The 72,089-nt window shown below is 43.7% G+C and overlaps 2 protein-coding genes across 4 annotated transcripts; one reads left to right on the plus strand and one right to left on the minus strand.

Annotated features, from left to right (window-relative positions):
• Window positions 1–12,433: 12,433 nt before the first annotated feature.
• ZBTB49 (zinc finger and BTB domain containing 49) lies at window positions 12,434–43,213 on the minus strand. Of its 2 annotated transcripts, XM_075858066.1 has the most exons (9): window positions 42,764–43,213; window positions 40,999–41,096; window positions 28,213–28,386; window positions 25,740–26,791; window positions 23,129–23,175; window positions 22,695–22,768; window positions 20,766–20,848; window positions 20,526–20,687; window positions 12,434–15,088 (listed from the first exon to the last, which is right to left on the minus strand). In XM_075858066.1, the coding sequence occupies exons 3-9, from the start codon at window positions 28,362–28,364 to the stop codon at window positions 14,436–14,438; spliced, it is 2,223 nt and encodes a 740-aa protein (XP_075714181.1). In that variant the 5' UTR covers window positions 28,365–28,386; window positions 40,999–41,096; window positions 42,764–43,213; the 3' UTR covers window positions 12,434–14,435. The 2 variants fall into 2 exon arrangements, with proteins under 2 accessions (XP_075714181.1, XP_075714172.1); XM_075858057.1 differs by lacking the exons at window positions 40,999–41,096; window positions 42,764–43,213 and adding an exon at window positions 31,279–31,496.
• Window positions 31,356–49,075, plus strand: LYAR (Ly1 antibody reactive). Of its 2 annotated transcripts, none has more exons than XM_075858079.1 (9): window positions 31,356–31,457; window positions 34,029–34,180; window positions 34,886–35,000; window positions 37,241–37,348; window positions 39,385–39,468; window positions 40,019–40,373; window positions 41,865–41,930; window positions 42,398–42,483; window positions 47,013–49,075. In XM_075858079.1, exons 2-9 carry the CDS (start codon window positions 34,059–34,061, stop codon window positions 47,145–47,147), a joined length of 1,071 nt encoding a protein of 356 aa, XP_075714194.1. In that variant the 5' UTR covers window positions 31,356–31,457; window positions 34,029–34,058; the 3' UTR covers window positions 47,148–49,075. The 2 variants fall into 2 exon arrangements, with proteins under 2 accessions (XP_075714194.1, XP_075714202.1); XM_075858087.1 differs by lacking the exon at window positions 31,356–31,457 and adding an exon at window positions 31,473–31,522.
• Window positions 49,076–72,089: the final 23,014 nt, after the last annotated feature.

The raw sequence follows: 72,089 nt of genomic DNA on the forward strand, positions 1-72,089 counted from the left end.
GCAATGCATTGAAGAGGTACAAGGGGCTTGGGACCCCTATTTCAGTAAATGTAATTTCCAATAAAGTTGAATCAAGTAGACTTGAATTGATTATATAATATTTGAAAAAGAGGTCTGCCTTTTATTTCTGCAGAAACAGCGCCACGCTTGTCCATGGGCTTTGTCTTGTATTGCAGGTCGGCTCCATTCACCTCAAGAGTAGACATGTTCCTGGGGAAAAAAACACAGGCATTTTCTTCCAATATCATTAAACCAGGGACATAGCTATAGGGAGAGCAGAGGTACCAGTCGTCTTTGTGTCTGACAGGGTTAAAAAAAAGACCCAACTACAATGTAAGGCCCCATGTCCCACATAATACTGCAATTCAGTTCCCAAGTAATACCACTTAGATCGCTAAATAATAATTAAGGCCTAGTTCACCCAGAATTTTTTGCAGGCAGAAAAAATCAGCCTCAAAATTCCTTAACGAATTTTGAGGCAGGTTTTGATCTGCCATGTGTTTTTTTGCTGTGGTTTTCATAGCTTTTTGCTTGCGGCCATTGAAGCTAATGCAAGGACCGCGGGCAAAAAATTTTTGAGAAATATGCTAGAAAATGAGCGCCGCCGTTTTTTTCCCTGCCTCCCATTGATTTCAATGGAAGGTCAGAGGCAGAACCGCAGCAAGAAAGGACATGCCACTTTTTTTTCCCGCGAGCGGGCTACAAGCTGCTCAGGAAAAAAAAGGCCTCTGGCTCCCATTGAAAACAATGGGGGACAATTTAGAAAGTTTTTTGGCGCTGATTCAGACCCTAGAAAACAGGGGCCCAGGGTAGTTGCTTAGTTTGCCTCGCCATAACTCGGCCTTTTGTATGATGCACAATAGAAAGTTTTGTACTGAACTCAATGTTTTTTTGTATATAGTCCACGTTTATCTGCTTTTGTATATGGTATGGGAGATCATTTTTGCAAAAATAAAGATTACAAAATATACATTTAATCGAAATGATATAAATCATTGCAGGATTTGGACCCAGTGATATCGGACTGAGCATTTAACAGCAATTTGCGATTTCCTTCCCTAGAGACTTCTATGTGTTTTGGTCCCCATGACAAAATTCCTTTGTGATTTTGAGATAAGAACAATTAGAATATCTCCAAGTATTTAACGGTGGATAAACCTTCGCACCATTGGCTATTACAAGTGTCCTGCATTCCAGATTCTGGATTTTCTACGTCTGAACAAAAAAAAAAAACAGAAAGAAAACTCATGAGTCTGCGGTGACAATCGTAATTGTAATGTTATTCAACTTTGACACCCCGGGTTTGCAGAGCGGATGTTCGTAGCGATACATTTCATCGGTCTTTTAAAATGAGAATACGCATCCGAGGCTCATCTTGTGATCCGTACCAAACATGAAAACAACTTATACATAGTATTACATAGTATTACATAGTTAGTACGGCTGAAAAAAGACACATGTCCATCTTTCTAAAGACTTGTGTGGCACTTTCCATATCTTCTGTGATGTAACTTTTCAAAAAATGTCATTCAGATCTACCCAGAATGGTGATGTTAACTTCTCTTCAAAAACATAATATTTGACACTCTGTTACTCGCCTCCCTACGGTCCACACCCACTCTTTTGCTCCCCACTTTTGGCTCCACTCTGCTGCCGACCAGCAGCCATCTCAAGAACTTCAGACCTGTCCGGTTACCGTTGCAACGTCACTGCTTGGCGGCATATTTATAGGTACATTGCCCTCCGGACCATGCCTGACCCTTAGGTTAGTGTGTTTATCCTAATGTTATTCTGCACATATTACATTCTTACCATGATTACAAATTGGCTATGCTCCTGCCTCATCCTTTTTTATCTTTGCCTGGTACCCTGTGTATCGACCCCATCTCCATTTCCCGACTACAACTTCCTTATCCCTGGTACTTCTGCCCATCTCTGGCTTCCCAGTATTGACCCTTTGCTATCCTGACCTCTGCATCCACTTTCCACGTCTCTGCTAATATCCTCTGCAGTGCACCATGGGCTACGACCTGGGGACCCTACCGGGAAAGTCCATGCCTATGCAAGGGGGTTATAGGTGAAGAACAAAAGGGGTTCCTTAAACCAGTGCCAAATTTGTTGCGGCATAGATGTTCCATCCCTGCGAATATAAAAAAAAAACCACACAAACAAAGCAATAGGAGAGAGGAAGTAATGTGAATATCACTCTGCAGAAGAATACATATATTTCTGTTTTTTTTTCCAGGTTCTGTGACAAAGCTGATTGACAACCCCTAAAGGTCCCGTATCGGCTGCCATTAGTGGTTGTCAACTAACACTTTTAGGAACCTAAGATATGCCTAAATGAGTGAAGAGGACAGGGAGTCTATTTTTTTAATTTTAGAGCAGGGGTAGTCAACTTAAGCAAGGTGGAGATCTACAGTTGTAACTTGGGAGCATCATGAGATCTACTCAGTACCGAGTTGTGACCGAACTATGCGGGGAATGGTGTTTAAGTTATCAGGGGCGTTGCTAGGGTCTAAAAAACACGGTCCCTGGATGGGTATTACTTTTTTTAATTACATTTAGTGCGTCAGAACATACAGGAGAATACAGCACAGATTAGACGCTGTCAAAGGCAAAATACACAACAATTACATCCAGTGACTCACAGGTGACGTCTTCTCCGAAGAGACATTTTCACTTGCTTCATCTTCTCCATCCGGCCCAGACCGCCATGAACGCTTCTTTCAGTCATGACTCATCTTGGCAGAGTTTGCCAAGGTTACTCACTTTCCCATCATCTTCCCGCCTTCTCAACACAAGCTCCCCATCCTGGTGTCCTAACAATGTCCTCTTGCTGCTAGCCCTAATACTATGCCTGCTGTGTTGCCCAGTGCCCCCAAATACTGTACTGCAGAGATGACAGTGACATACAGATAGTCCCACCAAAAACACTAATACCCCTAAAGTAAATAGTGCCCCTGACAGAAATAATGTTCACTAAGTCCCCTGAAAAATAATTTTGTCAAGTAGATCGTGCCCCTGACATTAATAGTGCTTAAGAAATACTTCCAAAAATAACTGTGGGTAGCAGAGTGCCCCCATTAGTAAAAGTGCTCCCCCATAGTGCATTTATGAGTAATATTGGACCCCCAGAGTGGCCCCATTAGTAAGTGTCCCCCAATAATAATAATGCTGGCCCATAGTGCCCCCATTAGTAAAAGTGGCCCCCAATAATAATATGGCTAGCCCGGAGTGCCCCTATTAGTAACAGTGCTCCCCAGATTGCCCCTATAGTAATAAAGCTCCCCAAAAAGCTTTACTATTAATAATGTAACCCAACAGTAATAATGTTACCCCAGAGAGTCCCATTAGTGATAGTGGCTGTCAATAGTAATAACGCTAGCCCAGAGTGCCCACATTAGTAGTGTCCTAAATAGTAATAGTGCTCCTTCATAGTAATAATGATCCCCCAGAGTGCCCCCATTAACAATAAAGTTCCCAAGTTCCCCCATTAATAATAGTAATCCCCATAGGGCACCTAAAATTAAAGTTTACCAAAGAGAGGGGAAAAAATAAATACTCAACTAAACTCACTTTCCACGTCTCCTTCTATGGAGCCGGCAGATGTTCACTGGTGCTATTGCTGGGGAGCAAACTTCTTTGCTGTAGCTTCAGTGCGTTGACATGTATAGCTCCATAGCAACCCGGTCAGTGTTTAGTCAGTACTGCAGAATAAACTTTACTCTGCAGTACTGACTGATTTCCTGTCCACGATCTACTCCGCACCCATTGTTGATCGACCTGTCTATCACGATCAACGGATTGCCAACCCCTGCTTTGCAAGAATTAAGGATTCATCTTTAAAATCTAAATGCCAACCTGTGACTTGTTATATTTTCTGGACTGCACCATTGTTCCTTTGCTTTTTTATACAACACAATGCAATCTTACTAACCATATAAAGCATAATTCTGATCATATTCAGTCTAAATGTCGCCACAGAAAGTCACAGAACAGCTAACTTCTCGGTTCTACACAGTTTTCAGTAAAGTTATGTCTAGGTCCTGTTGGGACTCAAGTCATTGATGTTGAAATATTCCTTCAATAGTTGGACACTTATAACCTAATGCATTATATTACACATTATTATTATTATTATTTTTTTTACTTGTCTCCAATGTATAATCTCACTTCCCAAATTACTGTTGGCAATACAATATACATCTCTTTGAGAACACTACTTCCAATATCTATATCAGATTTTTCAGTAACAGATTTTCAATATCCTATATATTAAGGCCATCTTCTTTGAGAGGACCAGTTTTCGCTGCAATTTTAGGTGGTTGTCCCGCACAGGTTTTGCCAGGACCAGATTATAGGGAGGGCAAAAGGGGCATGTGCCCCAAAGCCTTCACCATCTTGAGGATCTAGGGGGTCTTCACAAACCACACTCCCTGTACATATTCTCCCAATCCACCCAACGACACAGTCACTATGTTGGTAGTGTATACACTGCTCAGCTCCGGGACCCCACCTCTCGGGAAAATGGGTGTCCCTTTATTGCTGTTTTGCAATCCCATCCAGCCAAGAATACGTGGAGAGGAAGCCATGCATGTATGTAGCTAACTCTTTTGAACTTTTATTGACTCACTGGCTCAGTTTTCTACATAAAGCCTAAAGATTTCAGTAGAGAGGGCAATGTGCATGCATGCCCATCTTTCCTATATGTGGCTATGATAGGTGTCAGGTTCCAGAGGTGGGATAAGAGCCCCCACCAAATTGTTTAGCCCAGGGCCTCAACCAACCTTAATCTGGCCCTGGCTTTTACTGTCCTTGAGTGCAGGCTTTTTTAGCCTCGTGCTAAGTTGGGAAGTGGCTTGCAATGGAGTAACCTTCCTCCCAGCACTGATAAGTCATCAGGGTCTCCAATGCTGCAGATATAGGAATATAATGATGAGGATATAATAAAGTAATGGGCTTTTACCAACTAGCTTCCTCCCCCAAAGCAATATGTTGCCGTAAATAATTAGATTTCTTCCTTCAGCTTGCACAGTGGCGTACGTAGAAAAGGGGCTTCATGGCAAAGATCAAAACCCACCTCCCATTATTTTTGCCATCCAGGACAGAACGACCTGGTGTTTGTTATCCCGCCACACCCTTTCTATGACCCTTGGGCCGAGTCCCCTACGGGCCCTTTTACACCAGCCAAATATCGGGCAAACCAGCCCTATGTAAACAGAGCGATGTGCTGCCGTCATGATAGAAATGTATGGGGATGAACGATCATAGTAACGAGTACTCGTCCCCATACTTAGCTCCTTGGGAAAGAAGCAAACAAGCTCCGATCAACGAGCTGTCTTGTTGATTGGCGCTCGTTTGCACAGGCCGTGTAAAAGTACCCTACCCCTTGTTTGCAAACAATGCAGTTCCTCTGGAGAAGGTAGAAAAGTGGATGGGACTAACCAGGACTGGGCCCCCTCTCTGTATGTGTGCCATAGCAGCTGCAAGGTCTACCTCTGTGGTATGTAGGCCGTTGATCTGGGATTGTAGAAAGATGTAGGAGTTAGAGATGACAATGGCATGTCTCTCTGTTGCATGTACGGCACTATAGGTATGCAGGGCAGAGGCGTGAAGACATATCATAGTAATTGTGCTATAATAAACTAGGAAAAGTACTTTTATAGCGTTGTATTTATACACATTGTGATAGATCTGTATGAGTAAGAAGACACATGAGTGAATTACAAGCCGATACTCCACACCAATAACAGACAACATAGAGTAAAAACAAGGCACTTGTGCCAGTTGTAGGCATGTTTGGCATGAGATTTTCTACTAATTGCCTCGGCTTGTATTGTGCAGCTCCTGCTGCTCCCAGCCACCAGTCAGCTCAGTTAATCAGCTAAGTCATCTTCCTTTGAGATGGGTCACAGCTTCACTGCACTAATAAGTATGTTCCCCAGAGAAGTGTGTGCACCCTCCGCCCAGCTCAGGAGTACACAGCGACTTACGCAATGCCCCTTCTTTGTGACAGTAAGAGCAAAAACCAGAATTAATGGAGGTAATAGTTTTATTAAAATTGATTCAAGATAGATCTAAGTCGTGCAGCTTATTCCCCTATCACTGCATATTAACGGCCAGCTGTCTAGTGACAAGAAAAATAAAATGGAAAGCAAGTAGAGCCGAGCCTGTCATATAAACTGCAGAATGGAAGTAAGGAAGAGCATAGAAGTAAACCTATACATTGTATACTATTCATTGTCTTTGTTGTTACAATTTATAAGCTCCTCACTTCTTCTCGTCCTATCACCTGCCGCAGTGATCCTATCCCCTCACACCTCGGTCAGTCTCTCTCTTCCCGGCTGTCACTAGTCACCTGACTAAAATATTTAACCTCTCTCTTTCCTCTGGTATCTTTCCCTCCTCTTTTAAACATGCCATTATAAACCCATTACTGAAAAAAACAACTCTTGATCCATCCAGCGCTGCCAACTACCGACCAGTCTCCAATCTGCCCTTCATCTCCTAATTTCTGGAACGCTTGGTCTACTCTCGCCTTATGCGCTATCTCTCTGCCAACTCCATTCTAGACCCCTTACAATCTGGTTTCCGCACTCTACACTCCACAGAAACTGCCCTTGCTAAAGTCTCAAACCATCTCTTGACGGCTAAATCTAATGGTAAATCCTCTCTCCTGATTCTTCTGGATCTCTCTGCAGCCTTTGACACTGTAGACCACAAAATCCTACTTAACATGCTCCACTCTATTGGCCTCAAGGACGCGGCTCTCTCTTGGTTTTCCTCCTATCTCTCTGACTGCTCGTTCAGTGTGTCATTTGCTGGTTCTACTTCTTCTCCTCTTCCCGTTGCTATCGGGGTTCCTCAGGGATCAGTCCTAGGTCCGCTCCTCTTTTCTCTTTACACAGTCCCTATTGGTCAAACCATCAGAGAATTTGGCCTCCAGGACAATCTCTACGCTGATGATACCCAATTATATGCCTCTTCCCGTGACATCACCCCTGCTCTAATACAAAAGACCAGTGATTGTCTGTCCGCTGTCTCTAACATCATGTCCTCTCTTTATCTGAAACTGAATCTTTCTAAAACTGAGCTCCTTGTGTTCCCACGATCTACTAACCTCCCTAAACCTGATGTCTCCATCTCAGTGTGTGGCACTATCATAACTCCCAGGCCGTACGCCCACTGTCTTGGCATTATTTTTGACTCAGATCTTTCCTTTATTTCGCACATTCAATCACTTTCACGCGCCTGTCACTTTCAACTCAAAAACATCTCCAGAATCCACCCTTTTCTTACTGTGGAAAATGCTCAATGTCACTCTGATTCACTCTCGTCATGACTACTGTAAGGCCCCATGCACACGACCGTGCCCGCAATCACGGCCCGCAATTGCGGGCACGGCCGGACGCTGACTGACAGCCACATTTTCGGGCCGTGCTCCCATACAAAGTATGGGAGCACGGCCCGCAAAATGCGAAAGAACGGACATGTTCCATAATTCCCGGAACATTTCCACGGCACTGACACCCTTCCGTAGTGCTACTGAAAGGTGTCAGTGTTCAATGAAAGTCAATGGCTCCGTTTTTGCGGACCGCAAAAACAGAGGTTTTTTGCTGTCGTGTGCATGGGGCCTAAATCATTTCTAATCGGTCTTCTCCTCACTAGACTCTCCCCTCTCCAATCTATCCTTAATGCAGCAGCCAGGCCCATCTTTCTGACCACTACACAAATTCCTCTACCCAGTACCAGTCTCTACACTGGATCACTACACCTACCCCTCTACCCTGTGCCAGTCACTGCACTGGTTGCCCATGCAACTTATTACTCTCACCGACAAAGTCCTCCACAGGGTTGCACCTCCTTACATCTCATCTCATCTCATCTCTGCCTACCACCCTATCCGCGCTCTACGTTCTGCCAACAACCTTAGTTTAACATCCTCCGTAATCCGAACCTCCCACTCCCGTCTCCAGGATTTTTCTCGTGCTGCACCAGTCCTCTGGAAAGCGCTACCCCAATCAGATTAATTCCCAATGTCCACACTTTTAAACGTGCCCTGAAAACACATCTTCTTAGACAGGCCTATAACATTCCCTAATCTGACTCCCTTCCCTGACCCCCCCCTTTTACATTAGTCATGAGAACTTGACCCCCTCATTCAGCAGTATCCCCACACTCCTCGCACCCTAATGCACTTCATGTCTGTCATACACGGATACTGGCTGATGACCGCCTCATGCAGCTTTATGTGTACCACCCCATGTGTATAAAAATGGCTGGACCATTGTACTTAACAAGCACTTTTTTACATTTTGTGTCTCCCTTATTTCCTCATAGATTGTAAGCTCTTGCGAGCAGGGTCCTCACTCCTCTTGTTTGAATTGTATATTAGTCACTATGTAATGTCTGATATTGTTTGTGCATGTTCCATCTGAATTGTAAAGTGCTGCGGAATATGTTGGCGCTATATAAAGATTATTATTATAAAGATTTTTCGCCTTCTTCTGGATTCACCAGCGTTAACTAGGGTTTCCTGATTTCTAAGACCAGGGCTACAATTAGATTTTTTGTAGTACTATTAATTCATTTTAACTATTGAGCTACATCTGCAGTCCAATTAAATATATTGCGTTGCAAGCAATCTTGTGGACCACAGCTGTCACTTAAGAGTTAAAATCAATAGTACTACAAAAAGTTTCAGTGTAGCCCTGACCTAAACCTGATGTTTGTTTGTCTCTGTCACTATACATCAGCGTCACATAACCACAGCCATACTGTGGACCTACCAAATTTTTGCGCTAATTGATTTCTTAATATATCACCAATTAGCCATAGCGAAGGTTTGCTACAAAGACTGTCTCTCGCTCCGGAGTACCCAGCAAGTCCATTAAATACACAGAAAGTCTATTGATTTTGACTAATGCTTCAGTTCACCTGTGGTGGCGCTGCAGGGGGATTAAACACTTGCACCAGTTCCCCTGCAGATTACAGCTGATTGCTGGGGTCCCATCGGTGAGACTCCAAGTTTTCAGCTGGTCAGACCCTTTGGGTATGTGCACACACACTAATTACGGACGTAATTCGGGCGTTTTTGCCCCGAATTACGTCCGAAAAAAGCGCCTCGATAGCGCTGACAAACATCTGCCCATTGAAAGCAATGGGCTGACGTTTGTCTGTTCACACGAGGCGTATATTTACGCGCCGTTGTCAAATGACGGCGCGTAAATATACGCCCGCGTCAAAGAAGTGACCTGTCACTTCTTTGGGCATAATTGGAGCCGTTATTCATTGACTCCAATGAATAGCAGCGCCAATTACGTCCGTAATGGACGCGGCGTTCAAGCGCCTGCACATGCCGTTACGGCTGAAATTACGGGGATGTTTTCAGGCTGAAACATCCCCGTAATTTCAGCCGTTACGGACGCCCTCGTGTGAACATACCCTAAGACAAAAGACAATATTCCATAGAAGACAACGCCTTCAGTATTAGACTCACTTCACTACTTGACGTCCATCTGGGATTTCTAAATACTTTCATTCTGTGGTGTAAATTCAAGGCTACGTATTTTATAAGATATTAGAAGATACAAGTATTGCCTCCTATGGGATAAAGCATGCACATCTTCAAATAAACACAGGGGAGGGGGACTCAAAGACACACAGATAGGGTATGTTCACACGTAGGGACCAAAACCACCTGAAAATACGGAGTCTATGAGAAAACGGCTCCAAAAACGTCCCAAGAAGTGTCCTGCACTTCTTTTGACGAGGCTGTAATTTTACGCGCCGTCTTTTGACAGCGACGTGTAAAATGACAGGTCGTCGGCACAGTACATCGTAAAGCCCATTGCAAGTAATGGGCAGATGTTTGCCGACGTATTGGAGCCGTTTTTTCAGACGTAATTTGAGGCGTAAAACGCCTCCATTACGCCTGAAAATAGGTCGTGTGAACCCAGCCTAAACGTACACATTGGAGGTTATTTATCAATATTGCCGTAAAAACGTTGCACGCAAAATTTTATAATTGGAAAAATCACTAGACACGTTAGACAATTTACACTTCCTCACGTCACGTCCTTCAAACCAATCTTCCAGCTAAAAATGTCGGGAGTCGCGAATACATTTGGCGCATTTTACAAGTCCTCTTGGCAGGAGACAAGTTTGGAGACTACTGGAAAGTGAACGCTTCGGATGATGAACTGAAAAGTCCTACACACAGAGGAGTGCAGCTAGACAAAGCTTCTCGTTCCCGACACTGAACCGATCAATCATTTTTTTTTTCCCGTATACACAAAAGGAAAAAAAACACGAAAAAAGCCTTATTCTAAATTGCTTGTAAATGAGGCAATGATATATACTTAATTACTGTGTGCGCCTGATGGGAATGTTAAATAAATGTCCGTGTCAGACGGCTCGGGGAGAAATCCGCCATGTGAAGCGATGGGTAGCTTATTTTATTGAGAACACCTGGTCGCATTCATTAACTAATACGATCTAAAAACGTCTGCAGTAATTACAATAGAGGCATTTCAATGTGCACTGACTCCCTCGTCCCCTGTAATGCCGGATGCCTATGAATGTTTATTAACCATGTTGATCCTATGTATTCAAAGTCATTTAAAGGGGATGAAATAAAAAAGCTGCTTTCTTCAAGATACAGCGCCACACTTATCCATAGGTTGTGTTTGGTATTGCATCTTATACTCCTTCGAATTATTGGGGCTTCGCTCTTGGGCACGGCCAGACCATTAGGCTGGACTCACACGTACACGTCCGATACGCCTGAAATGACGGAGCTGTTTTCAGGAGAAAACAGCTCCGGAATTTCAGAAGTAATGGCATGTGCAGGCGTTTTTCGCAGCGTCCATTACAGACGTAATTGGAGTGTTTTTCTATGGAGTCAATGGAAAACGGCTCCAATTACGTCCCAAGAAGTGACAGGCACTTCTTTGACGCGGGTGTCTTTTTTACGCGCCGTCTTTTGACAGCGGCGCGGAAAAAAAATGACCGTCGGCACAGAACATCGTAAGACCCATTCAAATGAATGGACAGATGTTTGCCGGCGATTTGGAGCCGTATTTTCGGACGTAATGGCTGACCATGCAGTGAATGGCGGACCATGCAGTCTCTGGAAAAATCCAAACTGAGCAAACAGGAGACTAAAAGGACCAGCACTTTCCTAGCGACATAGCCACTTTGTTCTAACGACCAGTGCAGGTAAGACTGCTGTGCCCACCATATGACATCAATGTTTGTCGTGGCAACAACCTCTATAAAGTGTATCTCTAATGTTACTGCCATTCTCTACCCAAGAAACATTAGATGTACCCTTCTAAAATAGTCAGGCTGAAGACGGCTCCTATAGTGGTCTGGCAGGGGTCTTCACCTCCTAACAATTACATTCATATTGGAAAAACCCTCCTGAAAAGGTTACTTTTTTTTATTGTAGATTGTTATTTTAGGTCTCAAGTAAATAGAATTGCCACATTTTTCCCACTTATCAGGCTTCTCCCCTCTCCGCATTCCAATACACATAAAATTAAATTTTTCTTTCAACTGAGCTGCACGACCTCTTTTCAGACGTAATGGAGGCGTTTTACGCCTCGAATTACGCCTGAAAGGACGGCTCCAATACGTCGGCAAACATCTGCCCATTGCATGCAACGGTTCTTACGATGTTCTGTGCAGACGAGCTGTCATTTTACGTGTCGCTGTCAAAATATGGCACGTAAAATGACGGCTCGTCAAAAGAAGTGCATGACACTTCTTGGGACGTTTTTGGAGCAGTTTTCTCATAGACTATTGAAAACAGCTCCAAAAATGGCCATGAAAAACGCAGCGAAATACGCGAGTTGCTCAAAAAATTACAATACAATTGCTACTTCTACAACGTTCACACTGAAAAGACGGCTTGCTTGAATCAGTGCAGATGCTGCTGTGATCACAGGACCTCACAGGACTCTACACATAGATGCAATTTCCTGACTGGGTAAGATATCCAGGTCATTCTAGCTTTATCCCTCAGCAGGGAGGAAGTAAATGACTGCAGTAATCCAAGCCTCCTGCTCCGCCCCAGATTGAAATGAATGGAGTGAGCAGACTGCTACTAAAGCTAATGAAAAACATACAGAACTCAAATTTTAAATTGTATCTTAGAAATTTGCATATCCTGAAAGAGGATCATTGGAGACACTCTATGTCTTAATGAAGAGGATTACAATTTTCCAGATTTTGTTGTTTAGACATTTACTTCTTTGTCGATAACGTAGGTTTTGGTTATGTGTGGTATTGCGCCACAATGTTATAGATTTGTTTATGCAAACCATTTTTTTATTTTTTTTTATAGGTTTACCTATGGCGTAGCCGAAAGAATAAAATAACAAAACATAACATTTTACATTTATTAAAATTAGAAAAATATGATGTTTATAAAATGTTAAAAAAAGATTCAGCTAACAATGTTTTTCTTCTTTCTTTCAGAATGACATGGGTAAAAGTAAAAATGAACTCTAACCAGAGATTACGGAAATGAAGGAAAAAAAAGTGCATCACCATTGATGTACTAGTTGCCAAATCGATCAGTAAGGGTATGTTCACACGCAGAGTTTTCAGGCATATTTTGGGGCGTTTACGCCTCGAAAAACACCTGAAAAAACGGAAGCTGAACGCCTACAAACATCTGCTCACTGAAATCAATGGGAAAAACAGCATTTAGTTCATATGGGGCATCTTTTTACACCTCCGTTTTGAAAAACCGAGCGTAAAAAGACGTAGCATGTCACTTGAGGCGTTTTATGGAGCCGATTTTCCATTGAACACTATGAAAAACGCCTCAAAAAACACCTGAAAAGAAGCTCCAAATTAAAAGAAGCTTCATTTTCAGCTTCAAAAACGCCTGAAAATCAGAGGCGGTTTTCTCTGAAATCGGCTCCGTATTTTCAGACGTTTTTGGTTAAGCGTGTGAACATACCCTAACTCCAAATGCTTAAGCGAACCTTTCACCTGCCCATACATGTGCAGCTGAGTGATCCATATAAGAGGCACTACTGCACAAACCTTGTCTCACTTTAATTTTTTTTTTACTATCCTCCTCCGTTATTTAGATATCGGTGCCATTATATTTGGTGCCCGATATGTAAATAACCCCCTGAACTGTCAATGGGCCGTGTAAATGGCATGGGGGCGTCTTACTTATCACTGTGAGGCTGGATTCACACGAGCATGTTCGGTCCATAAAGGATGGAACGTATTTCGGCCGCAAGTCCCGGACTGAACACAGTGCAGGGAGCCGGGCTCCTAACATCATAGTTATGTATGACGCTAGGAGTCCCTGCCTCTCCGTGGAACTACTGTCCCATACTGAAAACATGATTACAGCTCCAGCTCCGCCAACTATACTCTCGCTGCCACGGAACAGAAGAAGAATTTACATTCTTCTTCTCCTCCTCTTCTGTCCCGTGGCAGCAGCCGAGCTCTCCTCCCTCCAGCTCTTGTCAGACAGTGAAGGAAGACGCTGTGACACTATGCGTAGCTGATGGGACAGTGTCACAGCGATAAGTAACATGCCCCCATGCTATTTACACGTCCCATTGACAATTCAGGGTTTTTTCTTTACATATAACGGCACCGATATCTAAATAACGGAGCATAGAATTTTTTTTTTTAAGTGAGACAAGTTTTGTGCAGCAGTGTCTATTACATAGTGCACATGTATGGGCAGGTGAAAGGTTCTCTTTAACGGGGTATTCCCATCCTACAAAATTTTGGCATATCGATTTAATATGCCATCGCTTTCTGATCGCTGGGAGATCCGACCTGTAGGACCCCCACTGATCTTGAGACTGAAGAGGCCGCAGCACTGATTTAGCACTGTATACCCTTCTAAGCTTTCCCTGAACAGCAGCGTTCCTGGCCACATTCCCTTGACTAGAGCTGCGCTGCAGTTCCCTGAATAGCGGGCGGCCGGGAGCACTGCTGCGCAGGGAAAACCAGTGAAGGGGATGCAGCGTGTGCAGGGAAAACCAGTGAAGGCGATGCAGCGTGCGCAGGGAAAACCAGTGAAGGCGATGCAGCGTGTGCAGGGAAAACCAGTGAAGGGGATGCAGCGTGTGCAGGGAAAACCAGTGAAGGGGATGCAGCGTGTGCAGGGAAAACCAGTGAAGGGGATGCAGCGTGTGCAGGGAAAACCAGTGAAGGGGATGCAGCGTGTGCAGGGAAAACCAGTGAAGGGGATGCAGCGTGTGCAAGGAAAACCAGTGAAGGGGATGCAGCGCTAAACCAGCATTGTGACCCCTTCATTCTCAATGAGTGGGGTCCCAGAGTTCGAATCCCCACCGATGAAAAAGTGGTGGCATATCCTAGCGATGTAATAACTTTGAAAAAAAATTGGGTGGAGTAATTCTTAAAAAAAATGTAAAAGAGTCATCAAGTCATTGATCCATGTCAGTTTCGTTCTGCAAAGTTTTCATAGCGAATCCCCAAAGGCTCATACTGGAGAAGAACTGGCCATCAGCCCCTCTATATCCGTTAGAAGTTGCTCGGTTATTTAACGGTTCATTACAGTTATTTTCTAAAGTAACTAAAGAGGAACGTATCATGGATATGTCAGAGTGTAAACTTTCTTCTGTGACGGCCACCTCCACCTCTGTGAATGTATAAGTGCTGGCGGTTTCCGTTAAGTGCGGCTTTGACATCTTGGCGCACTCAGCATTTCTCTTCTCCTGTGGTGTAAGTTCATCTTGCTGAATGACAGTCTGTAATTTGCAATATGAGTTACTATTGCTCCCCTCATAGTCACTCCTTGCATTTTCCACTGAATGATCATGTTCTTGCATAAAAGCGGCTGGAATGTGTGGAGTTAATGAGCCCGAATTCTTCGATTTTCCTGAGGACTCCGCAGCGTTTGGACATTCTTCAGGAGTGATCTGCCCGTCTTCTGTAGGCCTGCAGTGCATATTCTTATGTCGTCTAAGGACAGCGGAGCGAGAGAAGCTTTTGTTGCACACATCACAGGTGTAGGGCTTCTCCCCTGTGTGGGATCTCACGTGCCTGCGCAGATCTCCGGAGCCGGCAAACTTTTTCCCTGGTGAAAAAAAAAGGGTACGGCTATATCAGAGTGTAAAAATTATTCCAACTATTCAATGAAGTGGTGACAAAGAAAGAGAAGGAGTAGAAAATGTTGAAATCCAACATGCCTGATGCCTATTTCCCTCCGACATCTGGTATATATGAGATTGTTGGCCAACTAGGGTTGAACGATACATTGAGATATCAAAACTATTTCGATGTTGTGCGCCCTCAAGCGGTTCAATACAATTAATTAATGTATTTCGATATTAAGCTGCGCAGCCGGCGGCACCGGCCCTGAAGACAGAGAACATGGTGGCACGCACTGCAAAGCGCCCCCATGTTTTGTCTTCAGTGCCAGCCACTCACTAGTGCAGCACCGGCCACACTAATCACATCATGCTGATCGTGCGGTCACGGCAAGTGTGCCCACTCGATCAGTAGCGGGGCAATGGCAGTAATATACAGCTGCAGCCCCGCTCTCTGCCATTATTCCCTTGAATGCCGAATCAAAGCAGACCGCAGCATTCAAGGGGAAAATGAGAAGGGGGGGACCCCACATTGATCGCATCACAGGGATTCGTGACGTGACTGAAGGACATACCATATATGAACCAGCAGCCCAGGGTCCATTGACCAGATTTCCTGTTAGGGAATACTTAGGTATGTCCTAACAACTTCCTGTGTACAAATCAGTACACAGGCTAATGTACTGGCATATACATAAAGGCCAGTACATTACAGTTAAAAAATAGAGAAGTGAAAAAATAAAAGTAAATGTTAAATTTAAAAAAAAAAAAAAAAAACACACACATTTTTTACAATAAACATTGGAAAAATAAGTCTCAATACATACATAAAAATAATATACACATTCAGCATCGTTGCGATCGTAATAACCTGAACAAAAGTATAGCATCATTTATAATTTGTGCACTGTAAAAAAACAAAAAAACTGCTTTCTTTCACATATTAAAGTGAGGCACATGATGTTATGAGTTTTAAACCTCCATGTGCCTCACATGAATGGTAATTAACCCCATCATGTACCTCACACATTAATAAAATGTCGGCCATTATGACTGAGGTACATGATGGGGTTAATTACTATTAATGTGAGGCACATGGAGGATTAAAAAAAACCTCATAAAACCATATGCCTCACATGAGAAAACGGAAGGACTTTTTATTTATTGTAACGAGAATTGGAATACTACACAAAGTATTGGTATTGAAGTCCAAATTCTGGTATCGTGACAACCGTACGGCCAACCCCATCGACATTGTGTATGACCAACTCAAAAGGGTTTCCAGGATAGAACATTGATGGCATATCCTTAGTACAGACCATCAATGTATGATTGGTTGGGTTCCCAGCCCCCGGAAAACCCCCATGATCAGCAGAATGAGGGGGCACGGACCTAGTACTACATCTTAACCACGCTCAGCCACATTGACATGGATTGGCGGAGCTGCAGTTCCAAGCACACCAGCAGTCATATGGACATCACTGTGGAAGGCACAGCATAGAAGGGGCTGTGTCCAACTAGTCGGAGAACATTTTCATAGTCTATTCCATAAATGTTTGATAAGTGAAGTTCCCGTACCCCCCCCCCCCCCCTTACTCCTCTAAACCCAAGGCAAAAGGAGAGGAGGGACCATTTTCCATTAACCCCTTCCCGCCGGATCATGTACGTCATGGAGATGAAGCTGGCTCAGGAGCTGAGCCAGCGACATCACCGCCGGGTGACAGCTGTATGTTACAGCTGGAACCCTGAGGTATCAGGCAGGACCGGAGCTAGCCTCCGATCCGACCGATTAACCCCTCACATGCTGCGTTCAATAGAGATCGCAGCATGTGAGGAGTTTATAGCCACCGGCACCCCAGCAACGTGATCGCTGGGTTGCCGGTGGCTGAAAAGCCGATCGGAGGGCTAATGCTTGCCTCCCGATCAGCCTGTAACGGAATCCTCCTATGCCCCGTCATCGGCGGGACCCAGGAGGCTTCCGGTACCATCGGCAAGATGGCGCCGCCTCAGCTTCCGGCTCAGAAGCTGAGCCGGCGTCATCAGCAGTGGGTGTCCGCTGTATGTTACAGCGGACACCCCGATCTATCGCCAGGAACCGGAGCTAGCTCCGATTCCTGGCATTAACCCCTTCGATGCAGCGATCCATCCATTGTGATCGCTGCATCCTAGAGGTTTGTAGGGAATCGGCAGCCTTGCCATGCGATGGCAAGGCTGGCGACTGTTACTATGGAAACAGGAGCCCTAACAATGGACTCCTGTCTGCCATTACGTAAGCTGATTAGGCCCCGCCCAGAGGCGGAGCCTGAACGGCTTGCTGTCAGTGAAAAACTGACAGTTCCAATACATTGCACTAGATAGGTAGTGCAATGTATTAGAACATCAAACAAACAGTTGGATATACAAGTCCCCTAGTGGGACTAAAGAAAAGTGTAAAAAAATGTGTAAAAAAAGTCAAAATAAAAGTTGTAAAACATACAATAAAAGTTTCAAGTAATAAAATAAAACACAATCACCCTTTTTCCCTTATCAAGTCATTTATTATAGAAAAAAATAATAAAGCCATACATATTTGGTATCGCAGCGACCGTAACGACCTGAACTATAAAAATATTATGTTATTTATCCAGCGCAGTGAACGCCGTAAAAAAAAACCTCAAAAACACTGCCATAATTACTGTTTTTTTGGTCACTGTCTTCCAAAAATTGAAATTAAAAAGTGATCAAAAAGTCGCATGTATCCAAAAATGGTACCAATAAAATCTATACCTCGTCTCGCAAAAAACAAGCCGTCACACAGCTCCATCGATGAAAAAATGTAAAAGTTATGGCTCTCACAACTTGGCGACAGAAAAAATACATTCTCTTTACAAAAGTAATTTTATTGTGCAAAAAGTTATAAAAAAGTTCTATAAATTTGGTATCACCGGAATCGTACTGACCCACAGAATAAAGGTAACATGTAGTTTACAACGCATGGTTGACGCTGTATATAAAAAAAAAACTAAAAAACTATGGCAGAATTGCTGTTTTTTTTGTCACCTTGCCTCCCAAAAAAAGGATAAGTAATCAAAAAGTCGCATGTACCCCAATATGTACCAATAAAAGCTACAGCTCGTCCCGTAAAAAAAGAGCCCTCATACCACTACGTCTATGAAAAAATAAAATAAGTTAAGGCTCCAATAATTCAGGAAAGAAAATTATCCAGTTGTGAAGGCCCGAGGGGAACGTTTCTTCTGTTTCAAAAGGCGATGTATCAAGGCACTAAAATTAGGGAACCAGGAAGGGGAGGGCCCAAACATATCTGCTGGAAGCGACGGTGCCCGTATTATACCAGGACAACACTTTCCCGGCAAAATTCCCCAAACTGCAAAGGTGCGGAGTGTGGACCAAAAGGGGGATAAGGAAGGACATTTATCAGTGCGACACCGGCCTGTGCAGAAAGGATCGATCACAGCGTAATACACATCTATGGATCATTTTATTATTTTTTTTACATTATTATTATACCACCTGACTATGCCCCTGATGTACTCTGCCCAGCTCAGATATGCCCCACATTATAAACGGAAACAACAGTGATACTCCAAACAAAACTATTACCAAGCAAATTCCACGCTCCAAAACCCAAATGGCGCTCCTTCCCTTCTGAGCCCTGCCGTGTGCCCAAACAGCATTTTATGACCACGTGTGGGGTATTGCTGTACTCCAGAGAAGTTGCTTTACAAACTTTTGGGTTCTTTTTTTCCTTTATTTGTTGAGAAAATTAAAAATTTGGAGCTAAAGCTACGTCTTATTGAAGAAAAAGGATTTTTTTTATTTTCACTGCCCAATTCTAATAAAATCTATGAAACACCTGTGGGGGCAAAATGCTCACTACACCCCTAGATGGATTCCTCAAGGGGTGTAGTTTTCTCAATGGAGTAACTTTTTTGGCGTTTTCACTGTTTTGGTACCTCAGGGGCTTTGCAAATGCGACAGGGGCTCCGCAAACCATTCCTGCTCAATTTGAGCTCCAAAAGCCAAATAGCGCTCTTTCCCTTCTAAGCTCCGCCGTGTGTCCGAACATCCGTTTATAACCACATGTGGGGTATTGTTTTACTCGGGAGAATTTGCTTTACAAATGTTGTGGTGCTTTTTCTCCTTTAGTCCTCGTGAAAATTAGCTAAACCTACATTATCTTTGAAAGAATGACGATTTTTATTTTCACGGCCTACTTCCAATAATTTCTGCAAAAAACCTGCGGGGTCAAAATGCTCACTATACCCCTAGATAATTTCCTCAAGGTGTGTAGTTTCCCAAATGGGGTCACTTTTGGTGGATTTCCACTGTTTTGGCACCGAAAGAGCCCTTGAAACCTGACATGGTGCCTAAAATATTTTCTAATAAAAAGGAGGCCCAAAATCCACTAGGTGCTTCTTTGCTTCTGAGGCCGGTGCTTCAGTCCATTACCGCACTAGGGCCACATGTGGGATATTTCTAAAAACTGCAGAATCTGGGCAATAAATATTGAGTTGCGTTTCTCTGGTAAAAACTTCTGTGTTACAAAAATAATAGATTCAAAATGAATTTCTGCAAAAAAAAAAATGTAATTTGAAAATTTCACTTCTACGTTGCTTTAATTCCTGTGAAACGTTTAAAGGGTTAAGAAACTTTCTAAATGCTGTTTTGAATACTTTGAGGGGTGAAGATTTTAAAATGGGGTGACTTTTTTGGGGTTTCTAATATATAAGGCCCTCAAAGCCACTTCACAACTGAACTGGCCCCTGTAAAAATAGCCTTTTGAAATTTTCTTGAAAATGTGAGAAATTGCTGCTAAAGTTCTAAGCCTTGTGACGTCCTAGAAAAATAAAAGCACGTTCAAAAAACGATGCCAATCTAAAGTAGACATATGGGGGATGTTAACTAGTAACAATTTTGTGTGGTATAACTGCCTGTCTTACAAGCAGATACATTTACATTTAGAAAAATGCACATTTTTGCAATTCTTCACAAAATTTTGGTGTTTTTCACTGGTAAATATTGAATTTATCGACCACATTTTTCCACTATCATAAAGTCCAATGTGTCACGAGAAAACAATCTCAGAATCGCTTTGATAGGTAAAAGCGTTCCGGAGTCATTACCACATAAAGTGAAATATGTCAGATTTGAAAAAAATGGGTCTGGTCCTGAAGGCCAAAATGAGCTTGGTCCTGAAGGGGTTAAAGTCTAAGGAAAGTGATGGAACCAGCCAAGCAATAGCACCTGGTTGCTTCTGCACCTCCCATAGACTTGTCGCCGCTCTTATCAGGCTCCCACCTATCAGATATTTGTGGGGTGTCCTATTCTATTCTCGCAGCCCCCTATCTGAGACACTACACCTCTTCCCTGCCCAATAGAGGATATAGAGAATTTCTGCTCTACCATGAAATAAACGCTCCTCACCACATGTCAGGCAGCAGTATGGTTTCTCTCCAGTGTGCCGAATCCGGTGCTTGATTAGTTTTCGGTGCATGTTAAACGATTTCCCGCAGTCATCGCAGGTGTAGAACTTGTCAGCTGCGTGCGTCTTTTCATGCTCCTTCAAGTTGCTGACGTTGCTAAACCCTGGAAGACGCACACTTCAGTTGAGCATTTATTTGTGATATATTAATATTTTTTCTTGTAAACCTTTGAATACTTTACCTCGACCACAGATGTCGCACAAGTGAGGCTTCTCTCCTGTATGAATGACAATATGGCGCTGGACATCACCCGAAACTGCAAATCTAGGAAACAGAATTATTACAGGTCACTCAATAACTTGTCTGTTTTATATAAATATTAACAGTACTGTGCAAAATATATATATAAAAATGGCAACTGCAATACCACACACACCCTGTGGACAAGTGTGGCACTGTTTTTGGAAAAATAAATAAATAAATTTAAAAAAATAAATAAAATTAAAAAAAAATTGGCCAGGTTTGCCTAATCCTGGGCAACTCCTGTAAGTAGGGTACTGTCCTACTGCATGCCTCCTTGATAGATGGTATTGATAGAAGGGCATCTGTTAGATCTGTTTCTCAGTATAGAGAATTCCAATAATTCGGACCAAACCACCAACCCAGTTTGCAGAAATACAGTCCGAAACCTGCAGGTCCCTTCACCGACGGCTACAGAGATACTTCAATATTTCTACTCAGCAGACCTGGGTACTTGGGGCCATTGTTTTAACATCCGCTCTTTTATGAAGGCCACCAGTGACACGTCTACATTAGACCACACTGCGATGTACTTGGGTTTCCAGTGGTTTGTGTGACTTCAGCCGATACTATTGCTTCACTGATTGTGAATGGAGTCAATGAGGTTAATGTGCGTCTCATGTGCGGTGTTCAATGTCGTTCATTCCTTTGGCACAACTTGGAGAGCACATTGGGAAGTTCCGGTCTCATCAGTCTACTGATACGAATACGCAAATTATAAAATAAACATACAAGACCAAATCTATATAAACAATACATAGGGCGCCTTTTGCATTTTAAGATATATATATATGTAATCCTTTCCCGCCCAAGATTGGGCAGGATACTATATAATCTCCGCTATCCAGTGCTGCGCCCCTGCCGGCCTTCCTCTGGGCTCCGGCACTGGACGACGTAGGACACGTCTGGCAATATATTTTAAAGGGACATTGCCCTCTGGTCCAAGCCTAAACCTCAGGTTTGTCCTTTTTGCGTCTGCTGTATTTGCCTCTTGACCTCGGTTAAGAATTTTCTACCTCCTGACTTCGCTCCTGCCTTGCCTGGTATTCTGCAATTTATCCATATTTCGATAGCGGCTCCGTTCCCAGATTACGACTTGCTTGTCTGGGACTGCTTCCCGGTATGGACCCTTGGCTACCCTGACTGCTGCATCAGCTCTACTCCACTTCTCTATGGGACATCCTCTGCAGTGTACCTGCCATTAACCAGTGGGCAGCGACATGGGGATCCAACTGGCATACCTGCATACCTCCCAACTCCATACCTCCGTGAGGGTAACAGGGTTAAGGACAGGAGAGTTTGTTAGAAGGCGTCCCCTCAATTAGCCAGTTCTAAACCTGTAGCGGCATAAAGGTTGCACTATCTGGGTCAGTTCCATAACTCATAAACCCTATATAAAAGGGCTCCAGTGGCTGCACCATCCCCGTAAGTCCTTTATCTGTCACCTCCAGCCCCTACAATGAAATCATTCTAGAACATTGTGTGATGCGTCGTATGTAACAACCTGACGATGTGCGGCGTCAGGACCATGTATGAGGCGCAACACAGGCCGTCTGATGTGGCAGCCTGAGGGGGATCCATGGCAGGCCCTGTCCTGGCCCTCTTCCCCTTGGGGCCCAGTCACACCTACTGCGACTGCCTTTGTTACGCCACTGCCTACTGTACCCGGGGCACCTCTCCATGCCCGATTTCAGCCTAGGCAGGAGAATTAAATGGAACTAACGGATGACATCACAAATCATTTCTAAAGTTGATGCAAGTATTACTTACAGGAATTACACATAAATACAATGAACATGTATTTCAAAGCGGTTTATACCAGAAATTCAGAGAAGGAAAAAAATAACATGTTCATATAACGTGAACATACCTCTTACCACAAATCTCACATATATAAGGCTTTTCACCAGAGTGCCGTCGTAGGTGAGTCTGAAGATTACCAGCCTGAAAGGGAAGACAATGTAAAGAGCCAAATCCCAGAGAGGTGACATTACAGCAGAGGGACACACTCCCCCTAGTGGACAGAGAGTGCATTAGCACAATCTCATCCTATTCTATAAATAATACAGCACAATAGCAATGAACAAAGGAAAGGGGGACAACAAAGGACAAAAGGAAGAGAAGCCGCAAAAGCAAATCAGGTACAGTACAGGGAAATAAAGTCAGCAGCTGTAACCTAAAATAAAGACAATATCATGTACATTTATTTTCAGTAAATACATGTTGGATACATGATGCACCATGATTTAACCCTTCACAGCTGCCACATAGCAGTTACAATTTATTATAGATGTGATGTCTCACCTGGGAGAAGTGCTTCCCACAAACACTACATTCAAAGGGCTTCTCACCTATAAAGAAACAGGTAAGGAGTTTACATGGAAGTATCAGATATGGTACGTCTGTCTTCTAGTGCCCTAACGTCTCCGAGTCAGTAATGGGCATCGGGGTGAAGATAGATAAAGTCTAGTTGGGTAATAAGGCCAAATTAGATTTGCCCTATAACCCATTGGTATTGAACTAATTAAAGAAAAAGTCAGATATAAAAAGTCTGCAGATCCATATTCTTGTCCATAGGGGGCAGTATTACATTATGTATTACATTTGTAATTGAGTCAAATTCGTTTCACAGACTCACAGCTAAAGAGGCTTGAAAAGGACGACCACATGTGGTCAGAGCAGTTGACAGTTCCCTTCCCCCACTCGGAGCCCCGAAGAAAGCACCTCTGAAGGTGAACAGCAAGCAAAGTGTCCTCCATGCTGTGCTACTGATATTAAAAATGTGATATTTACTTTGAATATAGCTGCTCTTTAGAATTGATGGCCTAAACTTGAGAGACCATCAATATTAAAAATCGGTGGGGGTCAGACTCTTAGAACCCCCGCCGATCAGTTTTCTGAAGAGGCGGTGTCACTTGTCTTCAAACAGCTGATTGGTGGGATGCCGAGAAAGGGAACCCCATTAATCCAATATCCACTGCTATATGTATCTTAGTGCACTGCATTTAATGGGGTATTCTCAGAATTGGAAATTAGCACCCATCAACAGGATAGGCATAATGATCTGATCATTGGGGGCTCCATCGTGGGGACCCCCACCGATCTCGAGAACGGGTGTCCAGATCCCCCTGTTCCTCCTCACTGCTCGACCTCCGCTCCATCCAAGCTCCTTCTCACTGTAGGCGATGCAGTGAAGAGAAACGGGGAGTTTGGGACTCCCATTCTTGCGATCAGTGGGGGCCCTATGGATAGGTGATAATTGTCGATTCTGGTACAACCCCTTTTAACTCTGAAAGGCCAAGGCTATGTTCACACTGCCAGAGGCTCCTCTGTTAGAAGTCCCGGCAGATTTGAGAGTAAGAACACTGCTGCATGCAATGCTTTTCTTACTGTCAAAACGATGGAAAACATAATGGAAGCTGACGGACCCTAGAATAAGTCAATGGGATCTGTCGGTGCTGGTGGTATAGGTCACAGGTAGTCGTGCAGCAGCAGGAGGTGCGAGACGGCTGTCAGTGACTACTAGGGTGGCCAGAGAAAAGCGGATTCTTGCTGCTCCTACCTAACCAGTGAGAACGGTGTATACAATATAGGGGGCTGCAGTGCTTCCTCTTGTGCTAATCCCAGCAATCAGGTCAACCTACACATATTATACATCAAAATAAATGTCCGATCATTATGACCCAATATAGGGACTAGAATTAAGGGACACTTAGATTGAGAATTATTCATTTGTTTTTGGGAAGCCTCAAGACTGCACCAATGATGAGAGACCTTGGTTACGATCGGATATTTATTCGGATGTAGAATATGTGTAGGTTGACCGGATTGCTGGGATTCACTGCTGCTCCTCTATTGTATACACAGTTCTCAGTGAGCCGTGTGGATTTCGCAGCCGAGAAGCTGGGCGCAGTAAGAAAACGCTTCTTTCCAGACAACCTACCAGTCACTGACAGACAGATGTCCCTTCCTGCTGCACCTGCGGCTGTGCAGCTTCTAAGGCTCATTTGCTTATGGCGGGATGCGTTGCATGTCACCGGCGCCCTGCAGACCCCATTGGCTTAGAAAGACTCTCTACATTGCTGCGAATACAAAACCTACAGCACGTCTGTTATGTGGCAAATCCACCGTAAATGGTAAACTCAATGGAAATCAGCAGCACTAGATCAAAAGACATAAATATAAGTAGGTGGGTGAATGCCGTGCATGGTAGATGTCGGATAACAGAGCAGAGCCGGTGTCTGCTGACGGGCTGTATTCCGGAGTCCCTCACGTCTTCCCTGCTCTAGTATCAGATCTTTCCTACTTATAAAACAACGGTTAACTTAGGATTTAAAGAAGACCCTTTACCTCTCCTGACATGTCTATTTGAGAAAGTGTCTGTATTCCCCATGAAATAACTCTGTGTTGTGCCATTCCTCTGTTATTCCTCCTGGAAATGTATGAATAAATTGCCAACTGAGTGTTACCATTCTCCTGGTCAATAAGACGTGTCCCTATATTCTCTGCCAGTGTCCAATCAGTGCTAACAGTATCAGACTGTGTAGGGACACACCCTATTGACTAGGGGACTGGTAAAACCCAGTTGCCCATGTATTCATATAATTCTAGGAGGAATAACAGAGGAACGGTACAATGCAGAGTACTAAGAAAACATGTTCCAGAATTGTTATTTCACGGGGAATACAAGAGGAGCCAGTTCGACCACTTTAGGATCCAATTTGACTTTTTAACACCGTGAATGGACATCAATAAAAAACAATCCAAAACTCTAGGCCTCGGCACCGGATTTTGAGGCATATTGGTTTTTGGGCTTCTTGGCATAACCCAACCCTGCCATAGAGGATACGTCCAACTCCATATATGAGAAACACTGGAAGAGGTGGTGATCCAGACAACCATTACCTCACTGTACCTGTATGAGAACGTTTGTGCAGCTCGAGATTACTGGGGTGTTTGAACCTCTTCCCACACACATCACAGGAGCAATGCTTGGGGACAGGAGCGCTGGGATCTTCTGGGTTAGGACTCTCCGCTCTCTCCCCTTCGATATTTTGTTCCCCAGTGTCCAGCATTTCCCCGTCTGCTTCTTTTTCTAAAAGGTCTTTTTCCGGGCTCTCCAGCTGCACATGGGTGAAGGCAGTCTCCTCTATAGCTTTCTGCAGGACTCCTACTGGTTCGGAAGGCTCTTCAGCGGCTTTCTGAGACCGAAGAAAGTTCAACTTCCTCAAATGTATCGCTTTCTTAAGACGCATCTCATGAGGAAATTGTAAAGGAGATGTCTCTGGATCCTGGGGGGTAACGAAGGTCTGTGAGAATGCAGGTAAGGGCTCAAGGGGTAAAGGTAAAGAGTCAGAAGGGGCCAAGATAGATTCAGAGTTATTCAAGGTCCACGGCTGAGGTTCAATATTGGGCTCTGTAAGAACACTAGACGTTGTTAGCTGTTCTGCTGCCTTGTCGGCCGTCTCTTTGAAAAAGAGTTTACTATAAAAATCCCGCAATTTATAAGGTTGCCCAAACTGCTTCAGGTGACTCTCCTTGTTACTGGGGTTCGAGGAGACCGGTGCGGTGGTCTTGGGTACGTCACTAGAAGGAACGGTCCCTTTATCAGCCTGGGGTGGTCTCTCATCCGGAATGGGTTCTTCTAGCAGCGACGTGTTGAGATGCTCATTGGAAATCGGATTATTGAATGTGGAATAAGCGCCCTGGAGAGGTAGAGAACTGCTGCATGGCACGGAAGCGACGGGATCAACGCTTGTGGTCAGCTTTAAGAAGCCGTAACACAGGTTTAAGACATTTTGTACCTGAAGACCTTGCGCAATGTCCAACATAACCTGTATGTTATCATTGTTCAGGTCCAGGTGAGAAGTATACATGAAGTCCAAAATCTGACCTATGCCGCCAATGTTTTTAATATCCAAATGAAAGACATCGTTTTTCTGGTTTGATGCGTTCTGAAAGAGAGATCTGTCGCAGGAGAGAATAAGAAAAAAAAAAGTAGACTTAATATAGAACATAATCCAATGTCAAGGTCTGAAGTATGATCTCTAGACAGCATGGTGCCAATAGGAGGACTTCAATAAACCTTACACTGGCAGACTGCAGGATGGCACTCAATACAAGGATGCCAGGCCAAAGCACAATACACCAATGATACGTTAGTGAAATATGACATATGGCCCGATCCTGTAACCTTCCCTAATGACTATGAGAAAATGCAACCATGCTGGAGTGTGATGGCCTGAGCTTCCAATACTGGTAAATACGAGAAGGATCGAGCGTTCGGCCGTGAGTCATTTAATGTGTATGGCCAGCCTCATATCTTTACGTCCATGGCTGCCCTTCATAAGCCAAGGATGACCTCAATGTTGTTCAGATCATCCAGTATGAAGATTGTACAGTAAGAAAACCCATGTAGCAGCGATATGTAAAATATTAAAATCTTCAATAACTTTACAAATACCTTACATTTGTACTGGCTTTGATTTATTTGACATCCTTTACTCCATCTAAAGCGGCTTTCGAAATTTTGATGGTTGCCCTTGGAAACAGACAGCAGCTTATCTCCACTTCACTGTCATACATGTGACCTAATAGCTCTGAGGCCATGTTCACACCTAAATCCTGACATAATCCGCTCACATTCTGGAGGAAATGCACGGGAATCGGGTATACTATACCCCATTCATATGTTCAGGAAAATATCAGCGCAGGATAATGATTGCTAACCCCTGCGCAGATCCACTGGCCAATCCGCAGCAGAAATCGTGTTAGTTGCGGATTTCTAATGCAGGTTTTCTGAAGAATCTATGCCCGATCTGCCATAGGCAACTCTGTGACATGGTAACATAGCCTAAGGCTCCGTTCAAATGTCCAGGATTTAACACAGAATTTGGCGCAGATTCCACACCAAAATCTGCATCAAATCCGAGACAATCTGAATTGCATGTATGTGAATTGGGTTTTTGCAACCCCGTTTACATGCAGCGGAAAAAATAAATAAAAATCTACTTTAGATCTATTGACAATGTATAAAGTTTCATGTTCCAGTCCCTCTTTGTCTATTTTCTACAAGCTGTGGTTTCTGTGTATAGAGGGCAACGATCAGCCGATGAATGAGCAAACGCTGGAGGATCGTTTCTGCAGAACAAAATATCATCGCTGTCTGCAGTACATCTCCTCGTGTAAACAGGTAGACGTGCTGCAGACAGATGCAAATGAATGGGGATGAGCGATCGTAGCAAGATCGCTCGTCCCCACACATAACCAATCATTGCTCCTTGTGAAAGGAGCAAACGAGCGCCGATCAACCTGCTGTCTCGTTGATCGCTGCTCGTTTCTACAGCCAACGATGTCCGGTTTAAAAGGACCGTTATATCATATCTTACCGAAAATACTGACTGAAAGCAGCGAGCACATTCTTATGCGCTTTAAAGCAGACCCCTTTAACCACGAGCAGGCAGTCACACAGCAGGCCTTGGATACGTTGCTCATGAAGCTGCTGTAGAAGGTGACAACTGTGACTGGCAGCCGGGTCCATTCTGTATGAACATTTCAATGCTCTGGAAATGATAAAAAAAAGAAAAAAAAAGGCATTACCGTTACAATCCAAACATCCAGCGTAACCCTTACCTGAAGAACAGTTCATGACGTCATCCGTTTTGCATCATAAATTGCTGGTTGGTCACCGCCACAAATCATGGAAATAAAACTCTTCGCTGTGACAAAATTCGGTCTTGGTGCCCGGTCAGACACCTGAACTTTGCCACTGCGGCTGGATCAGGAGAAAGGGGGCGCTTAAACAGGGAAGACTGGGGAATATATGAAAATGCCACCTACAGAATTATTAACTTAAAGGAACACTCCAGGCAAAACTGATGCGCTACTTTATGCCCAGTGCGAGGCCTGAGGGGGCGGAGCATCAGACAGGAATTTTCTCTTTGTTTTGATTCTCTGCGTCATGCTCCGCCCCCTCGGGCCCTGCATTAGGCAGAACACAGTTATGTCCGGAGTGTTCCTTTAAAATGAATCTCTAGCCCCCACCGCCATTGCCTCAGTACACGACAGTTACCCTGTAATCTGCTTTTTGTCAGCAATGGTTTAGCTTATTATGTCTTTATTGTAATGGAAATCAAATTTCAATATTGGTCTGACAGGGAAAGACTCTGTAAAACAAAAATGGCGCCACCCACGGTAGAAAAACGATTGGTTGTGACGGGGGTGCATTTAGCCATTGGGCTGCCTGAGGCAAAAAGTTAAATGGTGCCTTGTTCTTGCCCTAAATAGAAGATGGGGGAGAGAAGATATGGACTGTATAGCCAAAATGCTGCCCCCTGCCCTCAGAGAGGGGTACTGCGTCATGGATGGTGCATACCTGGCTCCTGGATGAAGAAAAGCTGGTCGGATCGGGAACATCTATGGCATCTTTATGAAAGGCAGCCTTGTTATTGTTACAAATGACAACTATCAGATAATCTACATCACGAGCTGGACAAAGAGCACAGAGGTCCATTGTCCTATATAATAACACAGTATACGGATCTACGTATATCTGAACACCGCCACATGCTCTACAAGGACAAAACTGGCGAGAAAACGTTTCCTTCAGTCATGGAGTACAGAGATGAGTAGCCGGGAGCTGGCCTTGTGTAATGGAAAAGAAGAGCTACAATAAAAGAGAACATTTACTCCAATGACAGACCGGAAACACCATAATCTAGTCACTAAGTAGTAGCCTCAGATACCAGAGACCGATAATCCGCTAATAACAGGCTTCTACTGAAGTCATCACGAGACATGGACCGCGCAAAAACTCATCCGGACTCTCTCTCTCTTCAAGAGGTAAGAACGTAAAAGTAGGCAGGAAGCAGTCAGCATGGAGGAACGGTCCGCAGCTTGAGAAGGGTCCAGGAATGAATGTTTCTCTACGCAATAACCGATAGGAAACGCAACCCCTTTTCTGAATACACACCTGCCGCACATTGCTGTGTGCCCGGCAGTGAATATAGATGGGGAAGGGCGGCTGAATCAGTATCATGTTGAGTTCTGCAGAGTGGCAGTTTTGGGGGCTATTAACGGGGTTGTACTTGGCTACTTTAATCCAAAAACAGCGCCACCCCTGTCCATCTGTCCTGTCTGGTATTGCAGCTTAGCTCCATTGAAGTGAATGGACAGGTGTGGCATTGTTTCTGGAAGAAAGCAGCCATGATATGCTAATCCCGTACAACCTCTTTATAAGGGGGTACCAAGCAGGGGACTTTACGATCACTTTTGCATTCATATGCTCTAATATATGGGCAACGTGGAAAGTGAACATATGGACATCATAGAACATCTCGAGAACATGACCTTGGATTTCACGGACACTAATTCATTTGAACTAGACGTCTGCTATTGCGAGAGTGGAGAACCGCTGCATGGGACATAGACTGCGGGTTAGAAAATGCGGTCAGCAGCTGCACGTGGTGTCAGATTCTATTTAAATAGGGGTTGTCTTCGGGAGATGACCCCTTTAAGGCTGGATTCACACGAAAGGAAACGCTGCAGATTTTCCGCAGCGGATTACAGTCCCAGCAAGTAATCCTCAAGTAACACGCACGGATTTTGCGGCAGATACGCCGCCCCTGTGTGTGATAGTACAGCTCAGTGGCATTAACTTCACTGGAGCTGAGCTGCAATACCAGGCGCAACCCATGGACCGGTGTGGCGCTGTTTTCGAAAAAATCAGCTGTGTTTTTTTTAAATCCTGGACAACCCCTTTAAGCGGTCTCCAGCTTCTGGGACCAGAAGTACTGGTCTTATACTATGGTTAGATATTTTTGCACTTATGCGCCTCATTACTTGTTGATCTTCACCCTCCCTCTTTCAGATCTCCCTGGCAGTCAATCGCAGTTAGAGGACCCTGACGTGCCCATTCAGAGACGACCTTTATCAACTCTACTCATGCTTACGATGGAGCGGAAGATGTAAATACAAGACGAGGCCAGAGGCCAGAGACCACAGGACCGGGGGTGTTGGAATGGCACAGAATTAAATCGGAAGTATATTACTGTTGGGGGTTGGTAAAAACCTTTAACTACCCCAACAGCATCAACACTTCACATAAGCAAGGGTGCCATGGTGGCACGTGACCATAGGTGCAGTATTATCACGGGCATGAGGTCATAGGTGTTGGGTGGACAGCGATGTCATTTTTAAATAGAGGTAATTTACATGTTTTCCATTCCCTGGCTCTATAGGTATGTTTATTATTCCTGGTAGGTCGCCACCTCTAGACCCAGACAGTCTATGGGTTGCAGCACTGTTATATGATAAACTTCCACCAAGGAACAGCTGGTATAACATGCTGAATCTAGTAATCCTCATTATTCATATTGAATGCATACACGTACATTGCCGTGGATTAGGAATCACTACGGGAAAGAATACAATAGAATGCACCACGGCCGGCTTACCAGCTATTCTGCATCTTCTGTCACCACATTCTGCCCTCACTGACGTCGATTTTGTGCGACAGGAACGTCACTTCCGCCCCCAAAGCGAAGCCGGTTTCGTTTTTTACCAACGCTGACAGGAAGTGACGTAATTCAGAAAACAGCGCCCGCTAAAGAGGGGTACACGTGGATTACAGTAGGTGAGTGTAATCATTTAGGGCTGTTATTGGGCATCCAGTGTGTGGGTACAGGGGGCACCAGTGTTGTAAGTGGCAGGCCTCATTGTAGTGACACTGTGTTAAATGCACGCCTAATGCTTTCTCTGTAGCACTGCAGATCACTGCTCTGTTCCTGTGCACAGTATCACCTGTATAATATGTCAATGACATTGCACGCTGCAAAAAGTGCATGTGTGAATCGACTGCCTGCTGTACTGGAATTGTGCAAGGCCAGATCGAATCGCTGGTGTGGAGGAGTCCCGTGCGGCTCTATGGCAACATTACGCACGCGATATGTTGTGCTGCGAGATTGCAACTCGCATGCGATACGCTAGCCGCGATTATAGGAAATTGTGGGAGAGCCCTCAGTTTGATTAATGTAATCTTTGCAAAAAAAATCCAACACCTTAATTTTTGGCGCCAAAATGTGATATTTATATCTAATCCCATGTGCTAACATTGCATGCAAAATCACAATGTAATTTACCGGGTACATGCGATCAATAGTCCCTGCACCGCAGCCCGTGTTAGGGTGAGTCACTGCGGGCGTGTTACCGCTGGGGCACACGTAGCGGATATGTTTTATTTTTCCGTCTGAATTTGCAGCCGAAGACCGTTGCAAGCAAGATGGTGAGATTTACAAATGAATCCACACGCTGCTGAACATTTTTTTGTACGAAAATCGCATGCTGCGGATTTTCAAATCCGCAGCATACCAATTCATTCTGATCTGACTGCTCCTAGTGCATTGCACCCGTTTCAATGTAGAAAAGGATAAAAACTGCACGTAACGTGGATTTTGCTGCAGAAGATCTGTAACCGATCAGTCACAGAAATCCATAACATGTCCGCCGCATAGCCTAAGGTTACGTGCAATGAAAATCTGGTTTAAGGCCACATGCACACAGTGCATCTTGCATTCGGATTTGCCGTACGGATTTCCTACGGCAAATCCGTAGTACAGTACCGACAAAGTAAATGAGATTATAAGTAATCTCGCCTACAAGTTGCAGAATTTTGCTGAATGGAAATTCACCTGCAGTTCAGATTTCAAAATGTGCATCATTTCAATTTATTTTGCGTCTTCGTCTCAGAATTGTATCTAGCAAGTTTATAAGGCTGGGTTCACACGAGGTCATTACGTCCGTAAAGGACGGAACGTATTTCGGCCACAAGTCCCGGACCGAACACAGTGCAGGGAGCCGGGCTCCTAGCATCATAGTTATGTACGACGCTAGGAGTCCCTGCCTCTCTGCAGGACAACTGTCCCGTACTGTAATCATGTTTTCAGTACGGGACAGTAGTTCCACGGAGAGGCAGGGACTCCTAGCGTCGTACATAACTATGATGTTAGGAGCCCGGCTCCCTGCACTGTGTTCAGTCCGGGACTTGCGGCCGAAATACGTTCCGTCCATTACAGACGTAATGTGCTCGTGTGAACCCAGCCTAAAAATGAACGCCCCAAAATCTGCAGCATAAAATCCGCACTTGTTTCCGTATCAAAATGTAAAATCTGCATCAAAAATGCAATATTAGGTGCGGAATTACCTACGTTTATCTGCGGTTTTGATGCAAATGAAATTCCGCAACCTGTGCGTGTAGCCTAAGATTGTAGGTAATTTCGCTAATAAAATCCGCACTTAATCTTGCATTTTTTGCTACATTTTTTTTTTAGTGCAGATTTTGCGTTTTAATACAGACACAGGTGCAGATTTTATGCTTTGGATTATGGTCCATTTTTCATGAACCTGAAAGATACAATTCTAAGATGAAAACGCAGGATAAATTGACATGCTGCAGATTTACCACAGGCGAATTTACGTTCAGAAAGATTCCCCATCACGTAGTTGAGACTATTTTACATTTACAAGTTTGAATTTCATTTTAGTATACTCCTTCCTATAGGGGGAAAAAGTGAATGAAATTATCACAAAAAAACCAACGATCGCAATATCGCAGTCTTCTTAAATCGCATGTCCACAGGAACGCATTACATGCGACATAAAGTCACACTAGGGTAATAATCGCTGGAGGTGGGCACTGTAATATTTGTTAGTCGGGGCATGCACCACAGCTCATGTCAATGTCGCTTCTACGTCACTTGTGTGTTGCTGATAGAACGAGCTGTAGAAGACGTAAGTAATTGTGGCAAATGTATCTGGTAACGTGGAACTATTTTAAAGAGAACCCCTTTCCATATGCTTTATTAGGCCACATATACATCATAGCGGGTGACCACCTCTACAAATCAGAGACCTACTACCAGTGAGTGGCTCGAACTATGATAGACCCAACTGGACCAGTATATGGTCAGCTGTTCGTTTTAAATGGCTAGCATGTAATACTACATGTTCCCTGCAGTGGGTGCTGTGAACAAAATATATGTCCAGCCGCAGCTTCGCAGCAACTGAAGCCGGACACGTGACAGTCCGCTGATATCCGGGCGCATTGCGGATCTGTCTTCCACGTTCGTAGTGTCCAGCCCTGGTATAGAGAGTAGTGTTGCCTGCTTTTAAACCTGTGATTTCTCAATTCCTTAAATGCTTTCTATAGGTGAGAGCTGTCCGGCGTGTAAGGGTCACCATGGTGTTTTTTACCTGCGATGCCTGTGGCGAATCACTGAAGAAAGGACAAGTGGAGAAACATCTCGTCATCTGCCGGAACTGTCAATGTCTTTCTTGTATTGATTGCGGTAAAGATTTCTGGTATGTCCAACTCGTGTTTTGTGATGGTTTGTTAGATAGGTCACCAATCATGGGAGAAGCCCGATACCGGACTATCAGATTTTCCGGATTGTTAAAGTGTACCTGTACTTTCATAAAATTCTGACATGTCACAGTGACTTGTCAGAAATCTTGATCGGTGGGTTGTCCGAGCCCTGAGACCCCCCACCAACTGCTAAAATGAAGCTGCACTGTGCCGCTAGTTTTTCTCGGTTTTCCTCTGAAAGATGAACACGCAGTGTACGGGCTCAATAGAAAGTCTGAGGATAGCCGAGCCGATCAGAAAAGAAGCGGCACAGCACTCGCCTAAGCATTTCTGCAGCTTCACTTTAGCGATCAGTGGGGGTCTCCGTGCTCGGATCCTCACCGATCAAAACTTTTGACATGTCAGCAGTTTTCTGAAGGCGCAGGTACTCTTTAAGCATTTAGATACACAGTATCCAGTATGTCTGACATTCCAGTATCCAGTCCCTTTAGTCCGGCACTTTTGTTTTAGGCACATGCTGAAGTAAAAGGGTTCTGGACTATCTGGTGCTGAATTTTGCAGTAGCGGCGCTGAAAATAACGGGTTCTGTTTCTTTATAAATTATTTGGCTCGTTTTCAGTTATCAATTCGGTATAGCAGCTTACTTAACGATAGTCGTGTTAACATTCGTGGCCACTAATATTTCCGTGTCTGTGACGCAGGGGGGGCGATTATAAAAACCACCTGAAATGTATTACTGAGGATGAGAAATATGGCGGCAAAGCCTTTGAAGCGAAAGCCAATAAAGGGGAAGCGAAGCAGCAGCAGTGGATTGAGGTGAGTGTCAAATTATGGTAGAAATGGACCTGCATGTTAAAGGGAAAGTCCAGCGAAAACTGCCGTTACCCATAGTAGTTATTAGAGTACCTCCAAAATTATTCCCGGCTGCCTTTCCTGTCTGAAGTTTTAAATAAGACGTAGGAGGCAGAACCGTACGATGCCGGAAGCCTTTCCCTCATAGCAGCTTTGTAGAAGAGGCTTCTGGCATCGTTCTGTGCCCTTGGCATTAGCACCACCTGATCTGCCAGCGGAGTCACTAGGATTTATACCGCCACTTAGTCATTGTGGAGTTCTGGCTGCAGAGGCCCCCACTGATCCTCACAATGAAGGGGCTGTAGTGCTGTGGTATTGAATTTTCCCTCCACGTCGAAGCTCTCGGCCACCCACTCTGCGTTGTACTACAAAACACCCCTATTTACTTCAAGTGGGCTGTCTTGCAGCGAGTGGCATGGAGCTCTACTCTTCAGGACCAATGTCGAAGGTACCTCTGTCCCTTTGTTTTCGGGTCAAACATCGGAACACCACTAACCCCTTAATAGGGTATCTGACATAGAGGTACACCTCTGTGACATGGAAGCTCATGCTCCCGATGAGAATGGTGCAATGCATACAGGGCGCAAAAATGTCCGCCACTTAAATCTCTGGACAACGGCCAATGGAATTAGCGAGAGCAGTGGTCGAGGAGGTGTGCGCTTCATGATTACTGCAGCTTGTATCCCTGGGATTTGAAATGTGTCTCCTTTGTCACAGAGCTCTGTAGTCCATTTTTTCCAATTCAAATTTTTTTTATTGGTTTTGATACAAACAATTACAAAAACATTCGGAGAAAACGTGTCCCCATAATAAAGAGAACATGACAAATAGGGCACAGCCCAAACAGAAGGGTAAGCATCACAACCCATGAAGAGCGCACAGTACGACAGCCATCTGAGCAATCCTAACGGGAAGGAGCATTGCTTAAAAGGAAAGGGGGGAAAAAATACAATGTCAACTTCATATACATCCTAAAATGCAATGGCCACAGCATGTGAGCACAATCACCGGAAGCAAATGACCCCTCAAAGTAGACACAAGAAAGAAAGGGAGAAATAGGATGGGAGACAAACAAAGGCAGCGGAGAGACCAGGGAAGTTCGTGGTGAACCTGGACTCCAGCTCTGGAAAAGCATGGGTACATAAAAATAAGAAAAAGCAGCTATGCCCCTGATAAATACCTGAGTGGGGCGAGCAAACCCCCCCCCCCACTCGCATATAGTCTCCTCACAGATGGAGGATGGGAGAGGAGATCGCTGGGATAGGAGTAATTTATAGTGTGTGGAGATGGCATGTGCAGGGGACAGGGTCGAAACACACAAATGTTCAAAGTCAGTAAGTGGTCGGTGAAGGTGAGCCTGGCGCTTAGTAGCCCTATAGAAATGTTGTAATTGGGAGTATTGAAATATGTGACGCGGTGAAAGCTTTTCAGCCGGGCAGATAGTGGTTAATGGGAGCAAAGAAGAGTCGGATAGGACCTGAGTGAAGTACATGGGATTGGTGGAAGACCTACCTAGGAGAGATGCGCCTCCCCAGCAGGAAATGCTGGGTTGTCCGTAATTCGGGTCGGTGGGTCCACGAGCGAGCCCCCTATCCCAGAGGAACGCAACGCCAGGAGGGTATGGAAAACCACAAAGGAGTCAGGTCTCGGTCTGTTCCCAAGTAGGGTCCATGGCAAGGTAGAGAGGGTACGGGTACAGAGACGTTGGGCCAATCGAACCCAGAGTTTAGAGTCATGATTATGAAAAAAGTCGAGAACACGGGCATGAGTCGACGCCAAATAATAAAGACGACAGTCCGGCAGATGTAGTCCATTTTTAAACATCTCAAACAATATATCAGCTTCTGATGAACGAGTGCATGCCATTGGTTTGTATTCATCTGCTCAGTATTGTCTTCGAAACAATGGCGGAGATTTATCAAAACTGATATAAAGGAAAAGTGGAGAAGTTGCCCATAGAAGAAGCAATATGATTGGTTGCTATCTCCAAAAGGGACTCTGAAAAATGAGAGCTGGAATCTGATTGGTTGGTATGGGCAACTGCTTCAATTTTCCTTCACACTAGTTTTGATCAATCCCCCAAGTGTCTCCGGGAGCCTTTGTATCCATGAATCTCTGTCTTGATGAATTGATGATGATGTGTGATTTGTATGCAGTAGAACATACAATGGTTTTAAAAATGTTCTGTTCTTTCCCCTTTTCAGAGGATTCAAGAAGTAATAAAGAAGCCGAACATTAGCGACAATATAAGAAACATTTTAAATCAAATCAGTACATACGACAATATCCCAAGAAAGAAGGCCAGATTCCAGGTTTGTCGCCATCCTGTGATACGAAGTTATAATTTGCCAGTTATTATAATATTCGATAACATAACAGGAATGCGAAACCATTATTAGTACAATAATGTAAGAAATTGCGACCGGCAATTGTCAGGGGGCTCAAAATTAGACATTTTTTAAATAGTCTTACACTCAAAATATCCTTGACTTTTCCTCTTCGGTCAAGTCGTTTTATCTGTTTATGGGAAAGCTGAGGTGACAATATAGCCGCCCTTAAAGGGAATGTGTCGCTAGAATTTTTTTTTTTTTTTTAGTTAAACAATTATTATTTAAGTGATTACACATTGTTTTCATTTTTCCACAAGTCAGGAAATATTATAAATTAGATTCTAATTTATAACATTTCCATGTGCTGGTCACTAGAGGGAGCAATTCCCAAAATTGCAGCATTGGCATGTGGTAAAGCAACCTCATTGCTTTATGCTGCAAATTTGGGGTAGACACACTCTCCTCTAGTGTCCTCACACAATCCCTCCCTCCCTTATTCTGGCTAGTGCCAGGAGAAGGAGGGGGTTGAATCTTCAAACCTCCTACACTGTGTGCCGCCATTTTCTGAGCGAATGCACAGTGTAGAAGGATTAGATACAGGGCTCAGCAGACCGTATAACACGAACATACACGAACATAATACACACATCACATGCACAAACATAACTTACCTGCCACCTCCGCTCCTATTCCTTGCGTCTTCGCTTCCTTGAACATATGGCCGGAATCCGCGGCCTGAAGTCGTCATCTTACTGTCCGGCAGCAGCTTCCGGTGCACACGAAAATGGTGCCGGACGAACGAGCTTCATTTTGGTCTGTGTGCATGCGCTGTTCCCACACAGACGGCGTACGCTATAGTGAATGGAACGGCTCACGTTCGCATTCTCTATGGGGATGTATGTGCCGTATTCCATCTCTGTATGTGTCGTTAATCGACCTATACAGAGATGAAAAGAAAAATGGCAGCCCCCATAGAGAAGTAAAAAGAAGAAAAAAAAATAAGTAGAACACGAGAACACAAATAAATAACATTTATTTTAATATCGCACTAAAAGCAATATTATATAAAAAAATTAAATTTCATGACGCCTTCCCTTTAAAGGGATTTTCCCATAATCATTATTTCTCACCTAGCCGCAGAATAGGTAATAAATATCTGATCGGTGGGGGTCCGACCGATGAGACCCCCACCAATCAAAAGAACCGGCTTACCTTGCTTTTCCTAGGGGCCCCATCATTTCTACGGGGCTGCCGAGCATGGTCTTTAGAAGCCCCATAGAAATTAATAGAGTAGGGGCCCAGCAAGCGCAGTACCGCTCTATTCATATGGGACTCCCAGGAATGGCAAGGTAAGCCCATTCTCGTGATTGGTGGGAGTCCCAGTGGTCGGACCCCCACCAACCAGATATTTATAAACTATGCTGTGGATAGGTGATAAATATTTTTTATGGGAAAACCCCTTTAAAGTTTCTACAGGAAACCACCCATAAACAGCGATCCTGCCTGGTTATGCAGGGTGCTTGCCTTGAGGGGCCTGTATGACCTGTGAGAGCTGTATAGGTAGCTATATTGGTTGTCCTCCAGCTTTCCCCAGACATGGATATACTAAGAAATAGCTGAATAGTACTTTTAACAATCTGAAAGAGGTAACTCAAAAACTAGTTAGGAGATCTAGGGGTAAACTCTGGGGTTACAGAGAATGTTTAAAGATTTCCGGTAGACCCTGTTTTTTGTGCTAAGTCTGTAATAAAGAGCATGGGTTTCCCAGACTCTTCAATGACAAATCAGCCTTGTTATATTGGAAGATGTATCCCGGCATAACTATGATGTCAAATCCTGTGCAATCTGTATTGGTGGCCATTCTGGTAGTTACCCAGCTTTCCCAGATACAGATATGCCAGAGAAATGGCTGAATAGATTTGTAACCATCTGACAGAAAAAGACGATTGATACATACATTGATGAATTCATTTTTCAGAGAATTTGCAATTACTTTCTTTTTTTTTTTTTTTTTTAAGAATTGGATGAAAAACAGTTTGAGAGTTTTTAGTCAACCTGTGCAGGACAAAGTGTGGGAGATTTTCGCAGAGGCCACAAGTAATGTAAGTATTAGATCAGTTTTTTAATTTGTTCATATAATAAGTGTTCGATTTGCCCACAGCAACACCAGAGGGGAAAGGAAGCATTACACAGGACTTCTTAAAATAAATCGACTGTCTGTGTTACACAAGGACATGCCGGGTCCTCCAGAGTGAGAGTCGCTCTGTTCCTGCTAATAGATAAGGGTCGTGAATAGGGAAACCCCTTCTTATTAGGAAATTTTGAGATCATAGAATTTAGAAAATGTTGTTTTTTTTAACCAGACAACCTAAGATTGGCTATATACGGGATAAATATGAAATCTCACACTTTATCTGAATGGGATGTGAAATGCCTGACAATCCCATTGAAAGAACAATGGTTGTTAGGCATTGTGTCCATAACAACCAGACTGTCAGACATGCTGTTTAGCTTACAGCTGGATAGGTACTTTGCTGTCTGTAGGTGGACAACATTCATGTCATGCCATTCCCATCTCAGCGGAGGTATGGATGAGATTTTTAGTGCTTTAATACTATTATCATTCCTGCCTTTGATTTGATTATCTTTCAGCAAAAAGATGACACTAATAACAATGCACCAAAGGCATCTGACACTCCAGTGGCCGAGAGCAAATCCAAATCTTCTGCAGCCACCGAGGAAACCGAGAAGAAGAGCAAGCGGGAAAGGAAGGAAGAACGACAGAAAAAGAATAAGAAAGAGAAAAAAGATCTCAATTCAGAGGAACAGCTGCAAAATGGCACAAAAAAGAAGGGCAAAAAACGGAAGATGGAGGATGATGAGGTGAATGAGGAAGAAGCCAACGACGAGGAGGCCACAGGAAAAAAGAAGAAAAAGAAGCAGCGGGAACATGAGGGTGAAGATGTCTCGGAGAATGGGAAGAAGGAAGCTCCACGGAAAAAGAAGGGTAATGATTCAGATTGTACAAGCTTTGGTTTAAAGGGGATTTCTAGGAATCGAATATTGTCTGGGTCGACTTGCGTGGATTGGAAAAATTTCTGACCATGTCCGAGTTCTTGAAACTGTTTTTTCCCTATAGGGATACAGTGAGGTTATGTAAAGGTTGCGGTGACTTTCTTTTTAATCACGACTGTTGCGTGACAAAGTGTCTGTGAAGCCCTAGTCGTGACATTGTTGTTAGTCACATGCTTGTTTGACTGACCGCCATCTATCCCATGACCCCTGTAAACAAGCCAAGCATTCATGTTTATTGTAATGGGGGGAATAAGCGGTTTAATTTCTGGGAGTACAAAGGATTTGGAAATGTTGAAATCTCACATGCCCGATCCTTCTGTCCCCCGACAGCAGATCTGGAGGCCCCGTATACATCAGGTTGTCGGCTGATCCGGCAGACTGTTCTCTTATGAATGGCCAGCTTTATACTTTTTATTCTGGTTCCTCCATTTACAATCTTAAGTATTTGCTACCTGATTCTTTCATACCCCTTGACACCGCCTGTCCCTACAGTTTCGGGTTCTTTTCTGCATCCTGTAATTACAGCACATGACTGAGATTATGAGTTCCGGCCTCACCAGATCTCCGTAATATCTGTGACTGATGATATTGTCTACAGCCGTGTTAGTATCTGGCGGTACGTCATTCTGTATCTCCGACCATCTCCTGTTCCTGGCTGAAAGTGAGACCGAGACATAGTAATATTCAGAAGAGCGCTTACATAAGGACTTTATTTGTTAAAGGGACAATAAACATGATATGGTCTCCATTGTAATTTGGTCACTGAGCTCTGATCTTATAGATTTCAGCATAAGCTTATGTTTACGTCTGACTGTACGTGTGCATAAGATATGTTTAAAGGGCCCTATGGATGTCTTCTACATGTATTAACCAGCGGATGTAAAGAAATAGTCACTCCCAACCCCAGTGCCGTGATCAGTGACCAGATCGTAGCACAGACGATGTTACTAAATGTATGTTAGTTGAAGTTTTTCTAATATATAGAAAATTTGAAGGGAGTATGAGGCTCATAGTCTTTTTTATTTTTATTACTTTCTTGTAATTATAGGGTATAATTTATATTTATAATTTATTTTCAATGCTTAAAGGGGTTTTAACAAAACCTTCCTAAACTTGTAATGTTAAAAACCCTAACTAACCCTAACCCTATACTTCTACCACGGGCGCTAGTGTCCCCGCCACTTCTTGTTGTCCTCATTATTCGATTATATGTAGTCCAGTTTTTACGTGACTGCCGCAACCAATTGCTGCAGTTCCCTGGACAGTAGGGGTGCCAGCGCAGCCAAAAATTATAAAGGGGCTGCGGTGCTAAACTAGGTTCTCTCTCGCTTCGAAATCCTATATGAGCTTCCAGCCGTTGTTGTCTGGGAAATTATTTGTTAACGACAATCTGTATCTGAATCCATGCTAATTTTATTCCCAGGAGAAGTACAGGAAGAGGAGGCGGATGACAACGGTGCTGATAAGAATGGTGACTGCGGTAAACGGGGTAAGGCGGCTGTAACTCCAAACCACCATCTAGGGTGTAAGAATTGGAAGAGAGCCACTGGCAGGGGGCGGTTTGCTCCTGCTACACCACCCTGTCGAAAAATTGTGTTCAGACATTTTTTTCATATTTATTTTTTTTATTCGAGAAAATGACTGACCAATATGGCTGCCATTACAGCTCCCACAAAGGTTGTCACCCAGCAATCCCAGTCTCTGAGCAGATATGCCTAGTTAAGCTGCATCAGCACATTAGTACGACGGTTTGCGGTTCAAGCCTTTAGGAAAGTGTAATGGCGTCCACACCGATCATTACCCGACTGTGATGTAACTAAAACACGTCTGAATAGAAGCAACAGCCGGAAAGAAAAGAGGGCAAATCAATCATGGACTGATTTTTCTTGACTGTTTTTGTTTTAGGAGAAAATTTTTATTTTAATGATTGTGATTGGTTTTCTTTTATGTTTGCAGGTAAATTTAACTGGAAGGGAACAATCAAGGCATTGCTGAGAAAGGCTCCTGACCATGAACTGCCCATCAAGAAGCTGAGGAAAAAGGTAACCTGTACCCTCTAGACCGTTTTTGGAGTTTATCATCTTATTATTAGCATTTTTATAGATCAAATAGGCCTCATTTATCATAACGGTCTAGCATAAATTCTGGCCTTTTTGCCCATAGCAGCCAATCTGCCGCTTTCATTTATTTTTATTTTTTTTGAGCAGTTTAAGTAATGAACGCAGAGCTCTGGTTTCTATGGGCAAGTATTAAGCAAAGCTAGCCTGTGCCATTGTGTAGTAAATAGATTGTGACGGTGCAGTGTAGAAATCTTGTACTCACATGAGGTGAAATGTGATCCTCGGTTGTTGGACCTGGGATCGCTCTCCCCGTCTGTTGTCTGTGGATAGTCCTCTAGTAGTCCTGTTGTATCAGAGTTTTGTGCTGGTGGAGCGATCGTATAGATCATTCGGGCTTTGTATGTCCGTGAAAAAGTAACAAACCCAGGCCACAGTGTTGGGTCAAACAGTTACTTTTTATTTAACTGGTTGCCGAGACAGGACGAGAATACTCGTCCTGAGCGGCGGGTACTTCTCGTCCTGTGTGACAGCCAGTATCCGCGCGCCACGATGAGCGGGGAAGCTGCTGTAACACGCAGCCCCGCTCTATCGGCGGAGAGAAGAGAAACCTCTTCTCTCTGCCGTTAACCCCCTTGAATGCCGCGATCAAAGCTGATCGCGGCATTCAAAGCTAAAGTGAGAAGGGGGTCTCCCCTTTGATCGCATCACAGGAAATCCCTGTGATGCGATCAATGGCTATACCTGGTATGGTCAGTCAGCCCAGGGTCCATTGAAGGACCCCAGGGCTGTCTGACCATATTTCCTGTTGTTCGGGCATACTTGGGTATGCCCTAACAACTGCCTGTGTACAATCAGTACACAGGCTAATGTACTGGCATTTACATATATGCCAGTACATTAAAGTTCAAAAATCAAAATGAAAAATCCCTCTATGGGATAAAAAAAAAAAAAGAAGCTAAGTTAATAAAAAAAAATAAAAATAGTTTTGTTAAATAAAATAAAAAATAGTATCAAAATACACAAAAATATATATTTTTATTTTTTTTACAATAAATTAACTTTTTAAAATATAACTCCCAAAACATGAAATAATATGCGCATATTTGGTATCGCCACGTCTGTAACAACCTGTGCAATAAAGGAATAACATTATTTATGATCAGTGTATGGTGTAAAAAAAAAGGAAAACTGCAGCGGAACTGTTTTTTTTTTTTTTTTTTTTTTTTAGAAAATTTTGCCAAAATAAAAACGTATAGAAATTAAACCATAATGTAAATGTACCAAAAAACAAAGTTTCATACAGCTACGTCGGACAAAAAATGTAAAAGTTAAGGGCGTCGGGATGCAAAGTGGGAAATATAAAAAAATTGTTCGGTCCTCAAGGCCAAAATTGTCCATGTCCTTAAGAGGTTAAAACTAGCAGGATAAACATTCTAAAAAGTTTTAGTCAAAAGACTGGTAAAATAAATAGAACTAGGAGCTCAACGTTTCGCAGGTGATCCCTGCTTCATCAGGGTGCCACTCCTGTTAAGCCGGGATCACCTGCGAAATATTGAGCTCCTAGTTCTATTTATTGTTTATCTATTGTTTAATTTATTTATTTTACCAGTCTTTTGCCGAAAACTTTTAATAATGTAACTTGTTGACTCAACACTGAGGCTAGGTCTGTTACTTTTTCACGGACATACAAAGTCCGACTGATCTACTCCACCAGCACGACCTGTGATACAACAGGACTACTGGAGAAAGATTCAATGTCCAACAACACCTCATGTGCGTACAGCATTTCTATACTGCACCTTTACAACCTATATATTACACAATGGCGCGGGCTCTCTTTGCTTAACACTTTTTAGATATACTGAGGAAATACCAAATTTTCCTTGCATCGCCAGCCTGTGATATAGGGAAAGCCTGTCTACAAAAAGGAATCGCATTACCCCACCCAGTGGGGGAGCGCGGAAATACGTTGGCACGCCTTTTACCAGTTTTTATTCTAGACTTATAGTCTTCCTGTAGGCTGTGGTATCTCAACCGGGATAAAAGGGAAGTTGTCTTAGCCTAAGGCTGTATTCACGTGTTGCAGTTATATCTTGTTTTTTTGGCCCAATTTTCACAAAAACACAGAAAAATGAATTTTGTCACAATCTTGCAAAATACGGCCCTGTCCATCACTACTCTTGGACAACACTGACGCTGTCCTCTGCGGGGGGAAGTGATGGCGACATTACAAGAGTCAATGGTCTCCAATTATTAATTATGGCATTTTGCAGCAATGGAATCGGAGAGGGCAGTTGGCGAGAATTGCAACTAGTTTATTAAAAGGTGCACTCACTAAGTTTTGTACCACATAACTGACACAGTTGGATAATATATTACAGCATTATAACTACTTACCCAGTACGCCATGGAAAAAGTGGTTCAATACTCTAAACATGGTTACACCTCCTTAATTCTGTATTTTCTGAAGCAAATGGGCCGCTTTTCAGGTATACAGTGATTTAGTATGTGAAACAAAGTATTCTAAGTATTCATTCCATTGTATTTAGTGTCGGTTTTTGGAATGACTATTTTTAATTCTTTAGTATACAGTCTATAGGTTATAATTTCTGTCAATGTAGATAAGAAATCTTCCTAATTTTTACCATTAAATTTAAATACTAGAGAAATTAGTAAAATGGAGCTACCAGAGTTATGTAAAATACCAGGGCCATTCATTCTTTCACTCTGGTCCCCTAAATGTAAGTTTCCCAGGTGCTCTGTACCCTATAGGTCCTTAACACCACAGACAATAACAAATACTGCTGCATGTTACTGGTATAGGAGACATTGCAAATATGATGCCCCCTTTTTGCCGTAACTAAATTCTCTGCGTAATGGCTGAAGCTTCACCACACAGACTTCCTCTTCTTCCCTCCCCCTGTGTGCGCATAATACTGGAATATCTGCTCCCCTTCAGGTAATTCTCCCTGCTTTCTAGTATAAAATAAGCAGCTAAAAGGGAGCAGAGCGCTCTCAGTATTTTGACTAGATTGCATGCAGAGCAGGAAGTCTGTGAGATGCAGCTTCAGCCAATAGCTGCAGAACAGAAAGTGATGTCAGAAAAGGAGGGGTCATTTTGGCAACCCAGTAACATGCAGGGGATGATATTGCCTGTGGTGTTAAGTAGGGATGTCACGATACCAGAATTTGGACTTCGATACCGATACTTTGTGTAGTATTGCGATTTCGATACCAAAATGATACTTTGCCAACAGTAATAAACAAAAAAAAAAGTTCTTCCATTTTCTGATGTGAGGCGCGATGTGTGATGAATTTAACCTCCATGTGCCTCACATTAATAGTAATTAACCCCACTATGTTTCTCAGTCATAATGGGTTAATGTGTGAGGTACATGATGGGGTTAATTACTATTAATGTGAGGCACATGGAGGTTAAATTCATCACACCTCGTGCCTCACATTAATAAGTGAAAGAAGTTTTTATTTTTCTTTACAGCGTACACATTAAACACATGTTTTATGTATTGAGACTTATGTTAATGTTTATTGTAAAAAAAAAAAAAAAAGGTGTGTGTATATTTTTAAATTTAATATTACTTTATATTTAAACTTTAATGTACTGGCATATATCCGATATATGCCAGTACATTAGCTTGTGTACGTATAGTACACAGGCAGTTGTTAGGGCATACCTAAGTATGCCCTAACAGGAAATATGGTCAGACAGCCCTGTGGTCCTTCAATAGACCCTGGGCTGTGTGGCCATATATGGTATGTCCCTCAATCACGTCACAGGAATTCCCCGTGACGCGATCCAGGGGCATCCCCCCTTGTCATTTTCTCCTGAATGCTGCAGTCAGCTTTGATCGCAGCATTCAGGGGAATAGTGGCGGAGATGAGAGGTTTCTCTGATCTCCGCCGTTATAGAGCGGTTGGGTAATACAGCCATTGCCCCACTCCTGACCGTAAGTGCGCGCGCGGTCAGCATGAGGAGATGCGGCACTAATGAGCGCAGGCACTGAAGACAGAACATGGAGTGTTTTGCAGTGCGCCCGCCATGTTCTGTCTTCAGTGCCGCCGCTCATTAGTGCAGGGCTGGCCGCATCGCATCATCCGGGCGGCGCGCACTTGTCAGGACTCTGGAGCTCGGCAATGGCTGTGTTACACAGCCGCAGCCCCGCTCTCATATATTCATGTATTACTATACTTAGCTGTGCGGCCGCACAGCTTCGTATCGAAATACATGAAACAACGGTATCAAACCGTTTGGGGATGCACAGTATCGAAGTTTCGATGCAGCATGCATCCCTAGTGTTAAGTACATAGTGTGTACCAAAGCGAAATAATCAATGGCCCTGGTATGTTACATGACCCTAGTAGTTTCCTTTTACAAATTACAAAAGTTTTCCCGGATTTTCACTTTAAGATATTAAAGTTTTTGTGTGTGCCATATGTATATAATAAAGGTCAGGCCCATGGTTACATTTGTGGTTGTTGTTGTTTTCTAGGTCATTGCACAGTATTATGTGATCTCTTCTGAGCAGCACCGGTCTGAAGAGGAGCTTCTCGCCACCTTCAACAAGAAAATACAAAACAATCCAACATTTAGAGTATTAAAAGAGCGCGTAAAACTAGTAAAATAAACCCGAAGCTCTATATTGTTCACTGAAATCTAGTTAATTCTAATTCTAACCTAATCTTCTTACCGTTGTTCTAATGTTCATTGTTCTGCACTGTCCAGTGACCCCAAGTTGAAAATTTTAGGCAAACTTTTATCCTACCTTTTTTTTCTTTATCTACAATTTAAAGGAGGAATCAATTTTGTTACAAAACTATGGTTGATGCCGCAGTAAGAGATCAAAATATGGTATAAGCCCTAAAAAGAAAAACACCTAGACCCTTCTCTTTCCTCATTCTATTGGCAATGTTACCTGAAGACAGGAGCAATTTGAGACAATGGTCTTGTTGTCAGTAGAACTACATTGAAAAGACTGGTTGCCAAGCAGTGTATTCCCTAGTAACAAGACTTAAATAGTACCGCTGGGTAGGCTATCAAACTCCTCCTATCTGCCATCTTACGGTGGAGCCCAACCAATCAATCTGGCGGATAGGTGAAAAATACTTTTGGCTGGAATACCCCTTTAGGTCTATTTGTGGGAAAACCCATTAATAGTGAATAATCCTTATGATCGTAACACATTGTTAGTCAGTCAATCATTGGTCAGCATCAAGGGGTTTCAGCAAATAAAGTTTATTCATTTTATAACTAACTTTTGTCGTTTTAATCAATCCTTCATGGTTTTCAAGATCTCTGCTTGCTGTCACTAAATGGCATCCTTTATTTCTTACCTCCTGAAACATCTGTCCTGGTCATGTGATGGACACACAGGCGATCAGCTCTTTACAGTACGGTAATTACTTGCACCTGTGTGACCAGAACAGATTTTTAACCTCTGGACGTAAACAATGAAGAGACTCCTTGAATTGCAGCAAGCAGAGATCTTTAAAAAACATTTGGATTCGATACACAAAGTTTATCAGAAAGTTTCTTAATGTTTTATTATACAATTAATATGCTTTATTTGCTGAAACTGGAATATCCATTTTAGGCTGGAATCTCACATTGAGTTTTGGTGCCGTTTTTTGAGTCAAAGTCTGTAATGGATTCAAACGGAAGGAAAAGTAGAAGTTCTTCCTTTATACTTACACTTCCTTTTGATTCCTCTTCTGGCTTTGGCTCAAAAACGGCATGAAAAACTGAATGTGTGATTCCAGCCTAAGGTTGTTTTCATGTGCGGTGTCTATTGAATGCTGATCTCACTAGTGAGGTGACCTAGCAAATTATTCAAATCAGAAGCACTTTACATATAAAATCTCCAGATAAAAATCACGTGGCACGGTGAGTATAGCGTGAGCCTCTGCGTGCCTCGTGAAGGTCTTCTGGTGTTTAGTAGTACTAGTTATAGGGCCGGTTACTATGTCGTAGCTGATAAAGAAATGAGCATTGGGGCAGATTTATTAATACGGTCTTAAATTTAGACTAATTGAATTAGACTAGATGCGCTAAATTTATCACAGTGCCTTATGTTGTATGGCCAATTTTTCGTACCTTTTAGATGCTTCTGTCTAACTTTATACCACCCTTTAATTAAATTACTATATACCACTTATTTGCGCCAAAATTTTGGTGCCTCCTAAGCCACACCGCATTTCCTACTAAGCAACGCCCCTTTGTCGGTAATTGGCAAAAAGTGTCTAAAACGCTTTATAGATGTGGCGCGCAGCATGTGTGCCAAAATTTTGGCGCATTTGGATAAGTAAATCTGCCCCATTGTGTTTTGACTACCTGATCCTGTACCAGTCACTATTTGAGTTTACAGATACTGCTTTTTGGGATACTTTAAAATTTTGTGTTTTATTGAAGCTTTACGTCTGGACTTTGACGGCTTATAATATAATGTCTTTGGGACAATGATGTTTGCACAGTTTAAAATGTAAGTACTCAGAATTAAGGTTGTACATGGTTCTACATGTGTTCCAAACCGTTCTTAATAAAAAAACAAAAACATGATTTTATTTTTGTGCTTTTTGTTGTTGTTGCTATGTCAGTACACAGTTGTCCTAATCCCTTGCATGACGATATACACCCTCCTGCCGTTTTACTAGACTACTCTGGATGCCAATGGTGATCTCTGTGTCTCATCATCAAAATGGGAGAGGTACTTTTTTTTTTAGGGACCTTGAACAAGGTCTGGTTTTTAGTATCGGGTCTGCTGGTTTGAGCATTTCATAAAATACAATTACCTGTGTTTAGTAAAAAGTACAATAATCCTGGGGTCGATCGAAAAGCCTCTAAAGGAGTTTTCCGGTTTCGGCAAATAAATTTTATTCTTTGTATAATGAAAAGTTATACAATTACTCACAGTTTTCAAGATCTCTGCTTGCAGACATTCATTGGAAACCTTCATTGTTTGCTTCCTGTGGACACATCTTTGTCCTGGTCATGATGATCGCAGACTTGCAGGGCCCGTTACAAGACTCCGCTGTAATAACTGTAATGTAAGTGTAACGAGCCATGCACCTGTGTGTTAAACATATGAGCTGGACAGATTTGTATCCACAGTAAGCAATGGAGTTCCTTTTGAATAACCGCAAGATAAGGGTATGTTCAAACTGCTTATTTCAGGCGTTTTTAGTGGCGTAAACGCCTGAAAGAAACGGTAGCTGAATGCCTCCAAACATCTGCCCATTGATTTCAATGGGAAAAATGCCCCGCAAAAAGAAGTGCATGTCCCTTTTTGGAGCCGTTTTTCATTGTGTCAATAGGAAAACCGCTCCAAAGAACGCATAAAAAAAACGTTTGATGCTTTAAAAACAACTTAAAATCAGAGGCGGTTTTCCCTTGAAAACAGCTCCATATTTTACAGCCGTTTTTACTTTAGCGTGTGAACATAACCTATGATGCTGAAATCCTTGAGGAATGGATACAGGCTATATTGGAGAATAGTATAACAGCTTTTCATTATACAAAGAAAAACATTTATTTGCTAAAACCGGAATACCACTTTAAGGTGGATTCACACATCGTGTTTTTGTTGGCGTATTTTTTTTTATTTTTTTTAACAGCGTTCTCTAGGTATGGTGTTTTTTTTCCAGACGTTTTCCCATAGGCTTCTGTTTAAAACTTGAACAATGCATGACAAAAATGCATGTTAAACATTGTCTGAATAAAAAAAGAACGATAGTGACTAAAGGCAATGGCGGACACGGCAAATTACTATATATTTGGGTGCTTAGTGCCACACACTGTAAACAATGTATACAAAAATATTCCCGAGAGAACAAGACCATGTGTATTAAGGGCACTTGCTCACCAATGTAGTCATGCAAAGTTCCCTGGAACGTATCCAGAAGAGGGGCAGCACACCAGCATGAGTACAAAAGAGAGGTGTTTATTCACCTACTGTAAAAAGCAACGTTTCACCTTCTCCGTGACGGCATTATCAAGACTTCATTGAGAAGGTGAAACGTCTCCTTTTGCACTAGGTGAATAAACACCTCTTTTGTACTCCTGCTGGTGTGCTGTCTCTCTCTCTTCTGGATACGTTCCGGGGAACTTTGCATGAATGTGTCTGGTAGGATCCATGGTTCAGATCCTTGAGGTTCAGCACCCATTACCCCTCTTGCTGTGCAGCTCCTACCCTGCTCTATTTGGACTGTGTACACCAATGTAGATACAAAAATTGCATACATTTATTTTGCCCATAGTTATACACCCTTGTATAGTTTAAAAAACACATTCTTCCCACATAAGGCACTGACCCCTAAGGAAGCTGCAGAAGCGGCAAAACATGTGGGGTACCAGATGGACGCTTCTGACACGGATGTATTTACTTTTATTCACACAGGCTGCCGTCTCTTGATATGTTTACATTGTGTCTGATGTTACATTGATATATGCTATATTCTGGGCAGTTGGGAATAATATATATATATATATATATATATATATATATATATATATATATACACACGATATAAAAAGTCTACGCACCCCTGTTAAAATGCCAGGTTTTTGTCTTGTTACAAAATCAGTCCAAGATGAATCCTTTTGAGAACTTTTTCCACCTTTTAATGTGACACAATCTCTACAATTGTATTGAAAAACCAACCATTTTGAGGGGGGAAATAAAAATAACAAAATTACAATAATGTGGTTGCATAAGTGTGAAAAGCCTCTTATAATTGGGGATGTGGTTGTGTTCTACACAGCTGCCATTATTTAAAGTGATTCTGAGTAACCCCATATGAAGTTCAGCTGTTCTGTTAGGATTTTCCTGCCATTTTCTTTGTTGCATGTGACAGCAAAAGTCATGGCCCGTAAAGAGCTTACAACACATCAAAGGGATCTGATTATTGAAAGGCATCAGTCAGGAGAAGGGTACCAAAGAATTTCCAAGGCATTAGATATACCATGGAACACAATGAAGACGGTCATCAAGAAGTGGATTACATTTGTCACAACAGTGACATTACCAGGAACTGGACGTCCCTCAAAACTTGATGAAAAGACAGGACGAAAATTGGTCTGCGAGGCTACCAAGTGGCTTACAGCAACATTAAAGGAGCTGATGGACTTTCTGGCAGGTACTGGTTGTGTAGTGCATGTGACAACAATCTCCCGTATTCTTCATATGTCTGTGCTGTGGGGTAGGATGGCAAGACGGAAGCCTTTTCTAACAGAAAAAGATCCAAGCCCGGCTATGTTTTGCAAAAACCTATATCAAGTCTGCCAAAAGCATGTGGGAGAATGTGTTCTGGTCCGATGAGACCAAGTTTGAACTTTTTGGCCTTAATTCTAAAAGGTATGTTGGGCGCATAGCCAACACTGCATCACCAAAAGAACACCATACCCATGTAGTGTAGCATGGTGGAGGCAGCTTTATCCTTTGGGGCTGTTTTTCTGCAGCTGGATCCGGGGCTTTAGTCAAGGTGGAGGGAATTATGAACAGTTCCAAATATCAATCAATATTGGCACAAAACCTGCAGGCCTCTGCTAAAAAGCTGAGGATTAAAGAGACTCTGTCACCACATTATAAGTGCCCTGTCTCCTACATAAGGAGATGGGCACTGTAATGTAGGTGACAGTAATGCTTTATATTTAAAAAAACGATCTATTTTCACAACGTTAGCGATTTTGGTTTATGCTAATGAGCTTTCTTAATGCCCAAGTGGGCGTATTTTTACTTTCGCCCAAGTGGGCGTTGTACAGAGGAGTGTATGACGCTGACCAATCGGCATCATGCACTCCTCTCCATTCATTTACACTGCACTAGCGATATAGATATATCACTATGTGCAGCCTCATACACAAGCCCTAACATTACTACAGTGTCCTGATAATGAATACACATGATATCCAGCCCGGACGTCATGTGTACTCAGAATCCTGACACTTCTGACTCTTTTTTTTGTGAGATTCCGGCAAGTGAAACGAAATCTCGCGAGATTACGGAGCTAAACGAGATTTCGTTTCACTTGCCGGAATCTCATAAAAAAGATTCAGAAGTGTCAGGATTCTGAGTACACATGACGTCCAGGCTGGATTTCATGTGTATTCATTATCAGGACACTGTAGTAATGTTAGGGCTTGTGTATGAGGCTGCACATAGTGATATAACTATATCGCTAGTGCAGTGTAAATGAATGGAGAGGAGTGCATGATGCCGATTGGTCAGCGTCATGCACTCCTCTGTACAACGCCCACTTGGTCGAAAGTAAAAATACGCCCACTTGGGCATTAAGAAAGCTCGTTAGCATAAACCAAAATCGCTCCTAACGTTGTGAAAATAGATCGTTTTTTAAAATAAAAAGCATTACTGTCACCTACATTACAGCGCCCATCTCCTTATGTAGGAGATAGGCCACTTATAATGTGGTGACAGAGTCTCTTTAAGAGGAATTTCACCTTTCAGCACGACAAAGACCCGAAGCAGAACCTCCAAATCAACAAAAGAACGGCTTCACCAGAAGAAGATCAACGTTTTGGAATGGCCCAGCCAGAGCCCAGACCTGAATCCTATTGAAAATTTGTGGGGTGACCTGAAGAGGGCTGTACACAGGAGATGCCCTCACAATCTGACAGATTTGGAGCGCTTTTGCAAGGAAGAGTGGGCAACAATTGCCAAGTCAAGATGTGCCATGCTGATAGACTTCTACCCAAAAAGACTGAATGCTGTCATAAAGTCTAAGGCTGGGTTCACACGACCTATTTTCAGGCGTAAACGAGGCGTATTATGCCTCGTTTTACGCCTGAAAATAGGGCTACAATACGTCGGCAAACATCTGCCCATTCATTTGAATGGGTTTGCCGACGTACTGTGCAGACGACCTGTAATTTACGCGTCGTCGTTTGACAGCTGTCAAACGACGACGCGTAAATTGACTGCCTCGGCAAAGAAGTGCAGGACACTTATACATTATATGCAGGACACTTCTTTGCAACGTATTTTGAGCCGTTCTTCATTGAACTCAATGAAGAGCAGCTCAAGATTTACGAGCGTCACAGACGCCTCGCATAATACGAGGAGGAGCATTTACGTGTGAAACGAGGCAGCTGTTTTCTCTTGAAAACAGTCTGTCTTTTCACACGTAAATGCCTGCTATCGTGTGCACATACCCTAAGGCAAAGTAAGTTTAAGGGTATGTTCACACGTAGTCAACAAAAACGTCTGAAAATCCAGAGCTGTTTTCAAGGGAAAACAGACCCTGCTTTTCAGACGTTTTTTGACCAACTCGCATTTTTCGCTGCGTTTTCACGCCGTTTTCGCGGCGTTTTTTACGTTCGTTTTTGGAGCTGTTTTCATTGGAGTCTATGAGAAAACAGCTCCAAAAACGTCCAAAGAAGTGTCCTGCACTTCTTTTTACGAGGCGTAATTTTACGCGTCGTAATTGCCGTACGACGCGTAAAATTACGCGTCGTGTGGACAATACAGCGTTATACCCATAGAAAGTAATGGGCAGATGTTTGACGACGTATTTGAGACGCCTCGTATACGCCTCGTATACGTCTGAAATTTGGCCGTGTGAACATACCCTAAGGGTGTGCATATTTATGCAACCACATTATTTTTGTTCTTTATTATTTTTTTTCCGCCCTAAAAGATTTGTTTTTTTTTCCAATACAATTGTACAGATTATGGTTTATCCCTATTTTAGGATTAGTATTAGGAATATGTGTTTTTAAATGTTTTTATTTTTTTAGCTCACGTGTGTATTTTGTACTTGTGGTCTAAGTAAACGTTGTACGTCATTTTTGCATCTACATTGGTGTGGAAGTGCCCTTCATACACATGGTCTTGGGAATATTTTTGAATAAAAAAAAGGAACGCTACCCAAAAAAAAAAGCTTGTAGAAATGCATGGCCACAAAAAGACTATGAAGGAAGTCTCAGTCCAACACCGATGCTCAGCAGAAAATCTTAGAAGACACAAGTCATAAAAAGTTCCCATACCAGGTTCCAGCTATAATAGCCAAACACACTAAAAACATGGCTGCCTTGGAAACACGATACTGGACTATTGAACACTAGAAAAAAAATGTCTCAAGTTTTATTGGAAACACATCAGTGGCATAAAAAGTAAAGCACAAGCTACAAGAAACCATAGCCCCAGAATATGGATGTCTTCACTGTCCAGCTCAGGTATTCGGTTGGGTGTAGCTATGTTTGAGATTGTTAACTTGATTAAGGGCTTGTATAATTGTATAGAATGTTAAAGGGGTTGTCCAGGATAGGAAAACATGTTGTTTTCCAAAAACAGCGCCACACCTGTCCACAGGCTATATGTGGTATTGCAGATGAGCCCCATTCACTTTTAAGGAACAGAGCTGCTATACCGCACGCAACCTGTAGTCGGGTGTGGTGCTTTTTTTTTTTTAACCTTAAAACCTGAGTAGTAAACGTGAATCAAACCATGTCTTTTAAGGAGGGCCATTGTTTTGAAGATTTTTAATAAGATTTTGTAATCTTCAAATTAAATTTGATACAGGAACATTGTAAATCATTCGAAACCTCTGTTCTAAGTAATATCATAAACCGCCCGTATCAATTGAGAAAGGCTTAGTGATGATGAAGTTACACAGCTTAATTTAAGTCAAACAATAATCCAGAAATAATCAGTACAAAGTATTTAAAAAATAACTACACTTTCATCAAACTTTTGATATGTCATAGAGACATATCAAAAGTTTGGATTGGTGGGGGTCCAGGTGATGAGACCCAGCCGTTGCTGAAACGAAGGTGCAGAAGTCCTCAGCTGAACGTCATGCACTTTTGACTGTGATCGGCGCTCCCTGTCAAGCTGAAGACGGCTCACATAGGCGTTCTATGTGACCTGTCTTCAGCCTGACGTTAAGATCTGATCACAGATCAGCAACGGTGGGTGTCTAAGCACCCGGACCCCCACCGATCCAAACTTTTGATATGTCTCTATGACATTTCAAAAAATTGATAAGTGTAGTTCCTATTTACAGTAATTGTAAGAAAAACATATGATCGGGATAATTTAAAAAAGTCTGTTTCCTAATAAAAAATACAATTTCGAAATAACCGATTAAAAAATTTAGGGAGAAAGGGGGTCTGGCAGCAAGTGTTTAATGTACCCACAGTGCCACCACAGGTTAAATTAAGCATTACACTGGTTCATATTGATGTGCTGTCCATGTAATACCCAGACTTGTCGATTCCTACCGAGTGACAGACACTCTTCACAGATGTTGTCCAGTCTAGATAATAGATGAGCGTCCTGAATGGTAGACCGCCCATTCACTCCACTCATTATCTTCAGATTTAAAGGGTAACTAAACTTTCAGAAAACTTCTGACATCTCATAGTGACATGTCAGAAGCTTTGATCGGTGGGGGTCCGAGCACTGAGACCCCCATCGATTTAAAATGAAGCAGCAGAAGACTTTCTATTGAGCCCGCACACCAACTGCTCAGCTTTCCAAGAAGAGCCGATCAGAAACCAAGCAGCTCAGCGCTCACCCGAGCGCTTCTGCCGCTTAGTTTTAGCGATCGGTGAGGGTCTCAGTGCTCGGACCCCCGCTGATCAAAACTTCTGACATGTCACTATGACATGTCAGAAGTTTGTTGAAAGTTTAGTTACCCTTTAAATAATACTGGATATAAAGTTGTGGAAATTTGATCAAAATTGATGCAATGAAAAATAGAACAGTTGCCAATATCTGCCATACAGTTTGCAGCCCTTATTTATGAGAGGCTCTGCTAACCAATTGGTTTCTCTGTGCAACTGCTCTAGTTTTTGCACCAATTTTCATAAATCTCCCCATCGTGTTATCATATTTCACAGAGTAGAGGATCCATAATACGCCTGATATGGGCCGTGAAAACAAGCGCCGGTCAATGAGACGGCTCGTTGAATTGCTCTCGTTGGCTCCTTTCACAAGGAACAATGATTGGTTATATATGGGGACGAGCTGAAACATTTCCTTTATGTCGGCAGGACATCTCCCTATTTACACAGGGAGATGTGCTGCCGACAATTCTAATATTTTATGTTGTATAAACGAGCAGATCACTCAATTAACAAGTGGTTGCTCGTTCATCGGCTAATCGTTACACAGTGAAATAATCGAAAGTGAGCGTTCATATGGTCGCGGCGATACCAAGAATGTATGGTTTATTGATTTTTTTTCAATAATAAAGGACTTGATAAGGGAAAAGGGCGATTGTATTTTATTTTATTACTTGAAATTTTTATTATATGATTTAAAGGAACAGTGTCACCAAAATTTTTTTTTTAATATCAGTTTGATGTTAGTGTTTTATTAAAAACGTTTGTATTAATTTGTGTGTTTGTGTGTTACTTTTTTTTATTTTTACACTTTTTCTTCCCTATCGGGGCTGCCATTTTTTTTCCCATTTCTGTATGTGTCGATTAACGACACATACAGACATGGAATACGGCAGCTCCAGTCCATAGGAGTCAATGAACGGGACCCGTCCCATTGACTTTGCACTATGGCTCTGTCCTGCGCAGACGCAGGTCAGAGTCAGACAGAGCAGAGCAGCTGTTTGCAGGGAGAGAGCAGGCGCCATCTTGAAGACCAGCTGCACTGCAGGTAAGATGTGTGTCTCTGCATGTCCCACTCTCTACCTCACAGACCCCCGCTTTCGTGACCCCCGACGGCCCCCCCCCCCGACGGCCCGCCCCGAAACGCCCCCCCCCCCTTGTGTGAAGGACACACGATGAAACTGTACTGGGAAAGCCCTGAACGGTAAATCTCTCTAGTTGTGCTGAGACTGTTTGAAAATGTGACTAATGAACCTCTCAGTCTCAGCACAATTAGAGAGATTTACCGTTCAGGGGTCTGGGAAAGCTGGGTGACCACCATTACCCCTCCTACTGGAGTGTGATATTCATTAGTCACATCCCCAAACACACTCCACTAGGAGGGGTAATAGTGGTCACCCAGCTTTCCCAGACCCCTGAATGATAAATCTCTCTAGTTGTGCTGAGACTGAGAGGTTCATTAGTCACATCCCCAAACAGTCTCAGGACAACTAGAGAAATTTACCGTTCAGGGGTCTGGGAAAGCTGGGTGACCACCATTACCCCTCCTACTGGAGTGTGAGAGGTTCATTAGTCACATCCCTAAACACTCCAGTATGAGGGGTAATGGTGGTCACCCAGCTTTCCCAGACGCAGATATAAACAGGAAAGGGCTGGATGGACGGGCTGAGGGTGCACAGAGTTTTTGGTGACCCCCTCTGTCATGTGATCGGACCTAGGTTACCTTTTCATCAGACGGGGTTCATGTGACTATAACTCTGTCCATAACAAGAGACAGTGCACTCAGGACAAGCCCTGCCCTCATGCCATAGTTGTGTGGTTCTGTCTGCGGTGATGGCGGTGGGTGGCTCTGACACCCGCCTCCCCCGTCGGGTCATCTCAGGACAGAAGGGGTGTCCAGATTGGAGACACAGCGCCGCACCTGTCCTCAGGTTGTGTCTGGTATTGCAGTTCACCTCCATTGAAGTGAATAGGACAGAGCTGTAATACCACACACGACCTGAGGACAGGTGCGGCGCCATGTTTTCCTGGACAACCCCTTTAAGACTTTTCCCGTGTGTGTGTGTGTGGCAGAGTGGAGTGTGCACGGGCGCCGCTGATACTTCATAGCCGCTTATCAGCTGTTTTGAAGAATCAGCGGCGAGAACACACACACACACACACACACACACACCCCAAACACACAAAATCAAGTGTAATCAAGCGTTTTTTTATGTCTTTTTTTTGCACGTAAAATGTGCAAAAAAAAAAACATGTCAAATACACGGCGTGTGAACCGGTCAACTGAAAAGTCATTCACTTCACTTTCATCATTCTAAGGCTGGGTTCACACGACCTAGTTTCAGGCTTAAACGAGGCGTTTTACGCCTCGATTTACGCCTGAAAAGACGGCTCCAATACGTCGGCAAACATCTGCTCATTCATTTGAATGGGTTTGCCGACGTACTGTGCCGACGACCTGTAATTTTACGCGTCGCTGTCAAAAGACGGCATGTAAAATAACAGCCTCGGCAAAGAAGTGCAGGACACATATATACATTATATGCAGGACACTTCTTGGGACGTAATTTGAGCCGTTTTTCATTGAATTCAATGAAGAACAGCTCCAAATTACGGCCGTAATTGACGCCTCGCAAAACGCGAGTACGAGCAATTACGTCTGAAATGACGGAGCTGTTTTCTCCTGAAAACAGCTCCGTCATTTCAGATGTAAATGCAGTTAGCGTGTGCACATACCCTAGGGGTATGTTCACACACAATGTTTTCAGCTGAAAAATCGGAAGCAGAACGCCTACAAGCATCTGCCCATTGGTTTCAATGGGAAATATGGCGTTCTGTTCCGACAGGGCGTTTTTTTACGTGGTAGTTTTCCAAAAACGGCACGTAAAAAGACGCCCGACCAAAATGAAGTGCACATCACTTCTTGGGACGTTTTTGGAGCCGTTTTTCATTGACTTTATAGAAAAACAGCTCCAAAAACGGCCGTTAAAAAACGCGAGTTTGATTAAAAAATGGCTGAAAATCAGGAGCTGTTTTCCATTTGTTTAGTAAGCGTGTGAACATACATTTAGCCTTTTGGTGTGTCATATAACTTCTTCCAGCTGCAGAATCACACCCAATATGGCTGCCGGACACTGCTTAGCAATTTGAAGACACCTTTACCTGGCTTGTGAGAGGGGGGGGGGTGAGGTTCCCTCCCACATTTACAGCAGCTGTGAGTCAGGTTGCTTTGCCTTATTCACCTTGCTGTAATTCTGGGAAGTGCTCCCCCTGGTGGCCAACATTGGAAAACATGTCAAATTATTATTTAATTTTTAATACTTTCCACCATACGGAAAAAAAAAAAAAATACAGCAAAAAACTTAAAAAATATAATAGAAATAAGTAACGACACTTAAAAAAAAAGGTTTACTTTGCGACACATTCCCTTTAAGGGGTTAATGGCGGGGATCGAAGCTAATTCCGGTCCCCGCCATTACAGTCGGATGTCAGCTGTAATACACCGCTGACATACGGCGGTGATGGCACCTACTAAGCTTCTGAGCCGGTGCCATCCATTTGTCGTATGGATACGGCAAAATGTGGGAAGCACTAACTTTCCATGACGTATACATACAACAAATGTCAGGAAGGGGTTAATTAAATCAATGTGTTATTAAGCAACTCTAAAATTCACTTTCAGAAATTTTTTTTTTTTTACTTTTTACAATACAGCTTATATGTATTTTGTATACATAAAAGCTGAATCTTTCTCTATCATTCGATTCCGTCAGTTCAGCTGAACTGATGGCTCAGCTGAGAGCGGGTCCTGCAAGTTTCTTACACACAGGATCCTGCTAATATTGATCACATCTAAGCTTTCACCCGCAAATTCAGGTAAAAGTCTGTCCACAACCTGTTTCCTCCATACATCTCTGCCCTAAACTCCCAATACCTCCCCACACGTAATCTTTATTTCTCGCAAAGATCTCCTTTTCGTCTTCTTTTTCTTATACACTCCTCACATCATAATTGTTACGTCCACCGTTCTTGTGGACCCACTGGACCACTCCACCGTAACAAAGTATCAGCTAGTCAAACAAATATAAGACAGTCACTCGTTGGTGGTACCTGGATGGCAGGCTGGTGCTGGAAGCTGATTAGAAACTGGCTTGTGCTGGATTATCGGAAGCAGAAGTGGTCTAGGACAGTGGACGCAGATACTGGACTTGTCATTGACCCTGGACACGGATACTCAAGTCGTCACGGATACTGAAGTCGTCACGGACACGGATACTGAAGTCGTCACGAACACCGGACATGGATACTGAAGTCGTCACGGACACAGGACTTGACACGGATACGGATATTGAAGTTGTCACGGACACAGGACTTGACACGGACACAGATACTGAAGTTGTCACGGATATAGAAACAGACTACAGAACCTTTGCAGACTAACACAAGGTTAGCAACAACATTGCTCAGGAATTTGGGAGATGGTGGAGGTGCCTTAAACAGTCTTGGGACACAGCAGGGGCGATTGGTTAACTTTTAGAATTTTGCAAGAATTGGCTCTTTAAGAGGCGTCCAGAGCACGCACGCACTAGGGATCCGGCGCCCGTGAGCCGCAGAAGACAGGAGGCACCAAGAGAGGCACGAGACATGGTGTCGGGGTCCGCTGAAAGATGCGGGCCCGCCGCCGGTGTTACAGTAGCCCCCCTTGTGTCCCCGCTTCTAGCCATATGCCAGGAGGAACTTCTTGATGAGAGCTGGGGCATCAATATTTTCTTCAGGCTCCCAAGATCTCTCCTCAGGACAAAAGCCCTTCCAGTCCACAAGATAAAAAGTCTTTCCTCCAACCCTCTTGCTGTCCAGAGCCTCCATGACTTCAAAGACATCAGCCGAAGCCCTGGGGGCAGAAAAACTAGAAGACTTGTTGTACCGGTTGAGGATCACAGGTTTCAGGAGAGATACATGGAAGGAATTGGGAATCTTGAGAGTAGGAGGTAAACGTAACTTGTAGGACACCGGATTAATCTGTTGCAAGACTGCAAAGGGACCGAGAAACCTAGGAGAAAATTTGTAGGAGGGAATTTTCAGGCATATATTCATAGAAGATAACCAAACCTTAACTTCGGGAAGGAACTGAGGGGATGGCCTTCTTTTCTTATCAGCATACTTCTTCATACGATCCACTGCCTGCAGGATCGCAGACTTGGTTTGCTGCCAGATCTGGAGAAAACTTCCAAAATAAAGATTATCTGCAGGAACTTGAGATGTAGCAGGTACAGGAAGAGGGACATGCGGATGTTGACTGTAAGGCTGGGTTCACATGACCATGTTACGTCCGTAATGTGCGGAATGTATTTCGGCCGGAAGACCCGGACCGAACACACTGCAGGAAGCCGGGCTCCTAGCATCATAGTTATGTACGATGCTAGGAGTCCCTGCCTCGCTGCAGGACAACTGTCCCATACTGAAAACATGATTACAGTACGGGACAGTTGTCCTGCAGCGAGGCGGGGACTCCTTGCATCGTACATAACTATGATGCTAGGAGCCCAGCTCCCTGCAGTATGTTCGGTCCGGGTCTTCTGGCCGAAATACGTTCCGTACATTACGGACGTAACATGGTCGTGTGAACCCAGCCTAAACAATGAAAAATGGAGATGTAGCAGTAGATTCATTTGTGTGATCATTATAAGAGAATTCAGCCCATGGAAGGAGATGTATAGTTGTCTTGTTGAGTAGATACAAAATGGCGAAGATTAGTTTCAAGCACTTGGTTGGTACTTTCAACTTGGCCGTTGGATTGCGGGTGGTATTCCGATGAAAAGTCCAATTTCACATCCAGAAGCTTACACAGGGCTCTCCAGAACTTGGATGTGAATTGTACGCCACGATCAGACACAATATGGTGGGGCAATTTGTGCAAACGAAAAAATGCTGAACAAATAGACGAGGAGGCGAGGAGCTGAGGGAAGGCCAGACAGAGGAACGAAATGTGCCATCTTGGACAAACGATCCACCACGACCCAGACAGTGGTGCATCCAGCAGAGGGAGGAGGATCTATAATAAAATCCATTACAATATGCTGCCAGGGACTATCAGAAACCGGCAGAGATTGGAGTACACCGGCAGGCTTGGAATGAGTAGCTTTGTTTTGTCTTACGAATACCTGAATGACCTAATCAGCTTGGAATTATGACCCCAGATGAGAATTTTCTTCCTATCAATAAGACGCACAAATATTTTCCCAGTAGGAATGTCTTTAATCTGCAGAGGGTTAACAGGAATAATACTAGAAGTGTCAATAATATGCTGAGTATACTCTTCAGCATCCTCTGTCTCAAACAAACGAGAAAGTTCATCCGCCTTGATATTTTTATCAGCAGGATGGAAATGGAGTAGGAATTTGAATCTGGCAAAGAAAAGTGGCCATCTGGCTTGACAAGGGTTCAGGCAATGTGCAGACTGTAAGGGCTTATTCAGACGAACGTAAAATACGCGCGTGCAACGCGCGTGATTTTCCCGTGCGTTGCCCGTAGCTATATTAGTCAATGGGGCCGTGCAGACATGGCAGCGTTTTTTGCGCTGCGTTGCTCCGTTGCAAAAAACTCACGACATGTCCGTTGATTCTGCGTTTTCTACGCATCACGCACCCATTGAAGTCAATGGGTGCGTGAAAACAACGCAGGGCACACGCAAGCACCTCCATACGCACAGCGTTTTTCACGCAGCACTTGTTAAGTCTATGTAAATGAGTGGAGCAGACTAGACAAAACAACTACCCACCAGGAAGTGCCTTTTCACATTCTGAGCACATGCGCACAGTTTCAACACACATCTGCAGCAATGCCACGTGCGTGTGATGTGGAGAAACTTATTTGCTTGGTCCATGACAGACCCCAGTTGTGGAACACGAATGATGAGGCCTACCACGACCGCACGGGCAAGGAGGTAGCCTGGGATGAGGTGGCGCATAGCCTATTTGGGCAGGAGTGGGAAAAAAGTACCACAAGAGACCGCAAAACCATAGGTAAGTGCTGATCTAAATGAATGCTGATGCAATCGCCCATGCTATCGTGTATAGCCTTGTGTTTCATATGTTCTGTACAGTGCTTGGTCGCGCGTGTGGCACTGCATAATGTATAGGCCAGTGTTTATGGTTTCGTTGTGTATTACGTATAGCAACGTTTGTGACAAGTGAAGTTGTCTGTACGGTCAGATGGTCTCATTTTGGTTTCTGTCTCCTGTTCCTTTGTCCAGTTGATGATGTCAAAACACGGTGGAGGAGCTGTCGGGATCAGTTTAGGAGGGAATATGGCAACAAAGGGCGAAGTGGGGATGGGGCGTCCAAAAAAAGGCCCTATATATATATGAAACAGCTGATGTTTCTCAAGGACATCATGGAGATGCGACCGTAAGTACTGACATTACATTGATGACATGTGTGTGTTCACTGCATAGCCTGTCTAAAAATCTGTATGGCCCTTGTGGCCATGGGCAAATGAGTAACGATAAATGTTTCTGGCAGATGCAGTGATAATCTGAATGACACGGAGGAGGAGGCTGGCCATGTGGAGGCGCACCAGGTCACCGAACAAGATCCCGTGCTGCCCTTGACCCCCGACCGTACCCAAACCCAAGCTGCCACACAGTTAAGCAGCCAACGCCAGCTGCCAGTGGACCTGGACAATCCACGGACGCCACCAGCCAGGCGCCGGCGCACCCAGGTTGCCCCAGCAGGTGCCAACGTTGACGCGAGAGTCCTGGAGTACCTTAGGCGCTGTTCGGAGGAGGATGGATGTGACGCTTTTGGGCGTACCATAGCGCCACTACTTCGGCGAGTACCGGACTACCGGATGGCACGCGTCCAAGGGGCCATCCTCGCTATTATTGATTCTGCCACTCCTCCTAACAATCCACGCCAATGCTTCCAGGTAGTAGAGCAATGGCGTGGATTGCCTGAGGATTGTCTGACCTCTTCTGCTCCTCTCCCTTCCCAGCCTGCTCACACCTTTCAAAGGCCACAGTACCAACGGCCGATGGTGAGGGTAATGTCACCAGGTCATGTGGTGCCTCGCGACCGCACTTTCCCCCCCTACGTCAGACCCCAGCCTCCCTTTGTCCAGGGCCCCCCTGCAGGGCTAAACCCTCAGTATCAGCACCACTATGCTGGTGTGGAACATCCTCAGCAGGCCCAGGGACAGTATAGTGGTGCTGAGATACAGAGCCACCAGTCTCCCTCACACATGTATCAGGGACTTATAGAATTGTGTAGGCCGATGCCGCGTGTTTCTATGTGGGACTGTAAACATGGAAGTCACAGTTTAGTTCTGTAGCATCATGTTGGTGCGTTGGATATGTTTTTCGGACAGCTGGATGCTGCTCAGTGTTTACGTTTGAAATACCAGATTAAATGGTTATGTTGTGACGACGTTTCATTATTTGTGTTTGCCTCCCTTTATGTGTTGGTACCCAGGTTCCCCCAAACATTATTTTAGGTAATGTCCCCACATTAGGACGGTGGAGCAAGTTTGTAGCATGCCATGATAGAGGTATTAGTTTGTCTTTGGTGGTTTACCTCCTTTCCGCATTTTGCCCTCGCCTGCATTCCAGTCGTGTGAGAAATGGGGACCAAATGGTTTTGGACATGGAATTAGTGTCCAAGGTCTAAGGCAAGCGGCCTCCCAAGCTAATTCGTCTAGAGGAGATTTAACGTAAAAAGGAAAACCACCAAAGATGTAAGCTCGCAACCCACGTCAAGGGTCCTCATGTCTTGCGAGTGCAGAATCTAAATATCCCCTCCCCAAAGAACAACAAAAGTCACACAAAAACGCTACTGAGGCCCACTAATCTCAACTAGGACAGCCCTCACAGAACATCCTCCTGCCATGGCACAGCTCCATCCGGGCTGTCAAAATATTGTGCAAATATGTTGCGTACTCGTATTCCCGATGTTTGCGCCCTTCCAAGTGGAATTGGCAGTGGAATGGTTGTTGTCGAAACATTTTGCTGAATATATTCTGCATCACAACCACCATCATGTATGCGACTAAAATTATGAAGCACGACACACGCTTGTATGACCCGGGTGACATTTTGCGGCTTCAGTTGCATGGTGGTGAGGAAAACACGCAATTTGGAGGACATTATGCCAAATGCACATTCCACACATCGGCGTGCTCTGCTAAGCCGGTAATTGAATATGCGCCGGCGGTCGTCCAAGCCTCTTCGAGCAAATGGGCGCATGACTTGACTTGTGAGTCCGAAACCCTCATCTGCCACGATCACATAAGGGACTGGTGGTCCTCGCGAGCCAGGCAGGTGGGTCGGCACCGGCACCGACAGCAGATTGCACATCAGACGCTCGCCCATCCGGGATGTACGAAAGATGCGGGCATCAGCGGAGCTTCCATAGGACCCTATATGTACAATTGTAAAACAATAATTGCTGTCGGACAGGGCCATCAAGACGATTGAAAAATACTGTTTGTAGTTATAGAATCGGGATCCGGAGTGGGGGGGCTTCTTGACCCGAATATGCTTCCCGTCTAGGGCACCAATACAATTCGGAAATTGGGTGGTGGTGAGAAAGTCTGATGCAATGGAAAGCCAGTGGTCTGTCGTCAGCTGCGGCATCACTGTGGCCTTCAATCGCAGCCACAACACAACACAGGTGCCTGTGACAATGGCCGAAATTGTGCTCACTCCAAGAAGGAATTCGAAATGTATCGAATGATAGCTGTTTCCGGTAGCTAGAAATCTACATGGGCGAGATGTAAAAACACACAACACAAATAAGCGTGCTTGAGGACATGAGAACCACACACCAGCCTGTAAGCAGCAAGAGTTTTAAACACACATACCTTAACGTCACTAGGAGTCGCTCCTCGGGGGAAATGCAGCGCCGCATATTGGTGTCCCTGTAGGTTATGCCTGCGCGAATCTGCTCCAGTAGAAGATCAAAAGTCACCACAGACATGCGGCAAAACGAACGAAATTTCTCAGGGTGGCTGCGAAGGTCCTCATATAGAGTATGAAAATGGCCTTTGGAGCTGCGCTGGGCCACAAGTGGATGAACCCAAATCCTCCCTCTTCTACGGGTTACCTCCTCAAGCATGGGTCGGCGTTCACCAAATCTCCTAGAAACCATCCATGCGAGCAGCACACGGCCCAGCGGAGTCAAGGGCATATTGAATTTTTTTTACCGGTAAAACCACCCAAATACAACAAACACGGACCAAAGTGTGAGGGAACGTGAAATCTGGATGCGAACATGTGCTCACAGCAAGCAGGTGTTGGAGAAGGTGTCTTTTTGTAGGCTGTCCTCTCTATTACTCCACCCTCCGTTGTTTTGACGCGCGTAAAAAACGCATGCCATACGCGCGTTAAATACGCTATCACGCTGCCCAAACGGATGCCACACGCAACTGCAACGCAACCGAAACGGCGCGTTTTTCACGCGCGCAAAAACGCAACGTTCGTGTGAATCCGGCCTAAGTAAGTGAGATTCTTGTCATCAGTGTAGATGATAATTGGATGAGCAGACCCGTAGAGCAAATGCCTCCACTCTTCTAAAGCTAACTTGATGGCAAGTAGCTCACGATCCCCAATGGAGTAGTTTCTTTCTGCTGCAGAGAAAAGTCTAGAGAAGAAGCCACAGGAGACAGCCTTACCCTTGGAGTTTCTTTGAAAGAGAAGTGCTTCAGCACCAATGGAAGAAGCATCGACCCTTAACGAGAACTGTCGAGAAACATCAGGATGGCAAAGAATGGAAGCAGAGGTAAAGGCCCTCTTGAGATTAGTGAATGCTGACTCTGCTTCAGGGGTCCAGACTTTAGTGTTCATGCCCTTCTTGGTGAGAGCAGAGATAGGGGCGGTAAGTGAAGAAAATGTTTGGGATGAACTGTTAATAGAAATTTGCGAAGCCTAAAAGTCTTTGCATGGCACGGAGACTTTGGGGACATGGCCACTCTAAGATGGATTTTACTTCCGAATCTATCTGGAGTCCATGATCGGAAACTATTTAGCCCAGAAAGGGCAAGGATTTCCTTTTGAATTCACACTTTTCTAATTTGGTGTAGAGGTTATTCCTCCTTAACAGTGACAGGACTTGGCGAACATGCTTCCGGTAAATAGTCAGATCTGGTGAGTAGATCAAGATATCGTCCAGATACACCACCACACAGACATAAAGTAGATGACGGAGTATGTCGTTCACAAATTCCTGAAACACAGCTGGAGCATTGCATAATCCAAAGGACATCACGAGATATTCGTAGTGACCATCTCTGTTGTTGAATGCAGTTTTCCATTCATCTGCTTTGCAGATACAGATCAAGACATAAGCCCCGCATAGATCCAGCTTTGTGAAAATCTTGGCCCCACGTGTTCTATCGAACAGCTCTGAGATCCGTCGTAAGGGGTACTTGTTTTTGACAGTGATTTGGTTCAAACCACGATAATCGATACAAGGCCGGAGAGATCCAACTTTCTTTTCCACAAAGAAGAATCCGGCTCCGGCTGGTGAAGTAGATTTCCTCATAAACCCCCTCTCGAGGTTCTCCTTGACGTATGCTGACATGGCTTGGGTTTCAGGCAGAGAGATAGGATATACCCATCCACAAGGAGGTGAAGTCTCAGGAAGCAACTCAATCGGACAGTCGTAAGAACAAAGGAGGCAGGATCTCAGCCTCCTTCTTGCTGAATACATCACTGTCGAGGCATACTGTAGAGGCAGACAAGGGAGTGGCTGATGCACCGGGGATTGAAGAGGATGACCCTGAGGCAGACATCGGTGTAGACATCGGGATCTCCACTGGAAAATTTCTCTGGAATTTCAGTCGAGGACAGGAGTGTGTTGGCGAAGCCATGGTAGTGACATGAGGATTGGGTTAATAGCCTTAGGCAGAACATAGATAGAAAGCTATTTGTTCCAAGTGTAGAACACACACTTGTAACCTCAAAGGTTCTGTGATGGAGAGAATTGGATCAGGCAATGGTTGACCATTCACGGAAGCTACCGCTAGAGGTTTCTCCAGAGGAGTCATGGGCAAGTGTAGACTGTCTACTAAGACCCGATAAATGAAGTTTGCAGCCGCTCCAGAGTCCAGATATGCGAAACAGAATGTGATTCTTCACCTGAGGTGACTGTTACAGTAATTTAGAGTTTAGGAGAGAATTTTGCAGAAGGCATTAGTCCACGTAGGGTAGTCTCTACTATCAACCCTATGTGCTAGAGTTTCCCAGCTTCTGGGGACATTGGCGCACAAAATGACCCTTGCAGCCACAGTACATACATAAGCTAGCAGAATGTTTGCGCTGCCGCTCCTGGTCAGTCTGACTGACAGCTGACGAAGGTAGCAAGGGTCTTTGAAAATTAGGTGCCAGTCTGTAGGAACTTCTCTCTTGGAGAACGTTTGGGAGTGCTCTCAGAACCTCATGTCAATGCGTGTCGCCAGGAGAATCAGGGCATCCAGGGTAAAAGGGAGATCATGACCCGCCAGTTCATCCTGAATTTTACTGGCTAATCCCTGCCAGAAGGTTCCCACCATGGCCTCATTCCCAGCGAGCTCCGCTGCCAAAGTAGGGAACTGTATGGCGTACTCTCCTGCCGTCGATTCCCCTTGGCGTAGTGCAGGAAGCGCAGCAGCGGCTGAAGATGTACGGCCTGGTTCCTCAAACACTGTGCGAAAGATATCTACAAACAGCTGCAGATTAGTAGACTCCGGCCCCTCACGTTCCCAGATAGAATTCGTCCATGCCAGAGTTCTGCCCGACAGTATGGAGACAATGAAGGCTACTTTGGTCTGATCAGATGAGAACAGATGTGCATGCAGCTCGAAACTAATTTTGCACTGGTTGAGGAAGGCTCGACAGGTTCCATCTTCATCGTAACAGGGAGGAAGTGGCAAAGAAATTCCGGCCCCAGAACTGACTGCAGTTAGGACGGGTGGGAGGAGTAGATGAAGCAGGCTAAAAACAGCGACCACCTGGCTTGACGTTGCGCAGACGGAAGCTACGTGAGATTCTTGTGGTCAGTATATATGATGATGGGGTGAATAGCGCCTTACAGCAGATGTTTCCATTCCTCCAAGGCTAACCTGACGGCCAGTAACTCCCGATCCTCAATGGAGTAGTTGCACTCCGCAGGAGAGAACAGTTTGGAGAATAAGCCACAAACCACTGCCATACCCTTGGAGATTTTTGAAACAGAAGTGCTCCAGCACCAACGGAAGAAGCATCAACCTCTAGTGAGAACTGTCGAGACACGTCAGGATGGTGAAGAACTGTGGCTGACATCAAGGCGCTCTTGAGACTGGTAAATGCTGACTCAAGAGTCCAAACCTTGGCGTTCACCCCCTTCTTAGTAAGAGCAGAGATTGGAGCAGTCAGAGACGAGAAGTTTGGGATAAACTGCCTGTAGTAGCTGATCTTGGCATGCCCAGAGGTCATGCGTGCACCCTAGAGGCAATAACAGAACAGTACAGCCGTCTCCTGGGAGGGAGACGCCGGCAAGCTTTCACTGGCCTGCGGTCACGGCTGCCGGTGAGTACAGCGTGCTGGTGGTCGGCAACCACGGGCACAATTGAGTTGTTGACAGGCAGCACATCCCAGCAACCACTTTGTCTCAGATAATTTAGATCTTCAGCTCTAAATATACTTATTAAGTTTTTGCCATTTTATACTCTTCTCTTGGAGGCAATACGAGAAGCACTGCTAAATAATTTAATGACGAAAAAAATACCAAAGATTTTGTGTAGGAAACAAGATTTACATGTAATGGTAAAGAAATCCAATACTCCTGAATGTGTCCAAAAATATCAACTCAAACTATTTTTATATCTGTATTCACCAGAGGGTGTACAATTGTTAGGGTCCAAGCATACAATGCTAAAAGACAGGCAGATATTAGGGCATACCTTATATATAGGAGACTGGGGGACTTTGTTGGGGCTGGCAAAGCCTCCTCCCTCAGTTGATGCTGTGAATGATAGTGGCCTCACTAGAGTTAAATGGCCAGGATCAGAGTTTTCTCCGATCCCAACCGTTGCAGCAGGGTGGCAGATGTCAATCACAACCTCCCCCTTGCGGTTGATAGCGCGGGCACAACAGCTCTATCCGTGTGATTTCAGCCCTTCAAATGCATGCCGCTGAGCGTTAATGCTCAGCTGTCAGTGTTGTACTTTTACGGCGGTGTGTGAGAAGGGTTAAAAGGGTTGTATGCTGTATTTTGGGTATATCCTCTCCTAACAGCTATTTATCCTTTCATTTCTTCTGTCGCCCTCTCTCTGTAGCTCTCTCTTCTTCCCAGCTTTCTTCTACTCCCTCCTCGTCCCACTCTCCCCCTCCATCTTACTCCCATACAACAATTTCTTGTTCCTGAATTTATTTTACTTCTGAGAACTCTGTGAAAACGATGTCACACTCTAACTCTTTGTCTTGGAGGAAAATGATCCTGTTACCTGGAGTTGTAGTCCCATAGCATCAGGACAATGAGTTTAAACCCCAACATGTCTGGGGGACGGGATCCCATGACCAGTGAATGGAGAGAGGCAATGCATCATTTCATTCAGACTCTTGTTGAGCTGAAACACTCTTCCCCTACAAAGGAAATTAGAGATCAAATATTAAACTTAGTGCAAGATAAGCAAAGAAGGCATATTGTTCCATACATTGAGCGCTACTCGCAGGTTACCAGATCTCACAATCAATATATTCAACATTTCTCCCTTGCTTCTCCCAATTAAGCATTCAAGAAATTACAAGAATAAGTCCCCTTAAGTTCTTTTTTCTGCTCTGCCAGCCAAGAAGAGAGTATTGTGTTTCCCATTAGTGCTTACATGGAAGTTCACCTTATACGACATTCTAAACTTCTGTGGGTTCCGTGACATTGTAGCAGAGAACATTTCCTCGGAGCTGTTTAAGTTGTTACAAAAATGTTATCTTTATCTTTTATCCCTTTTAAATCCATGTGAGTTGTGGCCTTATTACAACTGAACACATGTAGCCATGTGTATGATCTCATCTAAAGAAACACACGAGGCTTTTATATTGTTTATCATTCTGTTGTTTTTGAGCATTTACTACATTTTCGTACAGTTTATAATCAGTTGCTTTTATTATAATAATAAGAATTAATAATAAAAAATATTACAATATTTTCTTGTATCTATTTGAGATAAAGAGTAATAATAATATACACATAATTGTCAAAATAAATATATTATTATTAATTATATCATTTTAATATAAAAGTGTGCCCTAGTAGAGGATATGGACATCATAGACGGGGACTCCCCTCTATGAGCCAGTGCCACTAACAAGCAATGGCTTCATCCAGTCCATCCCTGTATGACGTGGAATGCTAATCATTTGTATGGCCGCATGAAATACTACATTTCCCCAGTAGTGGCCGCTGCAGGGGGATTTCAGCAGCCAATGGTAACTTTCATGACAATTGGTGATTATGTGGGGGTCTTGGTGCTTTTTCAGTCCTGAGACATTAAAATATTATTATTAAAGATTTTTTTGTGACGAGGCAACCTCATTAACCCTTTGCCGTTGCAGCCATTTTTCGTTTATTTTTTCATTTTTGTTTTTTCTTTCTTATTTTTATATTGACATAGCCATATAAGGGTTTTTTGTTTTTTTGGAGAACGAGTTTTAGTTTTTAATGACATCATTTAATGGACTATATAATGTACTGGGAAACGATTAAAAAATTATTTTGTAGGGTGGAATGAAAAAAAACAGCAATTTCTCCATTGTTCTTTGGGTTTTGCTTTTAAGGCATTCATCCTGCGGTAAAAATGAAGTGTTAACTTTATTCTGAGGGGCAATATGATTATGACGACACCAAATTTATATAGTTATTCTTATGTTTTACTACTTTTTTTAAATTAAAACAATTTGTTAAAAAAATAATTTGTTTTCTGTCGCCATATTCTGAGACCCATAACTTTACATTTTTCGATGGGGCGGTATGAGGGCCTTATTTTT

The sequence above is a fragment of the Rhinoderma darwinii genome, chromosome 1, assembly GCF_050947455.1.
Source record: "Rhinoderma darwinii isolate aRhiDar2 chromosome 1, aRhiDar2.hap1, whole genome shotgun sequence".
NCBI lineage: Eukaryota > Metazoa > Chordata > Amphibia > Anura > Rhinodermatidae > Rhinoderma > Rhinoderma darwinii.

Coding starts and splice junctions, on each gene's coding strand:
- LYAR (XM_075858079.1), top strand. CDS start 34,059: ATGGTGTTTTTTACCTGCGATGCCTGTGGCGAATCACTGAAGAAAGGA. Junction 41,931..42,397: donor TGGTGACTGCGGTAAACGGG/GTAAGGCGGCTG, acceptor TTATGTTTGCAG/GTAAATTTAACTGGAAGGGA. Junction 42,484..47,012: donor TCAAGAAGCTGAGGAAAAAG/GTAACCTGTACC, acceptor GTTGTTTTCTAG/GTCATTGCACAGTATTATGT.
- ZBTB49 (XM_075858066.1), bottom strand. CDS start 28,364: ATGGACCCGGCTGCCAGTCACAGTTGTCACCTTCTACAGCAGCTTCAT. Junction 26,792..28,212: donor GCTTTCAGTCAGTATTTTCG/GTAAGATATGAT, acceptor CTCCTGCGACAG/ATCTCTCTTTCAGAACGCAT. Junction 22,769..23,128: donor GTGGGAAGCACTTCTCCCAG/GTGAGACATCAC, acceptor CTTCCCTTTCAG/GCTGGTAATCTTCAGACTCA.